Source organism: Hippichthys cyanospilos, chromosome 13, assembly GCF_059441005.1.
Source record: "Hippichthys cyanospilos isolate Australia breed blue-spotted pipefish chromosome 13, RoL_Hcya_1.0, whole genome shotgun sequence".
NCBI lineage: Eukaryota > Metazoa > Chordata > Actinopteri > Syngnathiformes > Syngnathidae > Hippichthys > Hippichthys cyanospilos.
In genome coordinates this window covers 603,511-669,761 of record NC_142381.1, presented here as the reverse complement: position 1 = coordinate 669,761, position 66,251 = coordinate 603,511, and the positions used below count along the sequence as shown (strand labels likewise).

Below are 66,251 nucleotides of genomic sequence, written 5' to 3'. Positions count from 1 at the left end.
GGATGCGAAAAAAGAGGGGGAGGAGCGGGAGAGGGGGAGCCCAACGTGTCCGTCGGGGAGGAGGGGGGTGGGGGTGGGGGTGGGGGGGTGGGGGGGGGCTCGCGCGCTGGAACTACTTAGGGAGCTGAGCTGCGCCACTTAGGCCCAATTAGAATGCATATTTTAAGTGGAGTTAAACCTCATGAAAAATGCATGAGGTGCCCCGCTGATGCCCAACCAGGAGGAAGCAAGGGGAAAAAATAGCGGCCTCCAGGGGGCGCCCTCGTCCCGCCCATTTGTACACGCTGGTGCTCACGTGCTCTTCCAAGACACTCTCAGGAAGACATCCTCAAAAGTACAGATTTATTTTCAAATTGAGAGCAAATTAACTCATACAATCCCCAAAACATTTTTTATGTTTTTTATTAAGGATCCCTGCAACGTATGAGGAAGTTCTAAATATGCCCGGTACAAAAGATCAATGAATAACCTTATGACTAAATCAATTGATTAGGTGATGAAGCACTAAATTCATTTAGTTCAGTACCTAATGTAATAAAGAGTACTTATTTCGGCTACGAAAGTACAACAGTAAACAATGACTTTATATTATTAGGTACTAAATGAATCACTTACTTTAGGCAAGTGGTGTCAATCATATGGCCCGCTAGCCACTTGTGGCCCACAAACGGGTTTATTCTGGCCCACAAGATGATTTGTAATGTAGTATAAAAATATTGAAAGTACAAGTGAATAAAAATATAAAACTGAGCGGATTTTTTTCGATAAATGAAAAACTGGAAATGCTTTAGGATTAATAGTAATGTTAATGTTTGTTGCTACGTGCGCTATGTAGTGTAGTTTTGGAAACACGTGCCATTAAAAGCTCATTTTTTTTCAAACTATGGCTGACAACTTCCTAGAAATGGCATGTGTGCATTCCAAAACATATTCACTGTGAAAACATTTATTTGAACCTGACCTTCAATATGGAAACAATCACTTCCGGTAGCCCTAGCGGTGGACGCACCTGCCGAGCCTCAAGCTTCAGTAGCTTTGGAAAGGTACCATTAAGACGTAGTTCCTACTCGGACTTTGCCGGACAACTTGCAAGAAACCTCTGCTTACCGCTTGTTACGAAAAATTTGGCTGACGGAGGAAAAATATTGTCTCTAACCAGAGAAAATACAAGAAAGGCCGCATACGTTTGAGACGGGACACGCCCCACCCCGACCAATGCATTTAGTCGCTTACTCGTCTTATTCTTTATGAGCGGTTTCTGCCCTTTTTTTTTTTTTTTTTGTCCAATCCTTCAAAAACTTCTTTTTGTCTGTCCGCTTTCAAAGAGATGACATCATCTCTCCGCATCCACGCACGACCAGGTCCAAAGGGAGCGCGCGTCCACTTTTTTTTCCCCAACCCGAACGAAAGACGACGTGCCCGAGCTCCCCCTCCGGAGGCCGCCCGGGTCGCTGACCCCGCCTCGTCAGGCGGACCGGCAGGTCAAGGTCGCCGCCCGGAAGGCAAAGGCGCCGTCCTCCGGGGTCGCCGTCCAAAAAATTTCCACGCTCTCGCCTCGTTTTTCAGAAAGAAGACGCTTGTGACTCGTTCGCGCTCGGCCGCGCGTCAGCGCCTTTCCTCATGAAGGAGTTTGAACAAAATTGCAAATATTGTCATTTTGGGACATTTTCCACACCCCATGTTTTATCATGCGTCTCCCCGGATTTGTGAAAAGTGAAAATTGTTCTTACTCGTCGCGACCAGGCGAAAGGAGCAGAATTTTGTCTTGCGCCGCTCCTTCGCGCCATGTTGCGCAAACTACATTGGCCCCAATTCAAAATGTCCGCCTTTTACACCTTCAGTGCAAACGCAACAATCGTCATCTATTTGAGCCAAAAAGCAACGTTGCGCCTGCTGTTCGGCCAATCGGCAACTCCGACTAGACAAGAGTGCCGAGTAAGGATCGGAGGTCGGGGAGGGATACGAGGCAGAAGGGAAGCGGCGGACAGGAAGAGCGAGCCAGACAGGAAGTGGGCACATGTTGGCTACGGGAGGCCGGCTTGCCATCCGACGCCCTCCGTCCCTCCGCCCGCTCGAGGCCGCAAAGCGCCAAGCCGCGGCCGGCGGATCCTCCCGGCCCAAAAGCGCATTGAGATGCGCGCGGCCCTCTGGCAAACACGCAGAGCCAAGCGGCGTAATGGAGGAGCAGATTGACAATCTGAAAGCCATTCCACCTCTGCCGTCTCCACGTAAAGACTCAATTATGCCGGCGCCGCTCCATTCATCTGCCGCCGGCTGCCAGAAGAGCCCCGGGATCAATACGGAGCCCGGCGAGGGATCGCCCGCCTCCGTCGAAGTCGGCCAACGATCGGCCGGCCGGCGAGCTCCGGGGCTCCGCTTTGTATGAGTGCCGCTACTCGGGTCAGATCCGTGAAGAGCAACGCCGCCGCAGTCAGATTTCATTTAATGGCGCCGACGCTCGCAAAAGTCACTTTTTGATGGCCTCGGCCGGCACTTTTGCTGGATTCGCCGCTTTCGAGCTCCCCAAACGATCTGACGGAGAACTTGCCGATATACCGTTCGCCGATTGGAATTGCGATCGTACGGTACAGTGCGGTAATTGCGAAGAATTGTCATATTTCCAGTAAATTGTATTCCGAGTCAATCCTATGTCATATCGGAACAGAAGTGGAACAGAAGAAATCAATTTGGCGGCATCGGGTCAAAAACCAAAGTCATATTTTGGTGGCTGCTATTTTATTCCGGCGGTACCGCTACTTAAGACTGCCTCTCGTCACCAACATTTCAGCTCACGAAACTTGGTGGAAGATTACCGTCTCTAGTGACCGGGGAAAATTTCGCTCTCGCGAGCCATGATGTCTAGCGTATTTCTTTTATGTTTATATGCCGGCTTGCCCGCAAAAGAGACGAGGGATTTTCGCACGACGATCTTCCGCTTTTCGTCTTTACTCGTTTCATTCACGCTTCCCATCAGGGATGGGACAGAAGGACGGCTCGGAGCCGCCGGCAGAGCGGATTTCATGGCCCATTCCGGACTTCCTCCATCACTGATAATGGATCCCGAATTTCCTTGACGACGGATGGAGCGGATTTCCCGGGAAGGCGGCTCGCGCCGGCTTTTTCTCGGTCCTCCTCGGGCGCGGCGGGAAGGATAACCGGGTTACGCCGCAATCGGATTATCAATTTGCGGGGCCGAGCCGAAGCGTACGGATTGCGGCGGCGAGCGAGAGCGACGGGCTAAGGAGCGCGAGCGGCTGTCGCAGCAGATGGATGGAGCCGCTCATTCGCGCCGACGGCGCCGCCTATTTGGACGGCGGGGATATTGACACTCTTCCCGTTCCCCGTCCCGCGCGCCCTTCCCGTAATGGGCCCCTCCTGTCCGAGCGCGGCCTCTTGCAAATCAAACTGTTGATTTTCCCTCCTCCCGCTAGCCCCAGTTCCCTCAACTGCTTGTTAGCGGCGTGCTGCTGCTAAGGCGCCCAGCTGAGCGCCTCATTGTGCTCGATATTGGAGGCAGGCGAGGGAGGGGGCGGGGAAAAAGAGCTCCTTCATCATTTCCTGCTCGATAGATGGAGAGAAGGAGGCTCCGTGCTGCTCCCTTGTTATCTAATGGCGCCATGTTAAACGGCCTTTAAGCGTCATGGAAAACACGCGGAGTCATACGCATAGAAACATAAGGGATACACACACAAGCCATTTATCGAAATATACACGCACACGTACACAGACTATATATATAAATATATATATATATATATATGTCATGAGAAGCATGAATGTGAAAATCATGTAAATGTATGTATACATGTGTATATGTAAATGTATGTTTGCATGTATACATGTATCCATGTGTGTATATTTGTATATATGAGAAGCATGTATGTGAAAAACATCATATACATGTAAATATACATGTAAATATATATATATATATATATATACTGTATATATATATATATATATATATATATGTATATATAGGTATATACTGCATATGTGTATGCTTCAGCGATAGCCTTTTTCTCCAACCTCCTCCTATTTTCTCTTTTTCTTTCAACTTTGGCAAGATGAGCCAGGCTGCCACTTTTCATCGTCTTCCATTACTCCCGCCCATTATTCCCTAATTTCCTTCCCTTCTCTCTTTGGGTACCTTTCACACAAAGCAATCAGTTTGGCAGTTAATGGCCGAGCGGTCGGGAGGACCGTCTCAAACTCTCCCGCTGTGTTTTTCCTCCCCCCTCTCTCTTCTTTTTCCCCGAGAAAGTAGAGAAGACAAAAGGCGGGCGGCTCGCCGGCCGCCGCCGCCGCCGCCGCCACTTTGGCCTCCCGGCCTGGAAATGAGGCTGTCAAGTGAGACGTCGGCGGGAGTTCCTACTCTCACCTCTGATTGGCAGGCAGGCGAGGAAGGACAAAGAAAAATTACATTTCCACTCTGTAAAAATCAATATAAACTTGCAAGGCTTTTAAAAGAGAAATGTTCACCATTTAGCTGTGATGCGTTTTCGATTTTGTCCGTCTTTCTGCAGATATGAAGATGTGTAGCGCCACTTTTCTATTACTGTCATAAAAAAAAAAAAAAAACGAGGCTTTTATCCGGTAAGGCTGAGGAGAAATTGTCCTTAGCAAACACAAATATGGGGTTAAAAGGCCCCGTGACAAACACGGCAACTTGTGATTGCAAACACACAACGCTTGCTCAAGTACAGTATGTCATCTGTTGTTGTCGAGCAAAATAAAATCTCAAAAAGTCACAAGTACATTTTGTTGACTGACACGTACGTTTACCTAAATTTAGTATGGGTTCGTGCGAAGTGCTTCCTGTGTGATGCCATTGCTAAAGTGCCAGCAACGTGCTAGCAACGCGAGCGTAAGACGCGACGGCCCAAAGTGGCACGTTACATATGTAGACACATACTGCAAACGCATGGACACGTCGACTGCGAGACTGCATGACGTAGACAGTAACCCAACAGCCGACTGAAAGAAAACCGGGAACTAAATATAGTCAACACTAACGAGGGAACACCAAACGGCCGGACAGGAAGAATAGGCGGGGGAAACTGATTGGTCGGTAAAACGCCGACAGGTGTACACAATCGCACAAACAAGGACAGGCACGAGGAAAACAAGAATGTGACCCAAAACAAATCCGATCGATCCGATCGTCATCCGGCTTCTGCGGACCTCGCTAACGGTCCGATCATTTGAATCATGCGCGTTGCGGCCGGGAGACATAAAACACAGGAGCCTCCAGGACCACCGGGTCTACCTCCTTATCGCCGATCATTCCAGGCGACAGCGATGGTATTCCTCGTGCATAAAGGGAAAGGTTTCTCATTTGATTCTTACCGAGGACGCCGGGAACTCATGCGGGTGTACCTATTGAAGTGGCCCGTGTATGTGGGTGTTCAAATGGTTTTCATAAACTACATGACTCACTTCCTGCGTGGGCAGCAGTCAATGCTTGCCACCAAGGTTAGCCTTTTCCTGGCGGGCTAAAAGGCTACCTAATTGTGCCCGCGAAATGAAATTCAGCCCTCAAAGCCGGTTACGCTTGGCAACGTGAAATTTTGTATCAAGAGCGGATGCGCAAAAGTCGTAGGAGACGAAAACGTCACGGGATGCCTGCCGTTTTGCTTGGGAGGGGTCATTTAGGGTCATTTCCACGGTTATTTCGCCCTTGGACCTGGCCATAACGCCGGGGGAAATTTGGACCCGACTTGGGCTTTTAGATAGGCGATATCAAAGGAAAAGCCTACAAAAAAAACACTAGGCGGCGAAAACATTGTATGGATCGTCAAAACGTGGCGACTTTCGATATGCCGCGCTGCCGTCATTTCTAAATGCTTGCAAATGGCAGACCCAGAGGTACAGCTGACAAATTTTGCCTATTTTGGGCTCATTTACCGCCATTCAAATGTGGGAATATGCTGAAAAAATGCCTTTCAAAGTCAGCCCGAGTTGAGTGAAAAACGGCCCGTCGGAGCTCAAATAAGCTTAGGGTATCAAACCAGGTTCGGCTTTCAAATGAGGCTGTGAAGCTAGAGTAAGCGGAGAAGAGTTTGTGGATTCAAATTTGGGTTCCAGGACCGGGTTAGGGTCTTAAGCAAAGGTTACTCTTTCAATTTACAACTTGAAGCCAAGACAGGGCTTTTAAATTGGGGTTTGAAACAACCATTAGACTTTAATGCCGGGGTTAGACTTTCAAGCACATTCAGTGCATCAACGCCATGCGGCGCGGCGCGTGCGTATCCGTGTGTGTCCTGAGGAGCCTCGGGGTGCTTGTGAACAAGGTTTGGAGACGGAGTCAGAAGAGGACCGCGGGGGAGCACCTTGTCGGGTCTGGCGGCTCACGTCCATCCAGAAAGTCCATAAAGTGTCATGTGGACGCTGCGTGGCTGCGGGTCCAAACAGTCGAAAAAAAAAAACACAAGCCAGTGAGCGAGCGAGCGAGCAGAACACCTGCAGGCTGATTTATTTTACCGCGCCACGTCCTCACGTCGCTTTGTTTACAGCCAAGAATGTGACATGAATATACTATTTTTCTACAATACACTGCCACTTCTACTTAGCAAATTAATTCGTAAGGTGAATCTTTCATTTCATTGGCTAAAATCAGGCAAAAATGCTTCGGATTTTAGTCAACTAAAAGTGGACTCCGATAAAATGACTATGGACATGTCTAAAACCAATGAAAACTAAAGCGACGGCTTGACTCGTCCGAAAGACAAAAATTTCTGTTGCGGCCCGTTGGCGAGTTGCCGTTTATTTTCGGGGGAAATGCATGATACAACATCGGGTTTTCAGTATGTCCAAAACGGACAACGTTTCCAATTTGGAATGGCAGTAAATAAGCCCGACATGGGCTAGATTTGACACGTGCAGGATGTACCTCCGGAGCTGCCGTTTGCAAGCATTTAGAAGTAATCCATGCAAAATTTTAGCCTCCTTTTTACGCTTTTCCTTTGACACACATCAAAAACATTAAAAAGCATAATTTCGCATCTTATTGGAAGGTGCAGGTGATGCAATATTCATGACTGTAAACACGCATATTTTTGCAAAGGTTTTGTCCTCCGTCGCAGTGGCACTCAAAGGATGACCCGGCGTCCTCCACATTATTGCTTATTTTCCTTTAATTACACGCATCTAACATTGCCAGCCGTGTTATTCCCCGTCCTAAATTGCATTTAAAGGTCCACGTGGGAGTGAAAAGCGCTAACCCTTAATCGCGGCCGGCCGGGCAGCAATTACCACAGCGAGAGCCGATGACATTTCCTTGACGAGAAGATTCTAGCTTTACAGCAAAACCGCTCGTTACCGACGTTTAAAATGGATATTTTCCATATTTACGCGTGTCATCTGCGCTCGGCGTTACAAGGTGTCTGACAACTTTTATGGAGTGTCCAGGAGATGTAAACGCTGGCTGGTCACAGCTGCGTGTCTCGCCACCTGTTGACGAGTGGGCGGTCCCGCGCATTCGCATTTCGCATCCATCTTTATCTCCATGCTAATGTCGTCTACAGCTGGCAGCCTCCGGCGGGGACAGGCGGCAGCTGCTCCGCGTCCTCATATCTGGAATATGAAAAGAAAGCGCCAGAGTCCTGCTTGTAGTCAACATTCAGAAATATATATATAGAGAGAGATATATATAAATGTGTGTGTGTGTGTGTGTGTGCGCGTGAGTTAGTGTGTGAATGTCTCAGTCTCATCGGCAGCAACAACACTGGAAGCTGGAAAGTTCTCACTGAACATGCTAATGTGAACTGACAAGGAATTTCAGTGGCCTCTCGATTATTATCGGAGAAATTTACTGTAACGAGCTCCCGTGTGTCTCCAGGGGAGCCGATTGGAACAGTTTCAACACACACAACACGAGCGAGGACGCCTGGGAATGGACATGTGGGATGTAGGGATGCGGACACCCTCAATTCAGACTACCAAAACAGAGAAATCCCTGCAGGAGATGGACAGTTGATACAAAGACAACTGCGGTGGAGAAAAGCTAGCTGAAACTTTTTGCTGCAGCCAAGACCACACCTACCCAGACCAATGATTAAAATCGAGACGAGACCATTTGGAGGTCGAGACAAGGCCAAGATTGTGTTTGTCGAAAAACAATCACACAAAACACCAAAGGGACAGGTGGGACAAAGACAACCGCGGAGGAGAAAGGCTAATTGAAAACCGGCGTAGTCGTCAAAACCACGTCTACCAACACCGAGACATTATCAAGACTGCGGAATATCAGGACCAAGAAAAGACCAATCAAGAAAAGATTTGCAAGGCGTGTGCGAGATGAGCTCATCAAAGACTATCGAAGAAGGCGCAAAATAACAAAGGGACAGCAAGACAAAGTCAACTGCGGTGGACAAGGCTAACTGAAGACCCGTGTTGTTGTCAAGACCACGCCTAGCATGCAAGCCGTCGGAACGGGAACGTCCAAGTTAAGCATTTCTGGGATGAAAAAATAAAAATAAAAAAATCACCTCGGAGACAAGCGGAACGGGGGGCAGCCGGATTGAGGACACAGACCTACGAGCCGGTCCCATCAATGGAAACGGACGTATTGCGACAGGGATTCTGGATCTAGCGGCGGCCATCGCCGGCAAGCGTACATCAAAACCAGCATCATCTCCAGTGATAAAAGCGGAGCGTGGAAATCCCCACGAGTAAAAAAACAACAACGATATTTTAATGGACTGCTCCATCATCCGCCGCGTCGAACAGAAAGTCCCGTCAAACTAACTTGCGCACTCAGAGGGATTAAAACCATTAACGCAATTTATATCAAACCTCCAGCATGAGGTCAGTCATGCCAGTGCCTTTAATGCTTCCCACCACCACCATCAACATCGTCCCGCCCCCCCCCGACCGATAATCTAATTGAGGCCGGGGCTGCGGGCGGCGGATCGTTACGGCTCGGATGCTCCGCAACGCGCAGAAATCAAAGCTTCATTAGAATAAGACGGACTGACGTTCCGGCCGCAAAGAAATAAATGAAAAGAATTAGAAGGAAAAAGCCGTGGCGGTTCGAGGTTGAGGGCGGGGGTGGGTGGGGAGAAATCAACCTTGATTGGGCGGAGGCTCGCTGACCGCCGGCTCGTCCTATGATTGCCTCGACGTGAGCGGCGCATCTCGTTAAAATTAATGCTATCATTAAAGCTAATGGGCAATTGAAGGGGAGATGGGAGAAGCTTTTCGGTCCCACTTTGCCGTCCCGGCGATGACGGCCGCAGGTGACAGCCGGTCTCGTTTCGCAGGAGCCCCAGAAAAACAAGGTCGCCGTGGTAACTGCCTCGCCTTCAGCGAATGACGGTAAAACTAAAAACGGAGGTTCTGAAGGAGTTCCATAATTGCGTCTGAGTCTGCTGGGTCCATAAACGCAGACCCGTGAGGAACGGAACTTTTTGGACTCCCAAGTTATTTTCCACATTTTACGGAGCGCCACATAGAACGGAAGCTACAGGCTTGCGTTATGCATCCACTAGGTGGAGCTAAAGGGAATCAAAACAAAACAATCAGACTTTACGGCGCACTGATTGATGACATTAGATTCAAAGCCAAAATACCAGAAGTGGCCATTATTTTTTTTAGCATTTCTGTCATTAGTCAGTCCGTCAGCAAAACCCGCCTCTGACCGTTTGTGATTCTTTTGGGGCCGTTTGACGACATGGAAAGCTTCCGCCTTACGTTTAGCAATTCACGATTCGCGCATTCCCGTCCGGCATCCGCGCCCGCGCCCGCGGATCCTCGCTAATCACGAGCCGACGGAGGTCGGTCCTCCTCGCGAGAGCGGAGGCGACGCGGCACGAATGAGAAATCCATTCGGGGCGCGCGATGCGACAAACAAAGGCCGGCAGCAGCCTCCCTCACCTCATATAAACCGGGCCGTATTCCTTTTGACGGGGCTTTGTTTGAGTCGCATTAAAGGCTTCCCAGATTATTATTACAAATGTAAAATTGCATCAGCCTGGTCCCACCGGCTGCCGGCGCTCTGATGTCAGCTCTCTACAGAGCGTCTTGCCTCGGATTAGAGGTGCCACTGTTCATAAACTCATCAAAGCGCGCCGAGAGCGCCAACTCTCTCAAAGATAATGAAAATGTGCCGACAATAACGTGGAGGATTTAGACGGCGGGGCAACAGGAGGGAGACGTAATAACGGCAAACGCCTGCAGCAATTAGATACTGTACCGCGTGTAGCCGTGCTCGCAGGTGGTACTTGGGAAAACCGCGAAGGAAGAGACTGACGCGCCCCCGCCGACGAGGCTGAAGCGGGGGGATGATGCGAGGACGCCTTCCAAACAACAACGGCCGCGGAAACACAGACTACAATTTGAGACTCGGACGCGGGAGAAAGGACGAAGACTTTGAGGGGTCGCGATGAAGGCTTCAACGGGATCGACGCCAATCCTTCAAACAGCCGAGACCGAGTCGAGACCAAGGTATGGAGGCATTCATTCCAAGTCAACGTTAAAGGGCCTTTACCGTGGCACCTCTACTTACGAAGGCCTCTCGTTACCAAAAAGTCAACGATAAGTCAAGACCAAGACCCAGGTTAAGATACAGTGAATAATTTTAGGTCCCAAGCGACTAAGGATTTGAGGTCCAGTCAAGCTCATAACTGCAAGTCTTCAAAACCAAGTCACGCATGGCATACTAAATTGTCCTTTGGCGTGATGAGTGACGTGAACGGTTTTTGGTCTCCCAGCGCCCCGTAATTGGCTGGCAACCGGTTCAGGGTGTCCGACGTCAGGCGGGATGGGAACCAGCAAGCCCGTGACCCTCGTGAGGATAAGCGTCTCTAGAAAATGGATGGATGGAGTCAAGACTCAGGGAAGATCAAGACTTTGAGCCAAGCCCAAATGAAGACCGATGGGTTTGGTTTTGACCGAGCCAAGGGCAGGACTTTGAGAAATCTTCGAGAGGTTCGGATGTAGCTAAGGCGGAGACTGAATGGGTTAAGACCAGGTCAACAGCAAGATTTGAATTCTAAATACGGGCGCTCGCGTCTGACACCATTTTAAATGAAACATGACGACCGAGTCCAATTTGTGAGCATCTCAGGCCTCAAGTAAGTCCCGCTGAGTGGCAGAGGAAGATAGCGTTCTCATTTGGAATCCCTCCGTGCAGGTGAAAACAGCCAACAGCCACGGAAAAAAAAAAAAAAAACAGTTGACAAAATAGATCCCAAATCCTTAAATCTTCATCTTTCCGCTCGGGCTGCCGAACGTCTTATCTGGCCATTTCCATGCACGCGCATTTAGGAAGCCAATCCATTCCCGTTCGGCGCTATTGTGCAGCGCTGCAAAATGAATATAAATGGCATCAATTTCCACTGATAAATGCAGACACATTGTGGCGGGGATGCCGGATTAGTGTATAATTGGGAGGGGGAATGTCAGGGATCCGTTACCGTCTTCCGCCTCGTCACAGGCGGGATGGCGCCAATCGGGAAGGCGCGCTCCGACTCCCAAATAACGCTGACGCAATTGGAGTCTTAAGATGGATGGCGGAAGATTGGCAGCGCTCAGATGGCGCTCCGCTTGCTCGGGATCACGAGGCAGACGGCTTTCGCTGCTCTGTGGACGTGGGGGGGAAATATTACGAGCGTGCGTACAAAGTGGCCATGTAAAGTCACGTACCCAAGCCGTCCACCGGAGTCAAACCGATGAGAATATTGCAAATTGCGTTAGCCATATATAAAAGTAAAACAAACTTGTAGGCTGAGTGCTTGATGAGCAATTGCGCTAAACTGTTAAAAGTTGCTTGGTAGTCATTTTCAGGATTTTATTGTTGTAAGGGTTAGATCCGTTATGCGCTTTTTCAAAGTCAACACCCTGTAGAATCTTTAGAAACCATGCTATGTTGTTAGCGTTTAGCGCACACGTATCCGGTTGCAGTTGTCCCCGATCTCCGAAGGCTATATTTGGTAAAACGGAAATGATACAGAAAAAAAACATACAACACGAATTGTACTAACCAACGCGTATGTTGCATAAAAGAAAATCAAAAAGCAACTCACAATCGAATCTTAAATCGGCCTATCGAATCAACCGGAAATTAGGTACCGGTTAATCCACGGACCGGCACAAGGCCGCAGACGGCGGTTGGGGACCTTCCGACCCAAAGCGCTTCATGAGGCTTCATCGTCCCGTCGCTAATCTCTACCAGCTGACGAGTCGCCGAAGACTGGCGCGCGTCCTCCGCTGAAGCGACGACGTGCAATTTTGTCACCGGGATCGACGCGGTGCGAAGCGAAGAGCTTTCGCCTCGCTCCATACGTCTTTTGTTAACATTTCCGTCACGCCTGACGAGTCTCACTAAAAACACTTGGGGGAGGTAGTTCATCCATGAAGGCGTTAATACTACACTTGTCTTTTGCATGTCACTCTTCTTTTCTTTAGGGCCCCCGCGGTGTCGCACTCGTGGCAGTAAATAGAAGAAGAAACCAAATAAACACTTGCTGCCAGCCAGCTCGCATAATCAAATGTTTCAGCGCCGTAATGACGGAGGCGAGCGCGAAAAAAAAAGGCGGGGAGGCGCCCACTCGGCTTATCTGGCAGCGGCGGCGTGCGCTCGCTCCCTCTCATCGCCGGCACCAGGCGGCCCCCCCGGGGGTGCGCTGGGTGCCCCCCCCCCACCCCGCCTGCTCACCGCGTGCCGCTTTTATTACCATCTGGCTTTTGAACATTTTATGCGGCGCGAGAGGGGGGAAAATGTCTGAAGTTTGCAGACGGTTCCCCGTTTTGTCGGGCGCGACGCACCTTCCGCGCGATCCTCAAATGGCGGGCGGCGACCCGAACGGGGCCTACCGATCCGGCGGCTCTGGAATAACGAATTACGGGAGGATTGTAGACTAGCTTAACCGTGATATTAAATGCGTTGTGCTCGTTTCGTTTTCAGTTGCTGGAAGAGTCATTTCGAGAAATAGTTCAATACAGGGGACTTGAATTCATCCGTAACGCTTTTGTGAATTTTCCATTGAAACTAAAACATGTTGTCTTGATATCCGGCAGTTTTTTGGCCAACTTTTAGAAGCGTTGGTCACAAAGTTTGCCCGCCCCTGGTGGAGAGTCTTAAACAACGTAAAAAACATGCCTTTGGTATGGAAAGAGTTCCTAACGGAAGGCACTTTGGACGCTTGAAATTGCGATGCGCAAATGTCTTTCCGAACAAGAAATGTTGTTTGGCGTTCTCAACTTTCGCCCACACTGCAGAAGCCTTGCGTAACACTTCACACCTCTGACTGTCGGCTACAGTTAATTAGGCGGCGCGACGGGACCGGGGTGGGGGTGGGGGTGCGGGGGGGGCGTTGTCGATTGGCTCACCTGGGGCGTATTTTACAATAGCGCTGACCGCAGCCCCGTAAACATACGGAAAGCTTTGATCATCTCGTCGGGTTGTGTTGTTGTTGTTGTTTTGCTCCGGCAGTTTTTCGCGTCCTCCGGCGTGTCGTAACGAGCGCTTTGGACGCCCGGCCGCTGATGCAACCCGCGCGGCGCCGAGGACCGACTTGATGCAACACGGGCGGAGGAAAATGAAAAGCGTCGCAATGTCGCCGCTGCTTTGTTGACTCGCCGTCGTTTGGACAAAAGATTTGACGCAACTGTACCCCGTTTGAAGTCAATCGCATCAATGTTGCACGCGTGCGGCGCTCGTCCCGCGTTTCGGCGGATCGAATCGGGACAGACACGTCTGGCGGGTATGTTGCCGAGTCAAATTGACTTCGAAATGGCCGTAAAATGTCTCATTCAAACCAAAATGGCTGACTTCCTTTGTCTCTTCAGGTGTAGGAACCGCCTCAAGTGGCTCCTCTTAACGCGGGGGAGGGGAGTAGGGAATTTGATAACTTCCTACAGTGGGACTTCTACTTACGAAATTAATAGCGTTCAGAAGGAATTCGCTAAGGTGGCTCTTTCATTAGTAGAGCCGCTTTTTACATGTAAACGGCCTAATCCGTTCCAAGCCCGCCAAATGCTCCTGAACCTTTGAAAAATGTAAGCCGCCCACCTATGCAAATATCATTTTAAATAAACGGTTACTTAAAAAAACGGCGTATGCACCGGCAAGAATGAGGCATTTAATAATAAAAAAAAAAAAAAAACATTGACTATAAGTAAGTAAGCAAGCTTAGCAAAGTAGAAGCGGAGTGAACATAAAAGATAAGTGCATTGCTTTGGTCTCCACTGAGCCGTTTCCTTTATTGCCGACGTCCGATTTGAGGATCATCCTGGGAGACGACGAGTCAGCGAAAGCTCGCCGCGCACCTTGCGCCGCGGCGGCCATATTAACACGTGCCTTTTGGGAACTTAATTACGCGGCGGGCGCGCGGCCCGGCCAGGACGTGGGCGATTTATGACGAGGGCCGGCGCGCTTGGCCCCGCCGCCGCCGTCCTCTAAATTGGCCGATTACTCACGCCGGGCGGCCGACGTGCGCAATAATTGGCACGAGCGCATTTTACTTTTAGGATGATGTATCGATCGCCACGCCGACGGAGCGGAAATCCATAACGCACTCTTCCTGTTTGTTATCCGCGCTCCGAAAAAAAAAAAAAAGTTACAGATGAGGCAGGCGGATCCAACACAAAACAAGCCCGCTGCTATACGATGGGTCAAATTGACCCGTTTTAAACAGCGAAATACGCCCTTTTTTTCTGTTAGACACTGGGTCACACTAACCTGCTTTTACCTTCTATCCAAACAGTTCTACAGTAGGTCATAATGACCATGAGTACCGTTAGCTTGCGTTTGACTGACATATTTCTCACGGTACGATTGGAAGTGCACTTGCATTCCTTCTGGAAGGAGTTTAAACGGATTTTTTTTCACCCGCGGACACCCTGCATAGATGGACGGGTAAATTATGCAAAATTGAGCGCAAAAAGGCACCGTCCTAATCCCAGCCGTTTCATATGTGCAACCCGAGGCCATCCGAATAAGCGCGTGGCGTGGTCTTGCCCGGGGCCTTTGATAAATCCGCTTCTCGCGCATTAAGCGCGCCGGCGCAAACACGGCAGGTGTAAATGGCCACCTGATCCCCGCCACCTCTTTTTTTTTCCAGCCAATATTGAATTTTCAATATCCAATCATGGCGTGGAAATCAGGTTAGGGCCACTTTGCTTCCCTCCGCCCGCCGGCGGGGGCGCGGGAAACTCCCTGCCCCCGCCCTTCTTTCGGCCAGCAGTGCGCAGGCGGCGACGCTCTGCCGCGCTCGCCCCGTCGCACGGATTTGACGGCCATCGCGGCGGTGAATCGATTGGCTCCGGGAAAGCGAGTCCGATGAGTCCAAGCGCTTTGGTAATGCCTCACGTTTTCCGATCGGTTCGTCACCTCCGCCGTACGTACTGTACGTATTACGTGACGTTCTCCGATCGGTCGATCGCTGCCAGCGTTCGCACTGTACGTAATATGTAATGCCGCTGCAGTTGGACGGCCAATTCGGCCATTTCAAGTATGAACTCCCGCAAAAGACGACGGTCACTTGTTTCTGGGTGGACGCTTTTTCAGTTGAATTCAATTCCTGTCCCACCATTGAATCGTTTTGCAGGCATCCCAACACGCCCTGCAAAGTTTTGCGTCCGCCATTCGCCGCTCGGCCTTCCCCGATCCAGATTGTGGTCCGCCGTGAGGCCGATCATCCATAATTGCATTTTAAAGAGCCGACAGATTATGTAGACTTTGCCAAAACCACTTGAGCATAAATCTCTGCCCGAGCACGGCGCCGCGCCGCGCCGCGCCTTCACCTCCCGCCGTATTAATTAAAATCAAGGGAGGCTGTCCTATCAATCACTCAGGGTAATAAATGTATTCAACGGAGGCACATTGTGTTCCCGCAGATTAGCGCTATTAACCAGCAAAGACGAAGCGTTACACAAAAGGTGAGGGGGTGTCACTCTCGCGGGAACATGGAGTGCACATTAATCAAGCGATTTAATCCTCCTGCTATGGACCGTGTGGGTCAATTTGAAAGTTGTCTTCTCACTGGTTTACTGCCTTAATAAGACTTCCTAACTATTCATATCCATGGACGTAGCCGCTGATCGACCCCGCAATCAGATAGCGACGGTGTTAATTGTAGTTTCGTGCGCTTTTGTAAATATTTGGGTCAAAGCGACACAGGAATATTTGACTGGAAATGAAATGGGAACGTCGCGATTCAACCAGCGTTTCAAAGATCATAACATCGTAACGGAGAAATACAAAGTTACAAATGGGTCAAATTGACCTGCAGTATTGAAAGAGGGCTCATTAACCCTTGGATGTCCGGGGATCTTTCACCGGCAACTTAGGCTGACTTTGAAAAGTTTCTTTCAACCACTCAAAATGTTCAGTGGCATCAGCCCCATCCATAAATATGCATAAAGACTTTTTATTTTGCGAGAAAAAAAAAACATTGAACGGCTATTCAATGCTGCAGATTTGGCAGACGGAAATATGCAGATACAATGTTAGGCGTTGCACGAAACAGAACGCAGCAAAATAAAAGCTTTCTCGCACGTGTAGTTCTCGGATCCAAGTCAGCAACAAGTCCGCAATGCATAGCAAGAACTTTGCATTGTGGGAGTCCAGGCTAAGCCGCTCAACAAAGTCATTGAAAGGCTTGCAAATGTCATAAGTTGTCATAAGGTGGATTTGGGGTCTCAACACCAACATTTCTACTGCACCTTGTTCGCGGGTTGCCGTTGAAAGCGTTAAGAGCAGGGGAAATGTTAAAATCGGGTCAATTTTCAGTTCAGTTCACTTCAGTTTTATGATCGGTTCAACAGGAAGGGAAAATGTGGAAAATGGGTCTGATTGACCTGTTGTGTAACAAGATGGTTCCATTTCAAAAGCGGGTCAGTTCGACCCCACGACATGTCAATATCACCCGCAGCGAGAATTGATGTCAAAAATGAGTCAGTGTGGGTCAATGGTCAAAAATGGGTCAATTTTACTTGACGTTATTACGATTGCTATAAAATATTCAATTTAAACACACCATGTGACAGGGGCAGGAAATATTGAAAAGGTCTCCATTTAAAGCAAAACAAGTCAGTTTCTCATCCAACAATCGAAAGGGAGCGGTTTGACCCCCTAAGTGTATCAGAAGGACTAGATTAGGGAAGCCATGTTGATGCATTAGCGTACGTCTTTTTTATCGGTGGCACCGCGCGCTAATCTCTCCTTCAGCGGCGGGATAATCCCGATGATAATCCGGCCGATAATATTAATAATCCTCGGGCCGCCACGCCGCGCCGCCTTAACAGAGCGGACATCTTGTCCTGCAGTAACCCCGGGCATCCCTCAGCGCCACTTGAGCGACGCTGCGGGCGTCAGCCGTCCCGGCGCCGCATCAAACGCGAAATCCCCTTGAAATGGGATCCGGAAACAGGCAAAGATGGCCGCCAGAGACGACGCCACTTTTAATTGTTTCCTCTGGGATTTAGCCGTAGCTCGGGGATTTCGGTACGCCCCCGCCATCCTGCGTTTTTTTACCCCCCTGAAACACCGGCGGTGGCACCGGCGTACGCGGGCACGGTGCCATCGTCTCCGCCGGCTATTTTGGCCTTCGTCCACCAACTTGCAAAGATGAAAGCCAATGGTAGGGTTGAACAGTAAAATGGGTCACACTGACCTGAAGTCAAATGGAGTGTTCTAAAATGGCTGGCTGGCTGGCTGGCTGGCTGGCTGGCCGGCCGTGACCCACTCTTTCACGCATCCAATGCCAGGGATGTATTTTCACGTTTTTTTAAGAGTCCAGACATTCAATCCCAGGTACTTAAGTGTCGATTTAATACGTAGGTAACTGGAAAGTAATGTACTGAACAAGCGATTTCAAATTGAAGTATCTGTTAACTACTTGCTGCCCCGAAAGGTTAGGGGAGACATTTGGCGGCGGGGTAACAATCAGTTTGGCCATAGAAATTTTCGTATTGACACCCCAAAACCAGCGGGTGGCACTAGCGGCCAATATGTGACATTTCCAAGCATTTTAATGACGTTGACGATTGGTTTAGCCTGGACTCTCATAATGCAAAAGACACAATACTCTAAATATGACATATAAAATATTCCATTTCATTCATATTTCAATGTTACAACTATTATTGCCTTTTTACGATTTTTGTACATAAAGGGGATGTAGGTTCCCCCCTTTCAAAAATGAACATATGTAGGAATAGGGCCGACGCCACTGAACAAAGGGCTGGGGGTTGAAAGTAAAAGTACAAAGTAGTATATTCATATTTGATGAGGTTATGAGCCTTTCAAAGTCAGCCCAAATTGGGTGATAATATGGCCAGGTTAGCGAAAAATCCCTGGACACCCAGGGGTTAATATTTTACGAGTCATTTTACACAAAAGAAAAAAAAACACATAAAAAACATGCTAAACCCGAATTTGAGCCTGAGAGGCTAAGCATGGGTCACTTTGACCCACAACATAACAATAACAAACCAATATCGAATTGACAGAATTAGAGGAGCAAACGTGACAACGGGTCATTTTGACCCGCAATATACGAGCAGCGTTGAGATATCGCTTCTCCTGCATTCCCGCCACCGCGAAACAATTAGCGTCAGCGGCGTGCGCGGGCACAACGGCCCCGTCCGTCTACGTCTGCCGTCTTTGTCTTGGCTCGCTGGCACAGATGGACAAATCCGACAGATGTTTTTATCGGTGCCGGTTTTGCGCGCGCGCGCGCGTGTGTTTTTCCTTTCGCCGTTTTCCAGCCCGGCTGTCTCCTCCCGTCTTCCTCACGCTCGCTCACCGTCGAATGGATTTAGCTTGCGGAGTTAATGAGGTGATTTGCATCTGTCCAAAGCGCTTTGCCGCCGATTGTTTGGAGCCGGATATAACAACGCCCAAAAAAAAAGAAAGGCGTCCCAATTGTCTCGTCTCCTCCTGCTGGAGATGTACAAAATGTTCCTCTCATTACCCGTCAGTGTTTCGGAAAGCGGAACAGCAGGTAAACAAATTTCGCCGCCAAGACTCTGATACATGATATGTAGGACGGCTCAACCTTCATTCTGTCTTGTGGGTCAAATGGACCCGTCGTCAAGATTAAAAATCCAGGAAAGATAAAACGAGAAGATCCTTGGATTGCGGGGCCGCTAATGTGAACGTTTATGCCTTGGAAACACGTTCAAACGTACTGTTTATATATATAAATATATATGCATACAATTTTATTTTTTTGGTGCGGGGAACCTGCGCACCCTTTATGTACAAAAATTGCAAAAATAACTACGCTGCATATTTCTACTTTATATTTATGAAATTGAAACAGGAATATTTATAATGTCATAATTAGAGTTTTATGACTTTTGAAGACCTTTGAAAATGAGGAAAAAAAAACCCTTGACTTGTACTTGTACAGAGAAATATGGTCTTTGCAAATATGGCAAACGTGTTCAGAAAGAAGACGGGGCAGCAGTATAACGAAAAAAGAAAACGATTATTAAAAAAAAAAATCCCTTCACATTTGCAAGAAGCACCTGCTCTGGTGCACTGTGATGTTTTGCCTGGGGTGTAATTAATCTGGCTGACAGGTGTCCGCCGCGCACCTCTATTTACGCAGCCAAATAACAGCCTCGCTCACTGCGGCAAAATTAAAATAAAATCCAGCAAAAAAGAGAAAAAAAAAATCAAAAATCACCAGCAGCTGTTTTTGTGGAACGGAACATGAACAGCTAATCTAGTCAACATCATCTGGTCTCCTTGATATGAGTCAATGGCATGACACGAGATGGTCAAAAGATATTCGAGTGCAAGGACGCAGTTACTGAATTATAAGCGCTTGATCGACCGTTACAGTTTCAATAAGATTTGTCGTATACTTCTAAGTTTCACCTATCACATACTCTGCAAGTCAAAAAAGTATCGCTGAGTTTGAATTGACTAAATAACGCCTTTTATGGAGTGAATCAACTTCTATCTTGCGTTTCCTGGCCAAGAGCCCATCAGAGCGAGCTTTGCTGCATCGTTTTCTTGAACGCGAACGCCTCGCTAAGCGACTATCAAGTCATTTCTTCATGTCAGTCGTATTTAAAAAGCAAAATCAAATCTCAGGACTTCATTCTAAATATTACCTTTGGGTCTCAGTCTGCACAATAGTCCCACTGAGCAAGATAATGTACTGTACAGTATGCATTTTGGTTCTTGCACCCATGACTCATAAAGGCAGCGCAAACAAAGACACCCCCAGTAATGGCAGCTCGTTTACGGCTGTGAATGACAAGTAGTCAATTGAACCAGATGTCTCCGTCTTACTGTCCTGTTTTTTCTCTTGTCTGCAGTAGCTGTGAGCGTTATTATGTGGGGGGCGGAGCCACCAATCGCACACCTGACTTTCATTTGTCATCGCGAGCCTTTTAAGTGCAGGAGAATGACACGGAATCATTGGGCTGGCCGCGTCTCATTTGCTTCCCGGTTTGCTGCTCGTGCTGAACCGAGTTTTGTCATCATTTGTATTTTTTCCAGCCCGAGTGCTTTTCAAGCGTCTTTGAGTTGTTACTTTGCACCGTTTTCCTGTTTGGCTCCTTTTGGCTCGGATCCCATTGCATAGACTCATCTTACCAAGCGTATGTCTCTTTTTGCGCTACTTTACCCTCGCTGGGATTTGTGTTCTACTTTGAATTTTTGAGTGCGGAGGAGTCACATGTTCACAAACTGACAGGATGTACACGTCCATCAACAATTTATGGCAAGAGTTAAGGCGCGAGGGTGCGCGCGCCAGCGTATGGGGTCAGATTGCGAGCACGGGCGCAGCTGTAAAAATACTTTACAGGCGGAATTAACGCCGGCGGACATTAGCGGGCGGACTGATAAAAGACCGGCGGAGCGGCGGGCCGAGACGCTTTAGCGGGCCGAGCCGAGCCGAGCCCCGCGGGCTCCCGGCGTTCCCCGGCCGACCATCCAAAGTGGAATCCGCCTTCAAAGCCGGCGCTCTAGGTGTGTTTGATTCGCTCTGCGGCGTCACTTAAATCCAGTCGGCCGGCCGCCGCCTTATCTGCCCGCCCGTGCGTGTTTATTACGGCTAGCCGTTAGCGCGGCGTAGCTTTGTGTACATGCCGTTCACGCTCCAATATTGATCTTTTGGAGGATCTTTTTCGTCACGCGGTCGGACGTATCTGAGGGAGCTCCAGACACAAAAAAAGAGGACTTTGTGGCCAACAAGTGGGGGGCCGCGGAATGGAGATAAATGTGCACAAAGTACATTTTGGGGCTATGAAATATAGATAACCTTTGCATGAAATACAATCTTGTGGATAGAAAATACCCAGAGACTCACTCATCTCATCTGGTCATACTTCAATGCCTCAAAGTCGGTTTAAACTTTGGAGAACTCTGCCAAGAATTTGAGCCAAGCATATCCTACCAAGTCAAAAAATAATAAAGGTAAGAGGCTTATTCGTCACCGCAGCCATCTTTAAATCCATCCGTGCGGTTTCTACAGCCGCTTATCCTCTCGCGGGTCGCCGGCTCGCCGCCGTCTATCCCAGCTGTCTTGGAGCCGTAGGCGGGGGACACCCTGGACCGGTCGCCAATCCCTGGACCGGTCGCCGGCCAATCGCAGGGCTCACAGAGACCAACAAGCATTCACTTAAGGACAATTTGAGGTCCAAAGCACCTACCGCGCATGTTTTCCAAGTGCGGGCTTGGGGAAAACATGCAAACTCGCGATTAATCATACATTTCAAGCTTTTCCATTCATGAATAAAATCCATCAAGCCCATCGGCGGGCGGGCCGGAACGGGCCCTCGGGCCGCATGTTTGACATCAGATGAAGTCTTTAGGTCAACATCGAGCCCTTCAGATGTGTTGGCGCCCCGCCCCTCGCGATACACGTTATGGGCTAGCGGATCAGTGAAGTGAGACTATGTTGAAGATATTTCTCCGAGCAAACATCCTCGTTAATGAAAACGGCAAGGCCGCAGCTTAATAAAGCGCGCGCGAGACTTTTTTTGTGGAAAAGCGCCACGTTGTTCCTCGGAGGACGTGTCGCGGCGTCTGCCAAGAACATCTCTAATCAACAATGTCAAGATGATGTCTTCCTAGATTATTTCAGATCCTTTCAAGGGCTCAATTTACCGTTTGTGGCAGCAATCCACCGGAATTGCGGTTTTGGCGTCCATCTTTGACTGATGGCGGCGGCGGCGGCGGCGGCGGCGGCGGGCCCGCTTGACTGCATCAAGAGTTTCCCCGTAACGAGATGGTTTAATTACCGGCAGGAGCAAAAATAATACGCCGCCCTCGCAGCTTGGTCGCCGCTCCTGCTGAATTTTCATTAAAAAAAAAAAAAAAAAAGTACATTCGCAATGGTTGCCCGCAAACGCTGGTGTTTATCTGGAGCCGCCGCACGAGGACGCGAAATGACTCCGGAGCGTAAAATGACAAAGTGTACACGTTTGCGGATTAATGGCAGGAGAGAGTGGCTGTACGCGTTAAGGCTGGGCGGAAATCATAAATACCAAATGTCACGTTCGCAGCCGCAATTGCGAGAGGACGCGCGCGCAAAACGCGCACGGCCGGCGCCTACACGTCTGCTTTTCATTCCGCTTTACAAACTCAAGTGTGTGATTTGCCACCGGAGTGCATCTGCAAAATCCCCTTGTAGCCATTGTGCGAGATCTTCTCCCTGGTCGCTTTATTAGGTACACCAGCAGTGCGCCGACCGGGATTCGCTTCAAACCCTAACCCCGGCTAGAAAGCCCTTTTTAATACCCTTGTCCGGGCTTGAAAAGCAGCCTTCCTGTAGGGATCAATACGCTGCGGAGGACCCAAAATTCAAAAAATAAATGGAACTTTCAATCACCAAACGTTTTATTCACGGATCCAACGTGTCATTCATTAAATAAACGTTTCGGTAATCAGATGTTTTACGCGGTTAATGAATCATTTATTTATTGATGACAATTTGAATATATTTATTATTTCTTCTCACCATATGACAATCTTTGTTCTCACCATCAGGTAGCATTAAGACTGTAGGTCACAGGTGTCAAACTCAAGGCCCACTCAAGGGGGGGCAAGCGCTTTTTGCCCTCACCCTCTCTCTGATTTCAAAACTAGTTGGAAGTGTGACAAATACACCCCAAATGTATTTTATCACAGTCATGCCGGCCCTCTGACAGAAACCGTAACGGCATAATGGCCCTCGATAAGAATGAGTTTGACACCCCTGCTGTAGGTCTTTTCAACGTCTCCAACCACGCGACCTGACTACGCCGCGAAAACGCCATCACCACTGGCTGCGTCACGGCCCCCAATGAGCCCGCCCACCCACCCTCATCCTTATGTTTTCGCGAGATACGTTTTTGTGTCCTTTCCGTTGCCACGTGTGCGAGGTTTTTTTTCTTCCCCGGACTTTAGCTACGCCCTTCATTTTGGGGCATGGCCGAAGACTTTTGTTCTCCCCTGTTTTCGTTCCCTCGTGCTACAAGCCTCGTGGCCGGTACCGCCAGGCCTTGACGCCTTGTCCTCCCCCGTCAGTCAATTGTGTTGAATGTTATTTTTGGACGCTTCAAGCCCATTAAGTCAAACTTTCGTAGCCTTGAACAGCAGGCTGTGATAAAAAAGGCTTTCTTTCGCATCATTCTTGCAATATTTCAGCCAAGGGATGGCACCCTCCTAAGTGGTCCCGCTAAGTTGAACATGTTGTCGCCTTCTGGGTGAAATTTCAGCTCCTTAGGGTCTTCTTTCAATACTTTCCCGTTGATGTAAAGATCAAACGATTGGACGAAATCCAAGGCCAACCTCGGCGTTCGAGCCCTACTTTGAAAACCCGAGTCAGTCGGCGCGTCCCCGTTCGTGTTTTCTCCCGCCTCGTCTTCGGCGCCGTCACAAACGCTTTGATACCATTCTCGGCCGCAAAAAAGACGACGAAGAAACCGGCGCCTCAACGCGGCTGCGCTTCATACAGCCAAAGAAAGACAGAAAAAAAAAAAAAAAAGCACAGAAGAAATCAGGCGTCAAACTGACTTGCGCTGACGGCTTGCGTCAGGCCCCTCAGGGCAGGCGCCGCAGAGGAGAGAAATGCATGCTGGGAGATGAGATCGACGCTTCCGAGGAAACGTTCAAAACATATTAGCCTTCACGGAATCCTTTGCAATTTGTAAACATTACAGCCGCGCCAATCATTCTATTCGTCTTTGAGACCTGGCTTCATTTAAAATCGCGCTACTAAAAAGATATTTTCCGTTTTCTGTTGTTCTCCATGAAAGGAGAACGGATCCAAGTAAGAAACTTTATTTACCTTTGAGCAATTTTGCCTATTAATGAACTGGTTAATGAGCGTATGGTTTGGGAGTCGCTTTGTCGTCCAAAACTCATTCGATGCCACGGACGTATTTCCACGTTTTTTTAAGAGTGCAGACATTCCATCTCAGATACTGTATTACAGTATTTATTTAATACTTGCCAATGAAATTTGCGGTTCATGCAGTGCACAAGGTGAGAAATACGCTAAATGAAATTTCATCTTCGTTCCTGTGTGCATTTGTAAGCTAACCCTATGTCATTTTGTAAACTACAAGGTGCGTTTTTCGGCGTACGTGTTTTCTTTTAAGGTGTGGAAGCCATCAAAGACTCAAGAGCAATTAGTCTTGGCCTTAGCTAATGCGTATTTGATTTGGAAAACTTTGATGTTTTGATCGGTCCGCGGTTCCGCTGCCTCTGCCGTTCCGTCCAATTAGCGTTATGGATGAGTTGCATCATCAGCATAGGCGAGCGGGATGGCTGACAGGCTAGCGGCTCGCCATTGGACATGGGGGACCTTAATGAAGGAAAGGAAGGAAGGAAGGTGTGAATCTTTCACGTCTTGGAGGAGAAGGGACGGCGCGGCATGTTGAGCGCCGTCTCAGGGCCAAGCTCATTAAGGCGCCGTAATCCGTTAGCCCTGCCAATCATTAGCCGCGCTAAACGCTCGCCGGCTCGGGAAGCCGGAGGCGCGACCGCGAATCCTCGTCGCGTCCGGGGAAGTGGACCTCATTACTCGGGAAGAAGCTTCCGCCCGTTCCTTTGCGTATTGCCTTTGCGTGCTAGCTGTAATGCAAAAATACATTCGGAAATAAACGAAAAACATTTCTTGGCTTGATTGACTTCGGTGGCGACAATAACGTTGTGAGATTGACTAAGGAAACTTATTTCATGAACGACATAACCCAACGTGCTTCACCAATGAAAAATTTCATGCATGTAAAACAACTCAATTTTCCTCATGTTAATTAACATCCCCAAATTATCTTACATTTTACGAAGACAGAATTCGGCTCGTTTAAAGATGATTTGCTCGTCGTCTTTGACGCGAACAAAGACAACTATCGGAAAGGAAAATCGGAAAAACCCAAGAGTGATTATTTTGGGTAACATTGAACACCGTATTCAGTCTGGTTATGGAATTTTTCAAGTACTCAGCAAACATGTGGTTGTGAAGATTATTTTTGTGTCTTTGATGCTGCGAAAGACTCCTTGAATTTGAAAGTAAGTATAGCATATATGAGTAGCGAATAGTGTAAAAATTCTAGACTTTATACGGTGTTCCCCAAAATAGAAAAAAACTTGGGTATAACGAGGACAGGAGCGGCCTTAGATGTTTTCGCACCATCTTTGCCATCGCTCCGCGAGGCCCCCGGTGTCACTGATGTTGGCCGGGCGAGCGGGTCGGCGGGTGGGCCGTCCCCCGGGGGAGCGGGCCCTCCGCGCTCCCGCATCCAGCGCATCCAGCGCATCCAGCGCATCCAGCGCCGAACGTCTTTTATTCATGAGCGCGTTGCGAATAGATGTCCTCCGGCCCCCGCGGAGCAAAATGGCGCCGACCCCGCCGCTCGTTACGTAGCGCTCCGACGACGAGGGGGAGGAAGTCGGCCGCGCGGCCGCGTCAGATATTAATACATGGGCGGAGATAAGAATAAATGAATTCATGTGCGAAGGAAGGCGAAGCGATAGCGCGCGGGAAAATCATTAGCGGGGATGCGCCCGGGAGGAACGTTGCTGGAAATAGATGACGGCGCACGGCATCCGCTGATCCGTACCACGAGCCCGTCTTTACGCGGCGAATGCTTCGAGATTGCGGCCCGGTCAACGCTTGAGATTTTTATCTTAACCGACCTCCGTTGAATTAGCTGGAGACATCGGAACTAACACGATGCTTTTAGCAGCTCAACTTCGTTTTGCTTTAAATACCCGAAGTTGCACACCAGCCGAGTTTGGCCAAATTTATGATTGTGTGTATATGCCAAAAACCGCCATTAATAAACGGGTCAAATGGAATACATTTGGACATAATCAGCTCCCTGCACCAATTGTGTCTTGTCCAGGTGTTCCTCCTTGTCTTTTCAGTCTGGAGTGTATTTACTCCTTTCATTTCTTGCCCCGTTTTCTGTAGGAACTTTGTTTTTTCTGGGTTTTATTTAGAAAAGGCTCTACAAAACAGGAACGAGGTCAACTTAAGCATTGAATTTGCTCTTTTCCAAATTATTGAGTGAAATAAAAATTGTCTGAGCATTGACAAAAATGTTAGCTTCGCTGAAGCCTTAACTGATTTTGCGAAGCGTCCCGAAAGGCCCCGATTTATCGTCTTCACTTTTGGCGATTTGAGCTCGACTACCTCGCGAGTGAATAAAAGAAAAAGCAAAGCGCACGCTCGCCGGCGTCCATCTCGAGAACATAAAAAGGCAAACGGATGAAAATAAATGACGGAAGTGCCGACGTGTCCGCGCGGCACAAGTATGACATTTAATTACTGGAGCTGCCAAAGTCTGTTTCTCATCAGACGTTTTTTTTTTTTTCCGCCCCTCCCCAACACGCCAGTTTTTCTTGTGCAATTTGCACTAATTTCTCTTTTATTTAGGGCGCCATTTTGCTGCCGGTCAATAAAAGATACGAGGGGAAGATCCGCGCGGCCGTTTCCTCTTCCATTCATCAAGCAAAGACTGCAGCGCAAAACAAATCGTCTCCTTGTTTATCATCTAGTTTTTCTGCGACGGGAACGCGAGCGTGTCACCGTTTGTGGTCCGTCCATATTAAAGCTGCCGGCAGCCGGGAAAACGCGGGGCTCGCCTTTATTAAAGAAGACAAGTCGTCTTTGATGCGGACAAAAAGATCAATAGTGAGTTAGCTGAATAATCGACACGGTCTCTGACGTCCACATTCAAAACGGCCTTTGACACGAGTACCGATATGTACGTAAAATTTTGGAGACTTTTTGATATTTGATCGTCGAAGGTTTTTAATTCTGCCCTGCAGATGGTTGTGCCGAAAAAGGCAAGAATCATTTTTGCGCTGCGCAAGCGATTCGGAGCTCGGTCGCCGCCAAAAGCAGTTTCCCGAGGTGGGCAGCGACGCCGTGTCGTCACTCGTTGCTTACGATCCATCGGGACCGACCGCTGACGCTAACTGTTACAAGCCAGAAGTAAGGGTTGGATGTGACCAAAATTTCAAACAGCTTTTTGGGGACATTTATGACCACGAGTACTCATTCAAAACAAGGCTTATGATCCGGCGACCCAATTGAAAGTAATGATCACCCACGACGAAACGGACGCAGCGCTAAACAGTGCTATTCCGACTGACTGCACACTCTAATTGACGGCTCGTCCCATCTAAAATACAGCAAAGTTCTTGATAATCTGTGCAGCAGGTAGCACTCTTGGAATCCATTGGCCGATACGAGCGTTTTCCCCGCCGTCTATTGGTGAGTTGAGTTATATTAGTGTAGCGAAGCGATCGTTGCATTCTTTTTATTTTTTTTAGAGGTTAATTCGGGCTTAATTCCCCTCCGGTGACGAGCGATCGTTCCTCCCGATGCTTAGCTTTCTTCCCGACAGTTTGTTGACGGCTTCTCCAAATGTTGTTACCGCGGATCTTTTCCGAGCACGTAGCTAAAAAAGTGGCTAGCGAGCAACACCAGGCAAGCCGGCAAACAAAGCTGATTTAGCCTTACATAAGCTTCCGTCCTCACGCCGCGCCCGGCCAAAAGATTTATTCTCGTCTGTCGCACGCTTGATTTCCACCGCCGAGCGTCCTCTCCCGCTCGGTGACGAGAGGCGACTCTTTCCCGCTTAAATGTCGGCGCAATGAAAGTCAATGCGGGAAGACAGACAGCGCTTGGCACCTCGGGCCATAATTATCCTGTTTGTTTGGAGGCGGGATGTTTTCTTTTATTTAAATCTCTGCTGGGCTGACAAGGCCGGTGAAAGGCTTGTTTTACTGTCATGTCAGGTTTGTCAGGAGACCCGGACGCAGCTTTGCATTAAACATCCGCCGAGGTTTGTGCCGACCGTTTTACACTGCCGTCAATAGCAGGAAAGAGATTTATGAAAACGGTGCTGTGTGGGTTCCGAAAATAGCAAAACATGATATCTGTTTGGCTCGCACACTGCTTACATACATACATACATACATACATACATACATACACATACACATACACATACACATACACATATATATATATATATATATATATATATATATATATATATATATATATATATATATATATATATATATATATATATATATATAAAATGGGGAATTGCGGTATTTGATTTCCCGCGGCCGAATTTGACAATGAATCCCAGGAGCATCTGTGTTGGCCCCGGGGGCCCCGATCCTGATTTGCGCAAGTTCCCGCGAGGACGGGACGCTAAAAAGCTTGTTGCTAAGGGACGATCGATGCCAGGCGTGCGCGTCAGTCACTCGTTGTACACGGTAGCTGTCGCGGCGGAATCTTGCGGCGTCTCGCGCGATCCCGACTGCTCGGTTACACCGGCGGCTGGTAAAAAATGGGGGGCCGCCTTTGTAAACAACTTGTTCATCTGGAGGCGGCGCGCCGGTATCGCGGTTTCCCGCCTGTCAAGCTCGACAACAGCCGAGCGGGCGGAAGGGAGGGAAGGGGGGGGTCTTGTTTGAAGAGCAAAGAAACTTGATTGGAATTGCATTGTGGGAGTTATCGGGCCGTGTAGCGAGCTAGTAAACACCGAGATGACGGCCGTGGGAAGCCGTGTCAAAGACGTGCCGGGTTCGGGCGGCCGCCAGGGGGAGAGGAAGGAGGAAGCGGCGGGGGGGGCGGAGCTTCGGAAAGACTGCTTGGCGGTGCGTCCTGTAAATATTCACAGCTAGCGTCCCTACAGAGGAAAGAGCCAATTAACAAATCCCATTAATTAGGAGACTATCACAGCCGATTAGGACATGGCATCCCGTTCGCCGCCGTCCTTCGCTCGCCAAGAAAGGAAGGAAGAAAAGTTGAAGTCGCTCGAGGGATGAATAAACTCAAGGTGGACAACTTCTAATGAGTCCACTTCAGCTCGCCGGCAAACATCTTTTGATGATGGGCCGGCGTTTGCAGCCGCCGACGGCGCCCGCGCTTTGAAGCGTGATTACCGAGGCACGTTACCTTTTGTCGACGAGGATGTCAACGTCTTACGAATGGGAAGTGGCGATTTGGCTCGAGACCAAAAGAGCACCTGGAACTGACTAAGTCGCCGTTAGGAAGGAGACTAGCTACTGCAAATGAGCTAATAAACTGTCATCGCCTAACTGTCGGTGCGCCCCGCAATCGCTAACATAGAAAATATCAGAATTGGACCCTGAAATCGCGGCGTGCGTGCTATATTTGACGTCGTTGTCCGTGTTTTGTTGTGGTCATCGCCAAACTGTCGGTGCAACCTATACAAGGTAACATTGCAAATTCTAGAATTTGCCCCTAATATTAGCGGCGCGTGCTATATTTTGCGGCGATGTCCGCGTTTTATGGTTGCTGTCGCCAAACTCGTTGCAACCTATGCCGTGGAAAACACCACAATTTGACCCTAAAATTAGCGGTGCGGGCTACACCTGGGGAATTACGGTAGTTTAGCGGGTTCGTTATTTGGTTAGGCAGTTGACTATCAAACTAGCCAGCCGACAAACTGATTGATTAAGCAACAAATGGCCTGGCTGACCAATCGATTAGCTTACTTCCAAAACGATCGCCGTATTTTTCAGACGATAAGGCACACTTAAGGTGATGTAATCCCTAGGTTATGGTTAGGGTTATGGTTAGCGCTAAATAACAATAAAAGCAAGGAGACGTTGCTGACTCTCTGGCATGTCACGTGCCATAAAAACGCGCAATAAATGAATGGTATATGCGCCAATGAATACATAAATACTTAAGTGAACAGCGTGAAGCATAAACAACAAGTCGGTGGCCTCAGCGGGCCCCCGCGCGCCCGCGAAGGCCATCCAATTGAATTCCCGGCAGCGGGTCACAGGCGCGACTTTCCCGACGCGGCGACGGGGCCGCTCGGGGCGCGGCGCGGGATGGGGGGGCTACATCGGTCGCCGGCCAAACAATAATTATGTGGAGTGTTTCTTCCCAGCGACCAAGTGATTTTAATTACGCACGGAGTGGAAATCAATATGTTGCCCGGCCAGATACGCAATTATGCTTATCTTATTGCCGTCGTCATTGAGTGCACACTGTTTGACCGCACGTGCGAGCGCGCCCACGCACGTTCTCGTTCTCGTTAATGAATCGAAGGCGCGCTGGAAGTTAAAGCTCAACTTCTCGCGGCTAATTGTTTGCTTTGCGCGGAAACATTGGAAATGCATGCTAAAACATGAGCTTTTTAATACGTCTAAAATAAGAAATATTTCCAATTTTGAATGGCAGTAAATGAGCCCGACATGGGCCAAATTCTGACACCTGTAGCGTCTGGAGCTCCCATTCGCAAGCGTTTAGAAGGGACGGCAGCGTGGCATATTGAGAGTCGTCGTGTTTTTAGTATTTAGCCTCCTACTGTTCCTTTTTGTAGGCTTTTCCTTTAATATCACATATCAAAAAGCCAGACTTGGCTCAAACTATCCCCCAGGGGTTAAAACAGCGTGACCCAGTACACGCCGGAGGGACTATTTCTCTCAGCTGGCCTGGGGATCCTTCCGGAGGAGCTGGACTTATTGGTTGGGGGGGGTGGGAAATCAGGGCGACCCCACCCCGGATAAATTAAAAATATGGGTTTTTCAAGACGGGAAACAAATGAAGTCTACGTTTGCAGTAAAGTGTGTTTTTGTTCCTCTACGGCAGCACAAGCACATCCGTTTCCCCGCCGCCTTTTTTTTCTTCGGGTTTTACTAGCGGTCGGAAGCTTAATTCCCGTCACCTCGCCGCTCCTCCGGCTGCACTCTCAGCCTCTTAGATTAGTCATGTGGCATGGGTAAAGGAAACACGGGGAGCTCAAGCTGTCACCCGCATGAACGCGCAGATCCCACCTTACAGTCGGCGCCCGCCCGACATTTACATGAACACCTTGTCCAATTATTCTCCTCAAGCGGCGACCGCGTCACGCATGGTCGCCGGCGGCCCGCTTCCTCGCTGACAATTTGCAACGGTTAGAACCCTCCGAGGACGGGGGACACGAGGGCGCCGTCTCCTTCCCGCGCGATGGCCAAAGTCACATTCTCAACTGGAAAGTCATCAAGAATCCTTAAAGTATAATTGCTGGAAAAATGGTATCGGTCGCAAGAAAGGAGGCAGAGGGGGAGCGAGGAAAAGGCTGCAAATACTCCGCTACCGTATTTTCCGAACTATTGGGCGCGGTGGATGGTAAGGGGGACCTTCAACGGACGGCAAACCGTTTCCATGCGTAGAATAGAAGCCGCAGTAGCGGCTGGGGTTGCATCTGCTAGATGGAGCTGCTCGAAAGGGAACGTCAACCAAAGCATCAAATGAGCGAAATTGTCCCTCGGAAATTCCGCCGCCAAAGTGGAAGCCATAAAAACAACAAAGAAAATCAGGGGTGCTCCGAAGACAGAAGCTATTAGGGGGGGGGTTAGCTTATTAGCAGCGTGTAAAGATGCCACAACATGAGCTTATTGTTGTCGGACAAATTTGCAGAGCAGCCCGCGCGTAAACAACAAGTCAATTAGCACGTTTAGCGAGGTGATGTTTAGCTGAGCAAAGCTCCGGCGTCCACTCGCCGCCTCTGAGCTCAGGTGATGCGTCACCTGAGAGGCAACCACACAGCTGCCCGCCGCAGGCTCAACTTTCCCACCTCCTCTCAATCTGTCATGTATGCTATTTCAGAAATACACCTTTCCTGATGAGTCATTATTTCTGGGGAGGCGTGAGTCATGTCGTGTTCGAATGCTCATTTACGCAGTTATTCATAGCAAGAAGCATGAAAACCCAAAACATCATTGGAACCGCATAGACCACATAAAGTTCCACAATTTGAATATGGCTATCTATTCGGCGTAAACGGTTCAAATCGAAGGGACTACGTTGAAAACCGTTGAGAACCGCTGATTTGGCTAATAGCAGTCCATTCGGAGTCTCGTGCTCCGGACTCGGGGTCGGTCGGTTGTTTCCCGGCCTGCTCCCAAAACGGCTCTCGTCTGGACTCTTTCCCGTGCTAGACACTATAATTGACTTTTTCACCTCAAGTTCTCTTGTTTTTCTTCTTCATCTTAGATCTCGGAGGCTATTCTTGTGGCGCTTCCCCGTTGTCCCTGTCGTCCTGTTTGTCATTGTTTTTCTGGGTTTCTTGGACAGTTGGAGCCAGTTAATTTCGTTACCTTGTCCTTGTGCAGGTGTGATGATAATAATGTGCATCTCGAATCATGTTTTTGTTTTTTGCGAGAAAGACATTTTACATTGCTCAGTGAAAGTAGATCTTGGGACTGCATTTTTAGAACACAAACTAGGCAGAGCTTGGATCAGTTCACGCCCTTAGCGTATCCCGGATTTTTTCGCGGAAAAAAAAAAACCTACATAGCGTCGAGACGTGCTGTGAAGGTTCCCTGCACGCCAAACAGAGCGGTTAACTGGAAAGGCTTATGCCACGGGCTCTCCTGAGACGTCAAATTACTGCAATACACATATTTACTTAACTCTTAAATGATTAAACATTATACAGTAACCGTACTGTTATTCCTTCTCGTTTCCATGTCTCGACTGTAAGTAGGTGGGCTCAAGGCGAGGTGCTCGGACGTCTGACTAAAGTGGGGGAAGGTGACGCTGCTTTGTGGTTTTTCACTCATCGCGGGGAGGTTTCGGTCCCCGTTAACCGGGAAAAAGGAGGGACCACTAATGGTCTTATTGCGATGTTGCAGGTCCAGTCATAAGGAATGAAAAGTCATAAGGATGAAAAAAGTAAACGTTGCTGAGCGGACCTGAATTCCCGCCTTTAGTTTCTGCTGTAATTGTTTGTTTTGGATCCAAAACGCCATACATCTTGCTTGTTTTTCAACACGGCTTATTAGAATGTCCACACACAGACCTTTCATGCTCTGACAAGAAACAAACAGTTGAGGATTGTTTTTTTTTTTTAAATGGTTACAGCATTTCCAGGGCACAAAACAGAGCCTAACAACCGAACTAGGCAATTTATGACAGAATTTGTGGATATGAGTGACAAAATTCCACAATAAATCCCCAAATGCGGACGCTATATTATCCTGCGGCCATCTGCCGGCGGCTGAGATGCGCCCTGCTGTTCCCAAAGTAAACACATCGCTCACAACGGGCACACTTCCACACGTCGAGGCGGGATATCAGCGGGCCAGTCCGCACATCGGGGCTGATTTACGACGGGCGGGTCGGCCCGTTCGGCCCGTTCGGCCCGTTCGGCCCGGGACAGATGGCTCCTCCTGGCGGAAAACGCGGCGCCGCCGTTTCGCATTTTGTTCCGCTAGCGACTCCGGCTCGTCTTTTATCTCCCGCTCGCTCCCCCGGGATCGGATTTCGGCGTCGTTACAAGATGAGGGATCGCGCGCGTTCCCGCTCAATTAGCTGGTGGCCCCCGAGAGGGTCGGCCGCCACAAAAACATTTCAGATGTTTCGTTCGCCTCGTGCGCTAAACATTGATATGTTCTGCAAAACCCCAAGAAAGATCTTTTGAAATCCACAAATAGACTTTTTTTGGACAAGCTAACGCTTGCTTCAAACAAAATGTTTGTTCGGAACCAGCAATGGAGACTGTGGCCAATGTAAAAGACGGGCAAATATATTTCAATGTTTTTGCAAGTATTTTCGAACCATTCTGCCTCTAACCCAAAGACTATCCGGTCCAAAACTGTAACCCTGGCTTTAACTTAGGGCAGGGCAATAAATCGAATTAATTCACTTCATTTGACATTTTTCAAATCAATGATTAAAAATGAATGAAATGAATTCCCCAAATATGAGATGAACCTGTGAATTTTTTTTGGGAGCTTTGCCACCCTCTTCAGGCGTCTTTGAGTAATTGCTCTAAATTCAGTTACCGTAATCCCCCAAATATAATACATAATATAAAAATACAAGACACACTCGTGTATATGACGCACTTAATTTGGGGGTAAAACTGGTATTTTCTATGTTACACTTTGGCAACAGTGTCAAGACTGACTAAATCTCATCTTTTGGTAACTTCATATTTTCTGGCGTTCATATCTGTAGGTTGATGTTTGTTGCTTGTGTTTGTGCGCGTTAAGTGTTCAAATGCTCATTTACGCAGTTATTCATAGCAAGAATACAGGAAATCGGGAAACATCAATGGAATCACGTCAACAAAAACAAAACAAAAAACCAAACCGATTGCCCCACAAAGGCCGTGGAAAGCCTGGGCCGGTTTTGAATGCGCCTTTCATTTCCTGCCCTTGCCGAAACAAAGGCGCGAGGCGGTCCGGCCGGGGACGGATTCGGCTTCGAGTGTTTACGTGTACATGGATCGATAAATGAGCGGATCAATGAAAGTGGGTCTGCTTTCCGTGTCTAGCCGGCCGCTTGTTCTTTTGCACATTTGCACTTGCGCTTCCTCTAAAGGAACCACTTGATGGTGTGCGCGTGTGTGTGTGTGTGTGTTGTGTGTGTGTGTGTGTGGGGGGGGCTCAGCTCCTCCTCCCCGCGGCCCCCGAGGAGGGAGGAAGCATTAACACGTGCGTTTAGTCGTCTTCTTGCTTGCGAGGGAGGAAGTGTTTCATTTGAGCGTTTGCTCCCCTCCTCTTCCTCCTCCACTTAAGTGCACCTGCCGCGATCGTTTTGTCTCGCCGCCTCTGAGGACGCCTTTTGCTTTTTTTTGTTTTCCTGTTTTTTTTTTTGGAAGCTCGCCTCGCCGCTCTGCCAGGCTTTGGCTTCCAATCTTCTTTGCCGCCGCATGTTTTGTCTTGTAAAAAGAAGTGTTATGTTGTTACGCCTTCTGAGGCAGGAGATGAGGTGTACAGATGGAGGAGTAGGAGGAGGAGGAGGCCCGCATCGTCACGGCAACCTTCCTGTAAACCTTGAAATGAAAACAATGCAGGATTAGAGAGGAAGGAGCCGCCAGTGAACAAATGGGAGAGGGGATTTCAATTGGGGTGAACGAAGGCGCCGCGCCGCTCCCGCCCCAATGGACTTCCCGGGGCTCGATAAAGCACCTGGCTTTGATGGCGCTTCTCCGGAAAAATCGCAGAGCCTTCGGCTTGTCTTTCGTCTACTGTCATGTATACGTACCCTAACTCCAGAGAAATGGGACGCGCCCTTAATTTGGGGTCAAATTCTGGTAATCTCTTGCTTCTGGTCCCTTGTTTATCACGTGGGTTGCGTTACGACACACAAGAACTTAACTGGGTATTGTGACAAATGAACTCAAGTTGCGTCGCGAGGAAAAAAAAATCAACGGCTTTGAGCGCATTCAAAGCCGGACCGGCGCTGCGTTCACTGACCGCTCACAATGCGGCAAATCTGAAACGCATTTAACTTAACCCGCAACACATATGTAACTTTCAGATATGTACAGAATAAAAGGTAAAGAATTTCCAAAGATGAGGTTTCCTCTGTTTTCGCTCTAGTTTTGACACGCTAATGTAGAAAATACCCGAATTTAAGCCCGAAAGGAAGGCTGCGTCCCACACAGAAGTGTGTCCTATATTTGAGGTTCAAAGCCTCATCAACAAGATTCAAACGCACACTGATAACACCCCTTAAGATCTTGTCTGGAAGCACGGCGCTGCCGCCTGTTGGCAAAGACCATTCACCACACCATAACGCCGCAACACACTAACTGCTTTTACAACCACCGCACATTGGACACAATTTCCCAAGCAAAAATGTCAATTTGGCTCATTTCCCACAGCGCGCGTCAACACTACCGCCGTTGAAAAATACTCTTCTACGGGACAGCTCGAAAAATATCTGATGACTTGATGTGAAAACGCCGGCGTGTGCGCGTGTGGGTCGTGCGCGCGCGCGTGTATGTAAGTGAATCTTGTTAATTTGCTCTCCTGCTTCTGCTTAGCCAGCAGTCAGTCAGAGAGCTGCTGCCTGTTTCAATATACGCTGATGGATGAGGGACACACACATGCACACACGCACACTTAAGGATTTACTTGAGGATATGTGGAGAGGAATCCAGTTATTAGTCTTTCCTTTTTCATGTTTGCTCCTCGAAATGATCATGGAATTGATGTGGCGCCGCAGCGCAAGGGCAAAACCGCTTTGTTCGGTGATTCCGACCGCCGCTCGTTCGGACGAGGTGCATTTAAGCAAGTAGGAGTCCTACGAGGTCGGAAGGAGACCCAAAATGACTTCTGCGAAGCAAGACCCATCATTTCCAGTTGACCGTAATTCCTCCCGAATCAGACGCACTTTTTTTTCCACAAAAGGCCAAAAATATGGGTGCGTCCTACAAAGGCTAACATTTAAAAAAAAAAAAAAATGACACCATTCGAGAAAGATGAATCCGTCAGACACTTAATCCGAATTTTGACGGACGAATGCGGATCATTATATTGGCCATATCGTTACTTGAAAAGGATTAGCATAACGGGAAGCTGTCAGTTACGCGGTTACGCAGCCTTTCCACTCCTCATTTTTCATTTGGGTTGGCCCTTGTTACGAAGCCATTGCTGCCCTTAAGGGTTGGGGAGACATAACAATGTAAAAATTAAGGGTGTGTCTTATATCTGGGGAATTACAGTAACTGAAATTAGAGCAATTACTCAAAGACACCTGAAGAGGGAGGCAAAACAACCAAACACCTAACCCTTCCATGAAAAGTTTGTTATTTCGGGCGCGGCCCATGCGGCCCGGTACCAGTTAATCCGTGAACCGGTACCGGGCCGCGGATCCAGGAAGAGGCCCCGAACCGTAACCCCCCCCGAGGCGGACCGCACCATTACCTATCTTCTAAGGGAGAAAAAAAGTTTTCAAAAATGTGGTACCCGCAAGGGTGCAAGTTCAGCGGCAGCTCTCGGCGGCCTGGATTTTCCACATCAGAGCAAGCCTTTTATTAATTTTGAATGATGTATTGTTTTTCAAATGAGCGGTGAAAAGCTGCTGCTGCCGCTACTGGCGTCGGTTCATCCTCAGGGGGACCATTTATTTCCATGACAGTCGCGCTCGCTTAGCAAGACAAAAGTGACGCAGGCGACGAATGACATCAATAATAAAATCATCATAATTGGAATCAGAACAACTTGTCACCTTTGCTCTTTGATTATTCTCTTTGTGTTGGCGACGGTGGCATCATTACGTCTTTTGTGTTTGATGTGTGTGTTTGTATGTCGCGTCCCTTCATGTGTGCGCCACGCGCTCGCTAGGCTGCGTTTCACTGATAAGCGGCGCGTGCAAAAAAGCACGAGCGGCGGGGAGCCGCCAGCGGGAGTGTGACACCCAGTCAGGCGTCTATTGCTTGAATGTGGGGCGACCGATCCGCTCACGCGCACGCGAGCTGACGCGGCCACCGTGAAATGATGCCGCGATAGCGTGCGCGCCGCTCGCTCGCCGACAACGTCGGGGGGATGACGGCGCGAGCCTCCTCGATATTTCCACCGTTTGCCGTCGGAACTGCGACGTCGCCTCCTTCCGCCTCGACTGCTTCAACCCAGTTTTATTATTGTTATTATCATCGGTGCTTTTGATTTTCATGCCGTTGTTAAAGTTCCAGTTCAGTTTACATGTATGCATTACAAAATTGGATGGCCACAGGGTCATGAAGCACGCTAGGTTACAAGGTACGCGGGGTTATGAAGCACAGCGGCGTTATAAGGCACGCGGTGCGAACCATTACACTGGGTGATGAGGTGCGCCGGGTTCTAAGGTGCTCCGGGTTATACGCTTCACCGGGAAAAAGGTACATCGAGTTGTATGGCATTATACAGCGCACCGGGTTGTGAAGCATGGCAGGTTTCGGGGCGCACCGGCTTGCACGGCGTTAAGGTACACAGGGTTATGAAGCGCGCTGGATTATACTGGGTTATAAGGCTCACGAGATTACAATGTGCTCAGGGTTGTATTAAACCCTAACTCTAGCCCTAACCCACAGCAGGAAATGAGATGCACTAGGTTGGATGGCATTATAAAGTGCACAGCGTTAGGAAGTACAGCGGGTTATAAGGCGCAGTGCGTTACGAGGTGCGCCAGTTATAAAGAGACCATTTATGAGACGCACCGGATTATAAAGCGTTATGAATTGCACAGATTATAAAACACCCCTGGTTATAAGGTGCAGCGGGTTATAAGGCACACTGATTCCTAAAGCGCGCTGGGTTCCAAGGCATCCCGTTTTATAATGTGTTATAAGGTGCACCCAGTTATAAGGCACATAGTGTCACGAGGTGCACACCTTACCGTACGGAAACATCGCGCTGTTTGATTCCAATGGCGTGGGGCAACCGGAGCCGTTCGGCTACCCTTTTAAGCGTCATTTCCTTTGCGCGGCTCGCGTGTCAGGCGGCCGGCCGGAGGTCGGCCCGGGTCGCATGACGCCCGTTTCCCTATTTGCTTTGTCAATACATCACCAAAGCAACAACGCGTCACAATAAAAGCATCAGTAAAAGTCACATTGGATGATTTATTGAGCGCGCGCATGTGCGCGTTTGTTGCCGGAGACCTTTGGGCCGCGGGGAGCGCGCAACATGAGCTCCGCTATTGATTAGCGCCGCAATTAACCCCTCGGAGCCCGTCACGTATCACGCGGCCGCCTCGCCGACAGCGTCCAAAGATGGAAAGCGGCGGGCGCAGATGTGAAGGCGCAAAAATAAAAGTCTCATCAGAGAGTCCAGTGTGGCGGATGATGAGATCGGCAGAGTGGAACTTGACTTGTTAAAGCGCCGATGCGCTGGACTCGGAGGAGGCGGCGCTCGGCCGGAGACGTCGACCGAGCAAATCCTCTTTCGGATTTTGCCCGTCAAATCGCAAATCCAACGTTAAACCTGCGCCCGCCATCGATCGCTGCTTACACGTCCGCCATTTTCAGGTCGCTTTGCTAACGTTTACGGGCGGCCGTCTGTTGCGGTTTCTGGTTTTGGTCGATGAATATGAGCAGCGTGCGTGTACTTTCATCATTAAAACGATTAAATGTCCTGATCTGAAGTAGAGAAAAATTCTCGAAGCGTTTTGCATTGAAATAAACATCAAAACAGCCTCCGTTACTGCCTCCGTTTCTGCACGCTGAATATTTGGAACGGCCATTTGTTATTATTTATTTCAAGGTTTCTCATCCTTGGGCAAAACTAATATTTGACCTCTTCCGAGTCACAAGATGTGGCTTTATCATCGAAGCTGTCCGACGCGAGAGGGAGTATATCCCAAACTCTTGCGTGAAATGCATAATGAGAGAAATGAAGTATATATGCAGCAATTGAAGGCGTTTTGAAAGTGTGGAGCGCTTGTGAGAAACAGCTCTGGCCGCACTTTTCTTCTTCTTCCCTTTGAGGCGGGAGATGGAACATGAGAGAAACTTCTCTGGCTGCTGATAGGATCTCTTTCATGTGCTTAGCGTGTGTAAGTTCACCATTTACCATTTGGGATTTTTCACAGATTTGCCCCTTCGCATGTTTTAATTGAATTTCTTGGGGGTTGGATGTGTCGCTTCAACCTCTGCTCTTCACTTATGCGCCGGCGCGCTGATAAATCCTTTCGGAGCAGATTAAAGCCTGTAATCTGATTACTTTTAAGGGCAGCGAGGTTTCCATCCATCGGTTCAGGCAGGGCTGGAAGCAGACTTTTTTTTTTGAGTTCCGTCGGATCTTTCGCATGAAATCGGAGCTTGGATCGCCGGCCCGGTTTACGTACGTTTGTGAAAGATTCCACGTGCCGCGATAAACACACGCACGCGCACCGTCATTCATCGTCGGCGAAACTTCGAAGGTTGGTTCTGACCAAATTGTCGAATGCAGTTTAAAAATGTTTCAAATGTTTTTGAAAATGCGTTTCAAAATTTGTTTCGCTCGTTCAAAGGCGTTAGTCGGTGTGAAATGTGGACGCGGCATTGGCCTGGAGTTTTCCCCGGGACGTCGTCGAACCCGCGCGGCGTTCCCGAGCCGCAACCCACAGCGGAGGAAAAGCGGAGAGCGACATTTCCCGTACACTCGCTCGAAGCTCAGCGGCGATCAGACGGACGCACCGGGAGAGGTTTGCTTCAATCCGACCACAAAGCACGGCCAATTCCCAGATGTTTGTGTTTTTGCGCCGACGCGGCTTTGGTAAATCCCGTCTTCCCCGAGTGTTTACGCGGGCGGGAACGCCCCCCGCGGAACGCGAGGGGCCGGCGGGGCGACGGCTCCTCCGACGCCGGCCGGCCGGCGCAAACAGATGCTCGTAAACAAAGTCGCCGCAAGTAAGTCGACTCTAACGCTCGTCGGCCCGGGGAAGAATCTCGGGCGGGTTCCCGGAGGAGAAGGAGGCTCCTCAGCTCTCCCGGGAGGATCCCCGGCTTCGGGGAGGCGACGCCGGCTGAGCCCGGAAATAAATAAAGAGCGCTTTGCCGCCGCGGCTTCTCGCCGAGAGTGGATCCCCCCGCGACGTGCCGACTTTCTTCCGTCTGCTCGCCGCTAATTAACAGACGGGAGCTTCCCCGAAGAGCCCGCCGTTCCAAGCTCGGCCCGGGCCGGGCCGGGCCGGGCCACCTGATTGCCGGCGGGTATGCTTTTGCTACGCCCGGGTTATACTTGGACTTTGATTATACAAACAGTTCGTTGACTTTCGTGGACGTTTCTGCATGTCGAGCGGTAAACTTTCCCCTTCGTCTGGATACGCTAAACGTATTGAATGCTAGGTGATGAGTTTTTTTCCGTACGATAGGCCGCACCCGGAAACCTTCATTTTTCTCCAAAGCTGACAGTGCGCCGAACGCGCCGCGCAACAAACGGATGAAACGATATAACAATAAGAAAATATCCTAATTGCTCTTCAATTTTGACCTCCACTTGACCAAATGACAGTGGCTTTACAGGCGGCAAACTGCGCGAGACGCATTTATCTTCTGCTAAAGCTAAGCTGCTAAGCTAAAAAAACCCCAAAACAAAACAGACGTTGCGGCTGTTTTGGTAGATGGCGTCAGGTGGGCTGCTGGAAACGTACTTGATCAAAAAAAAGCAAAAAGTTTGACTCCCTTATGTGTCTTCTGAAACGAGCTTCAAAACGGTTGAGCTCTAATAACACGGTGATGTAAAAAAATTTTTCCCTCAAAATACCAAGAAAAAAACCCAAAACAAAACACGATTTGCCGGTTTTGTCCCACCGAGTCAAACATGTCACGTTTTGACATCAAACTTGGCAGATTTATTCCTCAAAAGAGATATTTTCTCCAAAGCTGTGACTATAATCTGTAAGGCACCCGCGCGCGCACACCCGCATATTTGAAAGGTGAACGTTTGCCTTTTTGAGCTGAGCGGCTTGGCTGGCTCCGCTCGCCGCTTTTCCTTCTTTTCTTTGCACAAGAAGAGCTGCTGATTCGCACTCAAGACGGCGTGATTTGAAGCCGGCCTTCATTTGTACAAGCGCGGCGGGGTCGCGTGCCTGCCCGCGTGCCTGCCTGCGTGTTCTGGAGCAGAGAGCCACTGGCCTATGAAGGGGAAGCGAGCGGTCGCTGTTTGTCCACCGGGTTGAGTGTCCGAAGGCCATCCCATAATGTCGGGTGGCGTGCGTCGCAAAGGAGTAAACGGATGTTGTTTGTCCGCTGGGTTTTCACCCGCGCCGTCGCTCTTGGTTCCTTATCCTACTTGTACTTACGAAACGATTTAGTTCCCTAAGGTGAATCTTTCATAAGTCCGCTGGCTTTTGACATGTAAATGGCCTAACCCTAACAGTCAGGTGCTGATTCTCCGTTGGAGGAAGTCTTTTGTTTATTTTTCGGAGACAACCGGATTCCGTCTCCGGGATTGCTGCGTTAACGCTGACCACGTGTCCTGTCCGTTTTTTATTAGAACCCTGGTTCCCCGCCCCTGATATATATGCTCCGATTTAGAGGGGAACAAGGTGAAAACCCAAGCATTTTTGTCAAAGAAAGCACAATTTCATTTATTTACATTTATAAAACAAACAAAACATATGTATTTTAACGTTTCTGGTTGCAATTTGGTTAAAAAATAAAAGTTTAATATCTCATATTTTGTCTTGGCACTGATCTAAACAGTCCTTTAATGTAATCAAGAGGTATTTTTCAGATGGTACTTGATACAAATCATCTTTATTCTTCATTTGATTGAAAAGTTTGACTTAAATTTTCTGGTTGTTTTGTTGACATTCTTTGGAGTGCAGCTCTATCGACTGGATAACGCAACCCCAGCCACTACTGTAGCTTCTATTCTATGTGCCTTATAATGTGGTGTGCCTTATATTTGAAAATAGTTTTAGTTTTCATTCTTCTATAACAAACAAACACACACACACACACTCACACATATACATATATGTATATATATGCATGCCATATTGATTCATATATCATCAATGTGGTCATTGACGCTACAACAATAAGCGGAAGACGGCGGACGATCTACGACTGGCTTCATTGGAAGCTTTCGGTGGCCGCCTGCGTTTTTCCTTTCGTTGTCGGGTTGCAAGCGGTCGCGGGGACGTTTGCGCGCCGCTTCCGGAGATTGCTGTCTTAAGAAGTAAACAGTCCTTTATCCAGGACAAATGGTTTGCTCCGCCGGGTCGTCTCAGTTGGGTCGCCGCCGCGCCGCTTTTGTTTCCCGAGCATCCGAGCCGCCGACCTTTCGGAGTCTGGGCGCGGGTCGCGTCGCCGAACAAAAGACGGGATTAACCCGACTGGCCCTCGCCGAGACGAGCGTCACACGGGCGGACGCGCTCGCGCGGCGACGCCGTGAACCCTGATGACGGCGGCGGCGACGGGCACTTTCCGCTCTTTTCTTCTCTGACAGACGGAAAAACAAACATTGCAGTCACTCGCCTGCTTACATCCTGTCAAGACCTGCTACCGTACCGCTGTTTCCATAGCAACCCTTCCACAAATGTATCTGGGTTTTCAGGGCTTCTGCGCGGTCAAAAACCCATCAAATGTTGAAGCCTGTTCACTTCGCGATGTGAAATTTTCTAAGCATCTCTATCACTGGAGGACCCGCAAAATTAGCCCGCGCCTGAAAATGCTGCAGGAAGTCGCCCATTTTGCTTGAAATTGGCCTGTGAGTGCACCTGGAGCCAGTTTCACTCAGTAACAGGAAATTTGGCTGTCTATCATGAGTAGACCCGCGCAAAACTCGAGAAGCCTTGCCTTAAAAGTCAAAAGGTCCAAAACTGCTTTGTTGGTTTGAAACAACAGATTCAAAATCTGTAGGAGGGTTGGTGGCCAACCTTGTTTTATTTTTCTTTTGAATATTTGGCCCTTGAAGATGATTTCTCTTAACAACATAAAATTTGGCATACATATCTGTCATGAGTAGACCCACGTTTCGTAATATTCCCACGTGTGAACAAAGGACTCGGACGTTGGTTCAGTTTGCTCGCTTCTTTTATTGAAATGAATGCTGAAAGAACGTCAGCTAACCAGCTGCTGTTAGCTGCAAAAGGCACTGGCTGCTAACAGCCCACTGACATCCGCCTTCACTGGTGTCCAACTCCAATCCTCGAGGGCCGGTATCCCGGATGCTCTCCCCCACACGTGATTCAAATGATTAGCTCATTAGCAAGCTCTGCAAAAGCTTGAAAATATTCCTAATCAGGTGTGTTTGAAAGAGAAGGTTCTAAAACATTCAAGATACCGGCCCTCAAGGACAGCCCTTTGACATCTCTGCATTACGGAAATTCTTGTTAGAACATGGCCAAAAATACGCCAAGACCGCCACCGAATGTCTTCGTGGCCAAAAAGCCGTTTGCATCCCGAATGTAATTTCGATCCATTTCCGGGGCCTCGGTCCAAATCGAAAGCGTCCCCGAGATTTGGTCCGGCCCATCAAAGTCCGTCGTTGACATCGAGTCAAGTGCGTTTTGGCCCGCGGTTGTTTATGCGCTTGTCCCCTCCAAAAATGACAACATTACACTTGTGGAATTTGTCTCTTATTGATCATTTTTCAGCGCGGAAAGTCCGATGGACGCCTTGGCCGACCGGTCGCCGCGAGGAACGTTCTGACGCTCGTGAAATATGGATGGCCGCTTTTATATTCATCTTCTTCTTTAGGACTGGGAGGTCCGAGGGAATAAACTTTAATTATACATGGCCGTGTCAGGGATACGGATGGAATGATTGATTGGACGTCAACAGGAGGGGGGGGGGGGGGGGGGGGGACGTCGGGGGAAGTGATGGAGCTATTCAGCTTGGGCGGCGGGCCCTTCATCACCTGAGAGGCAGCCGGCATTAAGGCAGCTGTCAGGGACTTTGATTTGGAGAGGGAATTACAACACACACACACACTTGTACACAATGCGTTTGGACTACACACAAACACGCACAGGCGTAAATACACAATCGGCACGCTGCGCCGCTGCTGTCCCTGCAGGCGCACCTTGCTCCTCCGCGCTGACACCCCCATGAATAATTTGCGAGCGGCGCTCGCTCGGTCCAGGCCAACACGGCTCGGGAAAATCCCAGGCTTCCTAAACATAGCGCATGCCTAAGGCGGACTGGATATGACATTCCCAAGTACAAAAAGAGATTTCTGTGCAAAACCAGCGACACTTGTCTACTCTTGATTGACGTGTCGACCACATCTCAAACTAGCCGCGACCTCGCCCACTTCTTCGAGGTTTTTACTTTACAGCGAGTCATTCAACTTTGCCACCTTCCTCCAAAGTCAAATTCTTCAAGGGTGAGCGGAAAAAGGAACTTCTTCCATCCGAGGGCAATTTGGAGCGGCCGATATACTGTGACGTTTTTGCCAGCGAGGAAGGAAACTGGAGTAGCCCGTGCGGGCACGGGGAGAACTTGCAAACACACAGGAAGGTTGTGTTTCCAAATCCCGGTTCCATCCTGCCCCGGACGGGACAAAGTAAAAGCCGCTTCGCTTCCGGCGCCAGGTTTATTCCGGCCGGAAAAAATTTGAAGTGCGTTTGTCACACGCTTAGCTGGATTTGAAATCAGAGACCGGTAAAAACTGTTGAAAGGACACGTCGGGAACACGATGTTGTTTTTAATGCGGCGGGCCGGATCCCGCCGCCGGGGCCTGAGCTCGACACCCGCGGTGCCCAAACGATGGCCCGGAGAAATTCCTTCTGCCGTCATTTTAAAGGAAAGAAAACCAAGACGAAAAGGGATCTTGTTCCCGGTTCACCTGCCGGTTAACCGCTGGAAATCTGAGGCGGTATAAAAGTAGTCCGACGCACGGGACGCGCCATTCTCCTTCCCTCTCGCGTCGTCTTTGCCTTCGAGAATTCCAGACGGCCTGACCGAGGACGGATTGAAAACCAAATCCCGCCTTTCTGCCTTGCAGCGAGTGGCGGGACTTTGAAAAGCGGGACCGTTCATCCCGCAATTTCTCGCCGCGAAGACATCAAGAAGAATTGGCACGGGGAAGCATCCGTCCTCATAAGGCACGTATACCAAGCAGCGAGGACCGAAATGTATGCGTGCGGAAGGCGCTTTGGACGCAGTCTATGGAGCGGTGGCAAAACGGAGAGCGATCGGGCGAAGGCGGCGGGCGGCGTCCGCATGTCCTTGAATAACAACGCCATCAATATGCAGCGCTTCCATTACGGCGCGGCGCGGCGCGGACACGCCGTCCTGGGGGGCGCCGGGAAAGAGCTGCTCAAACATCACGTTAAAGATAATTTCGCGGGGGACGCCAAGAGAAAGAAGCAAGCGCGTGTTTGTTTTTCCATTTTCATCAAGGCCGATATGGACGCCTGATGTTTGATTCATGAGAGACGTGACGGCCCGAAGCGTGTCCAAACGCCAAACGCCGCCGCCGTTTTGCTGCTTCGACTTCATTTCTTGGAGGCCAAATATACCTCTTTTTGTTTTCTTTCTCTTGTAAAGGGAAACTGTGTTTTTCATTAAAAAGGAACACATTAAATGATTAGAAATGTTAAAACAATATGTAATAAATATAACGGTGGGTCTAGTCATCATGAGGCGATATTACGAGCGTAGTGGCTGCCGCGTTTGTTAGAACTACGGACAATGGTATTGCAGCACCTCCTGCTGTCCGTAATGAAAAACGCTGCAAATCTTACACAGTGTCCCTTTAATCTGTGTTTCAGTTGATGCATAATAAATAAATATGAACAAGGACAGGATGTGAAGAATAGTTTCACAGAGTGCAATTATTGTCAGCGTGTCCTTGTTTTGTTATTCGGATCGTCAGAAGCAGTTTTTTCCCCCGCGGCAATTAAGTCTGTCTGTCCGTCTTTTCTTAGCCCAGTAGCGCCAACTCCGGGGCAACGAGGTCGACAGCTTGACGAGTCGCGTCTCAGATTTCTCATCCCATTCAAACCGGTCTTAATTCAAGCTGGCATCAGAAGCCAAAGTCCTTGTCTCATTCCGTACTTGAACCGATTCCATACCCGTCTCATTCGATTTTGGCAGAACCGATTGGAGTATCGGTTTTGAATGACGGCGGACGGGTTTCGCGTACGTGCTGTCTCCCGTCGGCGTCCGCCGAACGCGAGCAGATGGCGCCATCTATTTTGGTTGATGCCGTTTAACCTTTACTCAAAATAAAGGTAGACAGACGCCAGCCATCTGCTCGCGGCGTCGTCGACGACGACGAATCCCACCAGTTCCGCAAAAACTTCCTCGAGCCGGCAAAAGATACTTCATCTCAACAAGCAAGCCGCCAGGGCTGTAGGACGCGACGCCCTTGTTGATGTTCTCTTGGACTTGACTGCGATGGCGGCAAGGTTTTAAAATTTGGTTTGGAAGGATTGGGTAAAGAGAATTTTTTTTGTCTTAGGCTTTACTCTTATAGCCGACTAAACTTTACCGCAAACGTGGTGGACCTCGAGGACTCGGATTTGACTTGGACTCGGACCCCGCGGACCCCTGATTTGAACCAAACCTTTTGGACCCCCAACCCGACTTGTGCTCGGACCTCGAGGACTCGGATTTGACTTGGACTCGGACCCTTTGTGACTCGGACTTCACTTCCCCGGCGGACCCTTGACCTCATTTGGGGCTTGTGGACTTGGAGCTTTGCGACGCAAGCTTGACAGTAAAACCGTCACGGCAACACGCAAACACGTCTCACGGAGCCATCCTTCTTAAAAGACGGGGGAACGGAAGAGACCGATCCCGTTCCAGAAAGTCAAACTCTGTTTGGCCATAGATAATGATTTTTTTTCTCCCCTTTCCCGAGGCTCCTTTAAAATGGTCCCCTTACTGAAAATGAGAGCCAGCAGCTATCAATTTTCAGCCTTGTATTCTCACTCGACAGATGGACAACGCCCGTGGCAGGCGCTTTACTTTTTCGGGGGTTTGATGACTCACCATAAAATGTATGTTTGCTTTAATTGCTGTCACATGTTCTGTCGTGTTCCTCTCCGCGAATATATTTCCGTCGCGTTGATGCCGTCAAGCGCCGGGGGCGGGGGGCAGAGGTGGCACGCCGCTCCTCCGCTTCCATCGCCCCGCTGGGAAATTTCCCTCGGACAAGTCCCGCCGTCCGTGGCGCATAATCGCCGTCGTAAACAACAGCGCGCGCCTTCACTCGGTCATCGGCGGCCGTCGCCCGACGTGAGAATCGGGCGCGCGCGGAATGAGCCGTGGGCGGACGGAAGGCGTCCGCTCCAGGAATTCCGCACTCTGGAATGTTGTCATGTCGGATATGAAGATTTGCCACCGCTTTCCACCGGTGGCCACTTCAGCGCATACACAATTTTAATGAGAGCGCTGCCACCCACGCCGCTGTCAGCGACGCCGGCGTGGAAGTGGGGACGTTTGGCGGCGGCGTAAAGCGGCTTGGGTGGTTGCTGAAATCTGTGGAACATTTTCATGTTTTCTGGCACGGACTTCTTTTCCGGTTATCTTTAGATTTTTCCTATTTGCCTAACGCGGGGGTCCCCGACTTTTTTATCACCGTGGATCGGGGGGGATATGCTAACATTAGCTAGCGAGTCGGATCAATGACTATACTCATTTTGGGCATATTATCATAAATGCACCATTCTTACAAAGGAAGTACAACTAACGCTCGATTGTGGGCCGGATTTCACAGAGAGACTTGTGTGTCAATCGAGTGAAGCTACACCGACCGTCCTTCCTCACTACAAAATGTAATATCGACAGCGGCCAGAGGCGGCGCCACAAAAGATCCAGCCAAACAAAGCGCAACTGAATGAACGACGTGCCTACCAAATGCGATGTTGCCAAGGTAGACCCCAACTGCCCAAAATGTTCTCGAAAGCAAAATTGTCCACTTCCTGATTATTTTTGTCAATGCGTTTTGTGGCTCGACTTGCCGACCTGCCAGTTTTCCCGTTGCTTCGTAAAAGTGGGAGAATTTTCCGATTTCGGAGGGCATTATTGAGCCATTTTCTTCAAGGAGCCCTCGTTCATTCACTATGAAAGTTTGATTTTCATCGGGATGAACGCGCATGTGAAATTGGGCCAGATTGTGAGTTTGTAAAAAAACAACAGCAACAAAATGGTCAATTTAAATGGTTACGCTAGTGAAGTAATTGCATGTGTGAGCGAGCGCGTGTGTGTAGATGAGCGGGGGGTCGGCGGGGGATGCTGATGAACTCCTCGCGTTATTATGATGGCATCCCTGGGGGGCTTCCAATGATCGCTGATCTACTTTCAGAAAAGTCAGGCTGGGTTTAAAAAAAAAAAAAAAAAATCTTTTGACGGGAAATCAGCCTGAAGGGGGCGTTGAGTCTAATTGGAGTGCATGTCTTAGGACCGCCTACTGACCAGATTAAACCCTTGTGGGCCCCAAGATGGACAAGACATCCTCAATTAGAGAAGAGATGGATGACTGAGATTGGAAATGCTTGTGCTTTGCCTGCGAATTATGCTCTCTCCTTCAAAACACGCACGCGGGGGTTCTATCGTAGCGGGGACATCCCATCGGCTCAATGCATTTCCTAGCTCGCAACGGACTGCCTTAGCGCACAGGTGTCAAACTCAAGGCCGGGGGGCCAGATCCGGCATCATTTTACGCGGCCTGCAAAATGCTGATCTGACTTCAGATTTCTGAACATTAAAACCCACATTTTGGTCCCCAATCTGTAGGAAAATCCAAGGGCACGTGTGTGTGTGCGTTACTGCAGACAATTTGGAAGGTTTAATGAAAGCCAGCTCGCTCGCTAACTTGCTTGTCGAATGCAATTCTAAATGGTGTAAGAACGCACGCCGATGCTTCCAGTCGCCATTTGCGCTTGGTGATTTTCCACATGAGTCGACCGCCTGACGGACATTTTGTCGGGGATCTTACCTGGTCCGTGCGAGCCATCCCGCTCTTCCGCTCGGCCGATTGAACCGTGACACTCCACTGAACACGCGTGCCGCCAAATGTCCCCTTTGTCGTCGGGGCCCCGAGACACACGGAAAGGTGAAGTGGAGCATATTGTGGCCTGGCTGCTACTCAGCATCACAAAGTCGCACGCTATGCCATGCGCAATAACATGAGCAAGACGCTTCATAAGCTTACCCTAATATCTTCCGGCTTTCATTCATATGGTGGAAGAAAAGCACTGGCAAAGGAGTACTTAACAATGCAAAACCTTTGCACCGGTCGTTGGATCAACAAACAAGCTCATTTTGGGCATTAATGGCAACATTCTTACAAAGAAAGAACTGCTTGAGACAGAAGAACGTGTGTGTCACTGACAGCCACTGTTCTCAAATGAAACCGGGCCGTCCTTCCTCGCTACAAAATGTCATATCAACAGCGGCCAGAGGCGGCGCCAAAAACCAAACATCCGGCCAAACAAAGCACAGATGAATCGGTTGGGGACCTCTGCTCTACAGCGCACATGTTCAAACACCAGTCCTCGAGGGTCGGTACCCTGCCTGTTTTCAAACCTTCTTTCTCAAACACACCTGATTCGGATCGAACGATCTGGATCATTTTCTAACGAGCTAATCATTTGAATCGTGTGTTGGGTAGAGAAAACCGGGAAACGTGCAGGATACCGACCCTAGAGGCCTGGATTTTGACACCTATGCTCTATTGACAACAATGCAATGTATTATCACCAAACAGACCAAAAGTGAACAGACTTCCTCACCAATAAAATACAGGCTGCTATCGCCGATGCCGAAAGTACGTTTTTTCTTTACTTCATTTTATGTATCCGTAGGCATCGCTATATCGGGAATCGATTTCCAGTATTGAGAAAGCTTGTCTCTCCGTATCGACTCTTTGCATCGATTTTACCAACGCGTGCGCGCGCGCGATGCTTGACGGGTAGCACAGACACGTAAAGCAGCAAACGCCGGCGGCCGAATGCCGAGAGATTTATTTACAAGCGACGGCGGGCGCTCAAACGGCAAATCGGACGCTCGGTTGCAAGCGGAGTGTATCGTTACCCAGAAGCCCCGGGGGCTCGGGGAAGCCAGCCACGCGCAGGCACAATAGACGGCCGGGCGCCACGGGAAGGCAAAGCGCAGGCAATTGTATCAGAGGCGCCCAAGCGCGTCACGCCCAAAGCATACGGACGCGTGCGAGCGACGGCGCGGGGAACATCTGTCCGGGCGAGCGCCGGCCCTCGTCTCGCACAGGTGACGGCGGATCGTCCGCGTGCGCGACGGACCCCGTTTGGCCGACGGGCCCGACCGCCACAAAGCCGCACGGAGGGCCCGCGCCGCGCTTCTCTAAAAGCCTTACTCAACTTCGCTCCCAACCACGGACATTGGATTCCCGGTACTTTTTGTCCAGGAAAATAGCTGTTACTAAATGAATCACTCAAGGTAAGAAACTCCCGATTGAGTACCAGATGAAATACTGGTTAGGTATTGTAGTACTTTACCCCCTGAAGTCATTGATTATTTGAGTACTGATTACCCGGAGTAGCGTATTTCTTCCAGTACAAGTCCCCTCCACCCTTTTTTTAATTCAGATTGGGTGAATTTCAGAAATATGTCATTATAAGTCTACCCCTGACTTTAATGGTTACATACCGTAGATGATGGGTGTCCATAGTTTTGAAGTAACGCGAGCAAAGAGAATGTCACCTCTCTTGTCTTCCTTCCTTGTGTGTTGCTTATCAAAGGTTCAAGGTATTTGTGCTTTATTCCTCAAAGTAATCGATCGACTGACTTATTAGCTAAAGTAAAGCTTAAGAAGCCAAAGTGATGGATGACTGCATTATTGAAATCGTTGCCTTGATTCTTGTTTGAATTCACCAGCCATTTTTTCCATACTATGGTTTAGCGAAAAGCGAGGCTTGACAACGCAACATATCTGAATATCTATCTCATTGTACTTGTCAGAAATGGAGTGAAAGGTACGCAAAGGTTTGCAATTGGAGGATGAAGTCACATTTGGTTTCGGGTTGTGATTGAGGGAAATGTTAGACGTCGGAACAGGAAGGAATCGCGTCGTAATTGGCCCAAATCGTTTGTTAAATGGACTATTATGTGGCGCGATACTCAAGAGCCGACGGATTTGCACGGTGCGCTAATAAGACCGAATATTATTGCGCGTCCTATTTGGGACGCGTTGCAGTGTAATTGCATCGATGATCTAGTTTGAAACGTATGGCCGTCTCATTGTCTCTCCCTCAGTAATGGACGTGCGCGTCCCTAACGCGCAATAAACACCGCCTCGTTCTCCATTATCGTCCCAACGTCAGCAGCAGCCCAATTCACAGTAAATATTACGCCCCCCCCCCAAGGAGGCTACTGTAAGTTTGTTTGTTTTTTACCAGCATACATTTATTTGATCTTTTGTTTGTTCGTCGGCAAGTCCCCGCCGTAGCAAACTGACCCAAACTATTTTGCTTAGCGAGACGTTTTTTCTAAACGTATCAAAGTAAATAATCCATGGCGGCGCTGTGTTTACTCCCAAAGGTCCAAACTGTGATGTTTTGAATGTTATCTTTGTTTATTTGGGGGGGAGAGATTTTGAGAACTTGTATAGACAGAGCTTCCTGGAAAAAAAAAAAAAAAAAAAAAGCAGCTTATACGGGTTCATTAAGAGTCACAGAGGCATGAAATGTGGCCACAAGCTTGCTGACACAAAGCGAAAGCTGAGCAAACATCATGTCCGGCTTGTTGTCGCGCTTGTTTGCTAAAAATAAATAATACAAAATACAAACATGAGCTGGCTGCGGAAAGATGCTTACATGCGCAAAAAGTTTACAGGGAACAAAAGCAATAATGATTGCCATTCCACAGTGGCGCTCACGTTGGAAGAATTTGGACTTTTACTTCTTTTATTAAAAATGAGCGATAATTCCCCAAATATAAGACGCATCGGTGTACACGGTGCGGTCTTAATATTGGGGTCAAGTTTTGGTATTTTCTATGATACCGTGTATAAGATGCACCGATGCGTTGCCAATGATGTCAAAACTATAATAAAACGGAATAAATCTCATCTTCCTAAAGTCATGCGATTTTCTTGTGTTCATATCCCTAAATCATAAATTTATAACTTTATTTGATATTTTTGCCTTTCGTTTTTGGCAAAAAAATAGTACAATTTATTCTGGGGATTACGGTAATTGGTGCAAAGCACCGAGTCGTGACAACCTGGAACCGCGATTTTATCTTCTTTTGTGACGAAGCGCAACGTAATCCATCCCGATCCCTAAAACGACGGTGGAACCATGAAAGTCAAATATTGAAGTTGCTATTCTGAGACATGATACAAACAGCAGTTGAGGAGGAGCCCGATTATTCACGCCAGTCGGTCGGGCGCGGCGTCCTTACAAACGTTCTCCAGATGCGTTTGCGGCTTCGGCCCAGACGGCGCGGAGACCCGGATCGTCTCCGGGCCGGAGGGGCGAACGTCTGGGCCCGACTAGGTCAGGCGTCTGGACGGCCGCGGGGGGCGACGCGCTCCGACGTCGCTCGGCCGAGCTCGGTTACCGCGCCTACGGCAGGGCCGCGGCCCGGGCGGCGACGTTATGGTCTTTCGCGGCCACCGAACGTGGGCGCAAAGGTGCAAGGTTGGCCGCATTTCTTTTTAGGTATTGCCGCAGCAGCGGAATCTCATAGCGCGCTTGCAACGGATGGTTTCGCATGCTACAAAAACAACATACATATGATGCCTTTTCACGAATTCGGGCCTACGGTCTCAAAAATGACGGTGATATATTCAAGTTGTATATCAAAGGTAAAGCTGGCTTAAGATGGGCGAAGCTACAGCAATTTCAATGTTGAAAAACTGAAATCCCCGGTTTGGAAATCAAAACGGCTTTCAACTGTGCGCATGCTCTTTTTTTCATACGCTTGGATTACAAGTTAAACCTTTCAACTGCTGGGAAACCATAGTGGAGCACTCGAGGAAGTTGATGGGCAACGCGAACACCGTTCCTTGCCGGAGAATACTTTCCGTTTTGACGTACCGTCGACACCTGCGATCTCCGTAAAGTGTTGGAACGAGCCCGAAAACGCAAAGGAAGTCCGCCGCCGGTGCTCGAAGGGAGCATTTCCGAGGAATCGGCCGCCCAAAAGTCACGAAGAAAAAGCCAGGGCAAGTCCTGGAAAGGCAAAGGCAGCCCGGAGATGGGGTCCCCGCCATTCTCTTCCGGCCTAATCATGCAGTCAAGCGGCGTGTGATGAAGCACCCGGGTCAAAATGCTTCACAGCAGCCCTCGTCGCCTGTTATTTATTCCTCTCGTACATTTGCGCCTCTTCTTCTTCGCTTGATGATGACACGCGTGCTCCATCATCTCCTCCCGGCGTGTAAAGAACGTCCAGGTGCATCCATCCTGGCTTTCTTCCCTCCGATGATGAAGCCATCCGTTATTTCCCGAGACGGACGGGGGGGGACAAAAATCAATTGTTTGGATGCGAATTAATCACGGCCGGCTTTGAATGTTAATGAGCGTGTGAGTGCGCGTGATAGCCGAATCCATTAAAAGAACAGAGAGCGCATTAAGTGGAAGTTCGGCGCGTTTGCGCGCTTCGCGCCATGCTGAGGAACATCACAGGATCCTCGATACGCGTCACAAATCCAGCGGGAGGTGGCAGGAAAATACCGCGTCTGTGAACCGCCGACAAATGACGCGGAGAACGCTTCTCATGGCGACATTTACCGCCGAAGAGTTGGGACCAAACCAGATGTGTCCTCCGAGCGTCTATTTCATGTTACATACGCCGCATTTGTTTGGGAGCAGACGAACCATGTGCTCGGCCTTGAGTCCATTGCAAGGTGCGTCCCGTCCTGCGTACACCTGACAAACGTACGCAATAAGATCTTATTCAACTATACAAACCTATTATGTTTTGAGTGCTATATTTTTTCCAAAACAGCCATGGATTTGCGTCTTTTCACTTCTATTTCAGAGTTCCATAAATTGACACCTTGAACAGATACGCATATTTGCTTTGCCGTGGATTGCCCCCTAGTGGCCGGTAACAAAAAAAATCCACTGGACTATAAACCTCAGGGCCGAAAGGTTGCGGCTTATAGTCCAAATTTGCCGGCGCCGGAACGCCTGACTCCCAACTCCAAAAAGTTGCCATGGAAGCGGCGGCAAATCAAGGCGTCGGGAACGCCGCTGCCGCCCGCGCCTCGGAAGCCCTCCGGGCGCGAACGTTTTCGCGAGTCGCCTGTCACCTCGCCGTCACCGCTCGGGAGAGGAGCAAGAAATATGGAAATGTCGGCCGCCGCTCCCCTTAATTATTCATACTCCGGTGAATAATCAGATTACAGCTGATGAGCATCCTGAATAATTCACCGGGCCGCGATTGGGCCCCGGGAAATCGAGGCGGGAAGCAAGGGTCTACCGGAAGCATCCCCGTGGCGGAGGGGCAAAGTCCCCCGGCCGCCCGCCTACCCCCCCGCCGCCGCCCCCTCCCCCTCGGGTGGCCTCCCCGCGGCGACTCCTTCCTCCCCGGTCCCTCGCTGGCGTTTTCTGCTTGGGCGCCCGGGTTAATGACCGAGCAGAGAAGAGGGCGGGGCGAGCGACCGAGGGGGCTTCATCACGGAGAAAGCATCCGGCGCCTCCTTGAAAAAAAGAAAAACATCCACCTGTTTGGACATCCGCCCGTAGAAAGGCGGCGCCGCCGTTTCCTCACAATGTCTATCTTGCTCCGAGCTTCATCCAAACGGAACAAAGCGCCAATTGGCAAATATGGCCGCCCGGAGGAGGAAGGCAAACTGTATTTAGCTCCGTCTTCCGACTCCAGCGCACGGGGCCGACGCCCCGTGGGGGGATAACGATCAGAAGGGGCCCTCGCCTCGCCTTTTCCCCGGCCAATCCTCCAAATTATCGTCAACGTTCCGCCGTCCGCGTCGAAGCCAAATAGCCTTGCGATCTGGGAACATTCCCAAGAAAGTATGTGACCTGGAAGTGGAGCTAAATGACTCTTTTACACCAATCCGGCTAACGTACGCTTCCATTTGGAGGGCGGCGTTACCATTTCTGCGTTGTCTCGGAGCCTTATTATTTTTAACGACCCCAAAACGTATCATCCAGCTTTAACGCTGTGCGGCACGCGCATTACCTTTGATTTATTGAACAAATAAAGAAAATACAAAGGGAAAAATGATAAAAGTATATTCAAGAACTAAAATTTTAGAAGAAAAAAGTTTGTATCAGCGTTTTTGCGGTTGGCGTCCTACCTCTGGTCTTCTGCTGAATCGTTACATTATCTTCACACGTTAGTCAATGATATATAGTAATAATGTCATGTGCCATAAATAATACGCACCTCTGAAGGCTCACGTGTCAAACCGAAGGCTCGGGGGCCAGATCCGGCCCACCGCGTCATTTTATGCGGCCCGCCAACTGCTGATTTGACTTCAGGTTCCCGGCTCAAACTTGCGAGTCGCCTTTAGTTTTGGGTTCCCAGTTTGTCTTTTGAACAGTTTTTACCAGCCTCTGGTTTCTTAACTAGGCAAGCATGTGACAAAAACACTACACCGAGAAGTACAACGTGGCCCACCATGAAACTGCGTCGGACGCCCCTGCTCCACGTGGTCGCTAAGGTGTGTTCATTATAATGAACAATTTATGTCATGAACACAAGGATTCCTTATTTACTCGGTTTTGTAAAGAATGGAGAATATTTTCAAAACAATGTTCCAAAGGGATTTTCTGCGTAAGGTCGGCGTCGGGAAGCCCGAAAATAAGCGCGGCGAGGCCACTCGAAAGGAAGAAGAAGAAACAGCGTGGTTCCAAGAGGGGAAAATTCCAAATTTCAATCCCGCTTGAGAATTTGAGCGGCTATTAAAGAAATGAGCATTTCCTTATACTGACATGAAAGGTAGCGGGATGGCATTTTCATCTTTACCGGTGTCATTCAAACAATTTCCCCAGTGGTTTTATTTACAGCGGAGGACAGCGCTGCCCCGCCGGGTTTTTAATTTACGAGGCGGCGGAGTTAATCAAAGTCGCCGGCCCGACTTCCGACGTCATCCATCATCTTGGAGGGTTGGGGGGGCTGTCAAAAAGCTTAGCCACCGGCCAGCGGCAAAAGTTTGGTTTATTCGGGGAGTGGTGTTGAAGGTTTTTGGAGACCGGGTGCATTGCCCAGGTGTAGCGAGGTACTCGTAGTCTGTGGCGCTTCCCTTGGGGTTACGGTAAGGGATTAGGATGGGATGAGTGCCGGTTGGTCCACGTGGAACATTGGAAAACATGAATCTGCATCGTGCCGTTTCATTCATTTACACACATGCCCTTGCATGTAGCGAATCTCCGAATTCCGTCCAATCAGAGAGAGCTTCCGTCTCTTAACATCAACGCCGTGGGTGCCTTTGGCAAGACGTCAACGAGGACTCGCAGGATTTGGCAAATCTCCGTTTTGGCCCGAGTTTTGGAGACCTCCGGTTAATATGGAAAAAACAAACGGTCTGAAACCAAAGCCTGGCCGCTGTTGGAGAACGTAACTGCACTTGGAGCAATTTGGTAGAACGAGCCATCTTTACTGTCGAGGCGTCTCCGAACAGCAAACCTGACCATACGCGGACAAGCACCCGGCGCTCGAAGAACGCTGGACAGGTGTCAAACTCAAGGCCCGGGGGCCGCCGCATCGTTTAATACTGATGTGACTTCCTGGCTAAAATAGCCAACTTGCAAATCGTCTTCAAAAAGCAACTTTTTTTTTCATTCCCAATCTGTCTTTTGAACGGTTTTTACCGGCCTCTGGTTTGAGAAAAAAAAAATACTAGTCAAGTGCCGTACCTTTAGGCGGCGGTAAAACCGCACTTTACCAGGGGTGGCAGACTCATTTTTATGGTGGGCCATATTGCAGTCCCAGTTTCCGTCAGAGGACCGAAATAAAAACTGTTCTAAAGACGGGTCGGAAACGAAAACAAAAAATCTGTTTTTTGAAGACAACTTGCAAGTTGGGTATTTCAGCCAGAAACCTCAGTCAAATCAGTATTTTGAGGGCCATATAAAACGATGCGGCAGGCCGGATCTGGCCCCCGGGCCTCGACTTTGACACCCGCGATCTAGCGGATGCGTAACACGAGCCCAGCCATTACTGCAGCTTCTACTCTATGCGCCTTATGAAGCGGTGAGCCACATCCAAGAAAACGGCTAATTGTTGAAGGCGCACCTTATAATCTAATGTGTGGAATGGGTACCTGGATAAACAAGAATCGCGACGGCCCCAGAAAACCTCCGAATCCGTCTGGTTTCGTCTTTCAGCCGCCAGTCTATGGCCTAACCCCGAGTCGCTTTCAGCTTTTGTTACATCAAGTTTATTAATGAGTGACTCTCTTAACACCTCCACCGAGCGCCCCCTCCCCCCTCCGCTTTTCTCAAAGCCTTTCAACATGTTTTTGAAAAGCATCTGGGATGGCTGCGAGCCTCTAAAAACACGTTTCAGAAAGTTCCGACTCGGCTTTTTGTCTCTTCAAAGCGGCGCGCGGCATTTAATGGGCCTCGCGCCGCAGAATCCGCAGACGAGGTGTTTTCACCGGCGAAAAGCAGGGTGAAGAAGCCCCCCCCGCGCCCTCCGCCCCCGCGCCTCCCCAGGCGTCACATTAGCGCGATGCAAACAGCTTCAAGCGCACCGACTGGATGTCCTTTCTTCCTTTATGTGCTCCATATGAAGAGATGCGTTCAAGCTCAGCAGCTGATGTCAGGATCTTCAGCGCTCCATGTTGCAACATTTCAATGTGGGCAGGCCGCAGGGAGGCTTTATCTTTTACCGAGACGGGCGTCTTTTACGATAGAGCTTACCGCTATTCTCGCATCCGTGCCTGTCTTTGAAACGCCATATATACACCATATATATACACCATATATATATATATATATATATATATATACACCATATATATATATATATATATATATATATATATATATATATATATATATAGCATATATACAGTATATACATATATACAAGCCGAAATCCCCGCTCTTGAGAAAAACCCATTTAAAGTTTTGGCAAATTCATCTTTCAGTGGCGCGCGTCGTCTACTAATCGGCTTTCCTTTGACTTCAATCACAATTGGAACCTTTTGGTTTTTGCGAAATGAAAGCTGAGACCTCAAGGAGGTCTAAGACCGTGCGCAAATTGCTGCTATGGAAAACAAACACCGAACGAGCAAGTTCAATCAGAAGGCATCCTAGCATATTGTCAGAGGGGAATATTAGCAATGAATGTGCTGTCTCTCTCCGTTTGTACTATTTACATGAAAAGAGCACATTGGTAAAAGCCGAGCATCCGCTTGACCGGCGCAGGTGCCCACAGGTCTTTACGGGAATATGACGGCGTCCTAGCGACAAAGCAAAGGACGGCGGACCCGAGAGACAAACTAGCTTAGCGCAAGCTAAGATGACGGCTGTCAAAATGTAAACGATTGGTATGAGTACCACTCTAAATTGTGTTGACTTTACCAATTGAAACTCTCGTTTGCGCGACCATGGCCCGGCCAGACGCCGCTTGGCGCTTTTGCATCAGTCTCCCCTTTGGCTCGGTGGACCCGATCCTTTGGATTTCAATCGAACGTGCAAATCGGGGTGACGCGACGCCAAGCGACCGGGCGAAGTCAGGCCACCCGCAAGTCATCGGCGCCGCCGTTACTCAAGCACGCGTACATCTTTTTGACAGCCATACATCGACAGCTGATAGTTTGGAACGCGAATGTCCAATTTATTTGTAAACTATTTGATCAAATTGGACTGACGGGCTTCTGACTGTAGCTTCGCATGCTAAGGACCCGTGACTCCAAAGTCGTTCATATAAACAATCGATTGGTCTTTTTAAGAGATTAACCGCCATGTAACCACAACGATAAATACGTCAACGATAAATAATATACGAAGCTTTATTTGCGCTCGATGAATCTTTATTTCGTTTTCCCGAGCAAGATGCCCGAGTCCGCGGGTTTTTCATTTTCATCAGCGAGCGGCATTGCCTGGTGGCAGCTGGGCCCCGACCGCAAGCGTTTAAGCAATTCACCGCCTCGGCAAACGTGAAGACGTCCCACAGGAATGGACGTCCCAATGCTGAGTTTGATTCGCCAACCATTCGCTATCCGGATGTTGCGTACGCTCAGTTTTTCACCCCGCTCGGAGTTGCCTTTAAAAAAATGTCTTTTAAAAACTACATTTGCTGGCAAAATTTAGATGCGCGTGCGGCCGTAACCCGAACGGTAAAATCAAATAAAACCTTTTATACAATCGGTCCGGTGCGACTTGCGAACGCCGATTTGTGGACACTTGAAGCGGCAGCCAAGCCGGGCGCTCGCCGGGGTCAAAGCGACTTGGCCCCTTTTTCCAGGAAAAAAAAAAACAAAAACATGTTGTTGTCACCTCGGTTATTTTGCAGCCGACCCCGGCAGAATAACGCATTGGAGCTTTTTTCAAGCCCAGTACAACCCCCGCGCGGCTAATTGCTAACCGGACGCGGCGGCGTGTCGCGACCCCCAGCACTCAGCATCCAACCGCTGCAATTATTCCTCATTTTCAGCAAAACAACATTCCTGATCCCGGTGACATTTTGCGGATTCAACCGACGCGGGCGCCTCGCCCTTGATTTTATTGGCGAATCTTTTCCCATATAACTGAAAAAGACCAATTGGTATTTAAAGGAGTACAGTAAATAACATTAAAGATGATCTGAAAACGACAGACAGGCGGACAGGCCGATAGATAGCCTTTACGGCGCTCACGGATTTCATTTCCGAAGTAATTCGTCAATCTTTCATAAGTTGAGACGCTTTTTATATGTAAATATCCGAAAACGTTCCAAGCCCCCCTGAAAATGCTCCTAAAAATATGAGAATTACATTTGTGCATTACGTTCAAAATAGAGCATGTAAAGAATAATAATAAACACTCCTAAACCCATGACACGAATCATATGAATTGTAGCTGCTGACGATATGAATGCAGTTCACTTGTTTGCCTGGAGATGGAGCTGGTGTGTCGGCGATGAGCGCAGAGAAACACCTTTTGAGGGTGTTACATTTGTACGATTGCATTTTACATTTCCAGGAATCGTTTTCAAGTCTATAGGAGCAATAATATTTGTTTTTGCATCATTTACGTATTGTATAATTTGCGGTCATGCGATGTGACATTCTGTTGCGCTCTCGATAACATGCTAAAGACTTGCTAATAACGCGAAAGTCAGATGCGACAGCCCAAAGTGTACGTTTGCAAGCCTTTAATTGATTGGCTAAGCCTGGACTCCCATATGCAAAAATGTTCAAATGTCAGAATCCTCTATAGACGACATAATAAACATTCCAATTTCAATATCATAAACTAACAGAGTGTAGTTAATTTTGCTCTTACCGCTTTTATCCAAAAGCGATTTGACTTCACAGTAGGGTATGGCGATTTCAGGCGATCAATCAACCAATCGAGGACAACGGAGCAAAAGGCTTGCGTCTCAGGGCACCCTCCTTCCAAGCCTTGCGGCCCAACCTCGCCGTCAAAGCCGAAATTTTGAAAAGCCAACATGAGCTAGCCTCCGACGGTTCGCCCGATTAGTCTTTTGGCTCGGCCAGGCATGAGTGGGAATATAAAATCAATAAGATTCTTGCTCTGACATCCGGCTACAATCGGCCAAAGATCAATGGAACATCAGATGGAGCGGAGACGCGCACCGTGGATCTTCACCTCAACATCTAACGCGCACGCGTGCTTGACTTGAAAGGCTTTGTTCAAGCGGCCTTTTGATCGCTATAAATATTCATTCATGTATTAATAGCCGCACACATGCTACGCATCGCATGCACGCAGCGTGAACGCCCGCACGTGCGCACGTATGACTGAAAAACACGTTTGAAAGGAAGCTCCGTTCCTGCCGCCTAGCGCGCCAAGCCATCAGGCGGCGTGCACGCTCGCTCGCTAGCATGTTGAATATTCACACGCACACTCATCTCCGGGTGCCACTCACGAGCTTGTCAGCGGCGGAGTCGACGCGGCGGAGACGTGGACATGAACAGGTCCAGATGGCGCCGTCACGCCTGTCGCAGCCGCCGCGGCGGTGGCGCTTTCTCCCAGAATGCACCTGTGACAGCTGCAGCGTGCGCACTCGGCGCTCAGACTAATTATCAGCGGGTACACGCCGCCCTCGCGCTTGTCGTCACCTTACAAGTTTGGAAGCGGCCCCCGCCGACAAATGGAGGCCAGACAGCGGCCCTCGTTAGCACGGGTCCGGGACGCCGGCCGTCCGCCGCATTTCCGATTCCTCCGAGCTAACGTGTCAAATTCTTTGTTGGGCCAACGGCGACGAGCGAGGAACGGCGGGCGGCCGGCCTGAGACGTTAGCGTAGCTGGTCAGGAGAGAAACCTGCTATAAAGGTACAAAAGCTGGTCGGCATCTTTTATTCAGAGCTGCTTTTGGTCAAACGTCGCAGATTTAATTGCAGCATACTGTTCAAAGCTGCTAGGCAAGAACACGAAGGTTAAGGCTAAATATTACCCTGGCCCGTCAGCAGGTCCGTGTTATAAATGGTTTTAGATGAGGGAGAACGACAGGAAGCCGACTTAGCCGGTCCGCGTCTTGTACTCGCTGCTCGTTTTTGGCCGGTGTCACAAACAGATTTGATTGCAACGCTCCGCGCTGGGCCAGGATGCGCCCATTAGCCCGACGCCGTAAGCTAGCTAGTCTCCATGGCGACGAGCCGGTCGAGTCCAACGGACCGCATCCCATCCAATATTAAGAGGAAGGTGACCGTTGTCGTGTCTGTTGAAACAAAAATAAAACAAGCGCAAATAAGCTACTGAAGCTAGCTTCTGTCTTGACTCGTCGTCATTGGACGCTTAAGTCCAGTTTCCACCGAGAAAGATGCTGGGCTCGACTCTACTCACCAAAAGCTCACTTTCCCCCCAAAAATCTACCCAGCTCTCTATGTGGAAGCAGAGCTTGAGAGTAGAGCTGAACTGTGGAGGTTTTTCAACAAAAACTGGGGAGTTTTTTAGAGTAGAGCCAGGTAGATTTCCTGGTGGAAAGTGGCCTTCTGTCGAGTAGAGAAGCGTAGAGTTGAGATGCAAACGGACTAGGTTTCTGAAAACCGTAAAGCGGGAAGTGTCAAGAAAACCATTAAAGTGGAACCGGGTTGATTTGGTGGCGGCCACCGGACGTGATCTACCGACCATCGGCACTTTTGATATCTGCCTTGGAAAGTCCCAGCTTTCCTGTCAAGTATTTGATTTCATTTGCTTGCGCGAGGTCCCTGCGTCATTTTGAATCGCAAGAATAAGGACGAAAACCGATCGAATAATTGTAATATCGTACGTCTAAAAAGACATTGCTTGCACACATTGACATCAACAATTCCGTCCATGGTATCACTGTGAAACTTCTTTGTAATCTTTGGAATAAAACAAAGAGGAGAGGCCGAGACGAGCGCAAGGCCTTGGCGCTCTCTCCCTCTTTTGCAAAAGATCCTATTTGACTCCCCTCGAGTCTTTTGCAAAACATCCTATTTGACTCCTCTCGAGTCTTTTCTCCAGTTTCCTATTATGGAGAACAAAAACATTTCAAATGCAGACGTGATATTTTTAATCTGGAAGTTTCCTCCAAAGTTTTTTCTTTTTTAAGTAAGATCCATGCTCGTCTGGAAACGTTCAGCGGCCGCCGGAATCTCGGACTAATTTGTCATAGTTGCGTCTGCGGCTCACAGCTTGGCGCGGCGCGGCTCTCGAGGGCCATTAAGGACGCTCTCGAGCCGGCTCGCGTCTACTCCACTCAGATGTTGCAAAACGGCTCCGTATTTTTTTCTGGCCGGGATCAAAGCCCGTAGGCTTTCTTTTCTTTTCTTTCTTTCTTTTTTCACGACGAGTCGTCAAACTTGGCCTCGCCGCTCCGACTTGCGCAACGGAGAAGAGTAAAAGCTTCAAAGTACGCCGTTTTCCGTGGAATTTTTAGAATTTAGTGGAGATGAAAAAGTCAAATTGTCATTTTTTGTTTGAAGGTTTCTTCAATTTGAAGCTTCCGAGACAGGAGTCTTAACAGAACAATGCGCTGAAGGGACACCTCAAAGAGAAGACGCTTACTCCTACCTACTCCTAGGAGTATCCAGAAAAGTTGGAAGAAAAATTCATCCCCCAAAGCCACTCTGACTTTTACCAGCATTTGAACCGCCAAAAAGGTCTGAAGAAGATAGGCTTGAAAGCTGCCATTTTTAGCTTTATCGCACGTAAGAACTTGCCGGCGAGACTCGCAAACATTGCCAGGCGTTTCAAAAGAAGTGCGAAAATCCGAGAGGAGCCCAAGTCACGTCCGCCCTTCTTGATTTTGGTGACAAAACTCCCACGTCGTTGACCCCTCTCTCTCTTTCTCTCTCGCCCGGCGACAGCTTCATTAGCGGGGGACATTCAAAGCGCGGAGCCGAGAAATGCAAATCCAATTCGGCTTTTGACAAGCGCCAGCCGCGCGCAAAGGGGCCTGCTTGCACTTAACTTACTTTGCCTTCTGTACTGTTTTTCCACACTACAAGGCGCACCGAAAAGCCTTGAATTTTCTCAAAGTGTGCCTTATAATCCTGCGCCTCATACAGCGCGTAACCCTGCATGTTTTCACTTTTGGGGATGGAAAAAATAGAAGAACTTCATCTCTGTGTAAATTCTTCAACCTTTGCAATTCAGTTATAATTGTATTTTCTTTAAACAATACTTTTCTTTATAACACCCTGTTTTCATATGCTTTCTATGCTTCAATTTTCAAGCAATTTATATGGGCTCAAGGGGCAAAAAAACCCTCAACATTTTTTCGTTAAAAGAAAGCGTTTTTTTTATGAAAATAAATCTGAAAATACAGATTTTAGATTCCCAAAATATTTTTGAAGGTTGCAATTAGATCAAACAAACTTGAAGTTGAATACTCCATGTAATGATAATTGTTTCAAACTTGATTCATCTTGGCATCGATCTCAACAATCTTTTAATGTAATCAATACTGTGAAAAAAGCGCCTGTTTCATCAAGCCTGAAGAGTGTGCAAAATTGTGTGTGCCATCGAAAACGTGAGCGTTTACGGACAAAAACAAACACAGACCAGACGCGACTAATCCACACTACTATTAACGCTCTCTGAATGAAATAGGGCGGCAATCAGGAGAGCCGGCCTATGAGAGGACACCACCTGCACACAATTGACTCATTCCGACAAAAAGGCACACACGCGCACACACACACACACCAAGGCGAGAACACACACAAAAACATATGACACATAACAGTACAATGCAGTGGATGGAAGGAATCTTAACTTAAAAGATAGCGTAGGGAAACATGTGCCTTGCTAAAAATGTTCAAAACAATGCTTGAGTAAATCCGGTCTTTTTATTTTGACAAACAATAAAAATATATTTCTCATCAAATGCCTTTTTTACACTAGCAGGGGTGTGCTATCCACAGTATCAAAATACTGCGCGAGGGTTAACACAAAGTTTGATTGGGAATATGCAGTTAACAACTGTTCTACTTAAGAAAAAATATGTAAAAAATGGTTGGAGATATATTTACTTTACCGCTGCTGTCAGTCAAGTCATTTTTTCCGCTGTCAGTCAGCTTGCTAACTTCCTAGGAAGCTATTTCAATCAATCAATCAATCAAATTTTATTTATATAGCCCTAAATCACCGAAGTCTCAAAGGGCTTCACAGAATGAAAAGAGGTCATACAGAGACATCTTTTCAATGTAAGGTACACAACAGCATCCCCTGTCAAAGCTCCCAGAAGGGGAAGGAAAAACTCAAAAACCCCAATTTGGGGAAAATCAGAAACCTCCAGAAGGGACCACAGGTGGGAGGAGCCCCCTTCCAGGCCCACAGGTTGAAGTGGATGCTGCATGTACCGAACACAGAAACAATATAAATTACAGAAAACATATTGTGCTATATAGTGCAGTGATGTCTTGACAGCAGGCAAAGCCATTGGGCAGGAACCATCCCGCATTCCAGCCAGGTGGACCGCAGACGGCTAGACTCCTAACCCGTGATGGTCGACCAGCGCAGGACCCAATGGAGGCGGTCAAGTCAACCCTCACCATCTAGCTAGCCCCCTCTCCCGGCCGGAAGAGGGGGGCAGGAAAAAAGAAGAAGGCTGCAGACAGGCTAATTTAACTAAATGCTTTTGAGTATAGATGTGTTTTTAGTCGGGATTTAAAGATTTCTACCGAGGTGGCTGCGCGAACTTCCATAGGTAGGGCATTCCATAGTACTGGCGCGCGAATGGAAAATGCCCTTGATCCCGCAGACTTCTTTTTAGCCCGTGGGGTCGATAGCAAACCGGCATTTTGCGATCGAAGTTGTCGGGACGGAACATAAGGTGATACTAAGTCGACGAGATAGGAAGGAGCTAAACCGTGTAAAATTTTATAAGTAATTAACAACACCTTAAAATCACATCTCACGTGTATTGGAAGCCAATGCAGGTCAGCTAGAATCGGAGTAATATGATCAAACTTTCTCGTCCTTGTCAATAGTCTCGCCGCTGCATTCTGTACACACTGCAGGCTTTTAATGTGAGACATGGGAAGGCCAGAAAACAAAATGTTGCAATAGTCTAGGCGCGACGTAACAAATGCATGAATTAATGTTTCTGCATCGCTG

General features: G+C 48.9%; 2 long non-coding RNA genes across 4 annotated transcripts; both read right to left on the bottom strand.

Annotated features, from left to right (window-relative positions):
* Window positions 1–6,172: 6,172 nt before the first annotated feature.
* LOC148413326 (uncharacterized) lies at window positions 6,173–10,406 on the bottom strand. 3 transcript variants are annotated; one of them, XR_015867631.1, is made up of 3 exons: window positions 9,877–10,362; window positions 7,354–7,575; window positions 6,173–6,398 (listed from the first exon to the last, which is right to left on the bottom strand). It is a non-coding gene; the product is annotated as an uncharacterized LOC148413326 (long non-coding RNA). The 3 variants fall into 3 exon arrangements; XR_015867630.1 differs by lacking the exon at window positions 6,173–6,398 and having other exon boundaries at window positions 6,441–7,575; window positions 9,877–10,406; XR_015867632.1 differs by lacking the exons at window positions 6,173–6,398; window positions 9,877–10,362 and adding an exon at window positions 9,694–9,869 and having other exon boundaries at window positions 6,441–7,575.
* A 22,863-nt stretch (window positions 10,407–33,269) lies between these two features.
* LOC148413325 (uncharacterized) lies at window positions 33,270–38,678 on the bottom strand. The gene is made up of 2 exons (XR_015867634.1): window positions 38,556–38,678; window positions 33,270–35,226 (listed from the first exon to the last, which is right to left on the bottom strand). It is a non-coding gene; the product is annotated as an uncharacterized LOC148413325 (long non-coding RNA).
* Window positions 38,679–66,251: the final 27,573 nt, after the last annotated feature.